The 72,089-nt window shown below is 35.9% G+C and overlaps 1 protein-coding gene across 1 annotated transcript; it reads left to right on the top strand.

Annotated features, from left to right (window-relative positions):
• The first annotated feature begins 34,835 nt into the window (after nucleotides 1-34,835).
• RORB (RAR related orphan receptor B) lies at nucleotides 34,836-71,814 on the top strand. The gene is made up of 10 exons (XM_032205647.1): nucleotides 34,836-34,863; nucleotides 35,829-35,914; nucleotides 40,304-40,445; nucleotides 43,591-43,992; nucleotides 61,120-61,241; nucleotides 62,592-62,724; nucleotides 64,220-64,327; nucleotides 65,482-65,592; nucleotides 70,855-70,967; nucleotides 71,485-71,814. Exons 1-10 carry the CDS (start codon nucleotides 34,836-34,838, stop codon nucleotides 71,638-71,640), a joined length of 1,401 nt encoding a protein of 466 aa, XP_032061538.1. The 3' UTR covers nucleotides 71,641-71,814.
• The last annotated feature ends 275 nt before the right edge of the window (nucleotides 71,815-72,089 follow it).

Below are 72,089 nucleotides of genomic sequence, written 5' to 3'. Positions count from 1 at the left end.
ATAAAAAGCAAAGGCACAAACTGAATAGTGTTGCATACATGGATGACAAAAGACAGTATAGCTGTGTTCATTTACTAATGGTCAGGTTCTCTTGTGATATCTTTACTCAAGCTGAGTGGCTCATTACTCCATACATATTCCCTTGCTTAATTTAAGTTTTAGCTTTAATCACTAACTCTTTGGGAAAATAATTTGTTTCTAAATGTTTTCTTTAAGGGCAGATATTTAAAACATCTTAATAAGCCAGGCAGGAACATGGTTTAATGGGTAATACTGATGGAGGGGGGTCGTTGGACCAGATGATCTTGGAGGTCATTTCCAGTCCTAATGATTCTATGATTCTATGTAAGCCAATGTTTTCATGAAATTGGTTAAATTGCATCAAACTGCAACCAGAATGGTTTTACGTCAGCTCTTTCATTGGTAGCTATATATATATAATTCTATATATACATACATATAAATATATACATAATTCTAAAACTCTCTCTTGCCAGGTTAGGGTAATATAAACGCCAGTTACACAATCCTGTCTTAGATAGATTCGTTCCCATAAGGTCCATTTTCCATACTTTTTGTGGATTTGTTCCCTAATGGTCTATTGGTCCAATGTTGGATAGCTACTTGTAAATATTAGGTATACGTTCCTTGTGGAAAAAAAAAAAATATATATATATGTATGTATATATATGTATATATATGTATGTATGTATATATATACACGTATATATTCATTTACACTTCATCTAAGCATTCTGGTACCAAGCAGACCACACCACCTCCATGTGACTTTTGTTTCCAGTTATCATTGGTATTTCTGTTTGCTCTTGTGTTCTGAATAAGAAAAACTCAAACGGATGAACATTTACAAAGTGCTGTTCCTTCTATTTTTTCATGGCCACTACTCACTGCAAATCTTATGCCAGGATGTAAGGTTTTAAAAATAGTGCATTTGTTGAAACAGATATTTCCTTGCATGTGATGCTTGTGTTTATCATCTAGTACCATGATAAGTGTTAAATCTGCTTCATCCTTTAGCAATACCAGTGGCAAGTGATTATCCAAACACACTAATTAAAAATTTCAAAATCATCATAAAGACCATACTTACTATTTTATTCTTGAAGATCGATATGTAAGAATACAGCAATGAACATTTGAACTTTTGTCAGTTCTTGGCTCAAACAAATAGTCCTTAAGTTGACAACATGTCATTTCAATTTGTTCCATCATACAGCACTGATAAATCTGCAGTCAACAAAGTGGATAGTTAAGTAGAAATACATTACATTCTGCTGGCTCCGCCTACGCCTCATCAGCTTCCCTCATGAGGGTTGCCAGGTCCTGACGGCTCCCTCGGCTGCTTCGAGTGGCCTCGATGCTGCAAAGAACTCAAAAAAAGAGGACTAAGGAGAATCTCCATCCTTTACTGGATGTGGGGGGAAACAGTGACAAGAGATGAGGAACAGGCTGAGGTGCTTAATGCCTTCTTTGCCTCAGTCTTTAGCGGCAAGACCAGTTGTTATCTGGATACCCAGTACCCTGAGCTGGTGGAAGGGAAAGAGGAGCAGGATGTGGCCCTCACAATCCACAAGGAAATGTTTGGCAACCTGCTACAGCACTTAGATGTACACAAGTCGATGAGGCCGGATGGGATCCACCCAAGGGTACCGAGAGAACTGGCAGAGGAGCTGGCCAAGCCACTATCCATCATTTATCAGCATTTCCATCATTTCCATCATTTATAGGTCACTAGCAAATGTGACGCCCATTTACAAGACGGGCTGGAAGGTTGACCCAGGAAGCTATAGGCCTGTTAGTTTGACTTCAGTGCCAGGTAAGCTCATGGAGCAGGTTACCTTGAATGTCATCACACAGCACTTGCAGGGCAGCCATGAGATCAGGCCCAGACAGCATGGGTTTCTGAAAGGCAAGTCCTGCTTGACGAACCTGATCTCCTTCTATGACAAAATGACATGCTTGGTGGATGAGGGAAAGGCTGTGGATGTGGTCTACCTTGACTTCAGTAAGGCTTTTGACACTGTTTCCCACAACATTCTCCTTGAGAGACTGGCTGCTCTTGGCTTGGACTGGCGCATGCTTCATTGGGTTAGAAACTGGCTGGGTAGACAGGCCAATGAGTCATGGTGAATAGAGTTAAATCCAGTTGGAGGCCAGTCACTAATGGAGTCCCCCAGGGCTCAGTACTGGGGCCAGTTCTCCTTAATATCTTTATCGATGATCTGGATGAGTGCACCCTCAGTAAGTTTGCAGATGACATCAAGTTAGGTGCATGTGGCAATCTGCTCAAGGGTAAGAAGGATTTGCAGGAGGATCTGGATAGGTTGGATGGATGGGCTGAGGCCAATTGTATGAAGTTCAACAAGGCGAAGTGCCGGGTCCTGCACCTGGGGCACAGCAACCTGAAGCAGCAGTACAGGCTGGGAGAGGAGTAGTTGGAAGGTTGCTTGGCAGAGAAGGACCTGCCAATAGTCAAGCGACTATTGGTTGATAGTCAGCTGAATATGAGCCAGCAGTGTGCTCAGGTGGCCAAGAAGGCCAACAGCATCTTGGCTTGCATAAGAAACAGTGTGGTCAGCAGGGCTAGGGAAGTGATTGTCCCCCTGTACTCGGCCCTGTTGAGACCGCATCTCAAGTACTGTGTTCAGTTTTGGGCCCCTCGCTGCAAGAAGGACATCAAGGTGCTTGAGAGAGTCAAGAGAAGGGCAACAAAGCTGGCGAGGGGTCTGGAGAACAAGGCTTACAAGGAGAGGCTGAGGGAGCTGGGATTGTTCAGCCTGGAAAAGAAAAGGCTCAGGGGCGACCTTATCACTCTATACAGGTACAGGTACCTTAAAGGAGGCTGCAGTGAGGTGGTGGATGGTCTGTTCTCCCACATGCCTGCAGACAGGACAGGGAGAAATAGGCTGAAGTTGTGCCAGGGGAGGTTTAAGTTGGATATTAGGAAGAACTTCTTTACCAAAAGAGTTGTTAGGCATTGGAATGGGCTGCCCAGGGAAGTAGTTGAGACATCCCTGGATGTCTTTAAAAGATGATTAGATGTAGAGCTTAGTGATATGGTTTAGTGGAGGACTTGTTAGTGTTAGGTCAGAGGTTGAACTTGGTGATCTTGGAGGTCTCTTCCAACCTAGATGATTCTGTGATTCTGTGATTTCACAGGCTTCAAATAATATAAACGTGTTCCCAAGTTACATGTGATATATGCTTCACCTCCAATTTTTGTGTTCCTTTCATGCATTCTGTAATCACAAATTACTGTGTATTAAGCTTGGTTTTTATTCAATTGAGAATTTTACACATAGGATTTTTGAAGCAACATGAGGTGTACTCCTTGATGCAGATTTAAGGTACATCAGAAAAAGAAATTTCTTGTGTGCCATCTTAGCAAGGCATAATGTGTACAATTTGCATAACTTTGCATTGCACGTTGGTTGAATTAGCTCTTAAATATTAGCTGTTCTATATCTTTCAGTGATGAAAATAGACATGAATGTAAGTCATTCATTCATTTACATGTCCAGAATACTTTGTCAGAAAGCAGCATTTTGACTTGGAGCACTATTTTTTTTTTGCATGTCCAGGTTGGCTGCAAAATATACACTGTCCTATGTAGACTGAGAGCTTCTTATTATAAATGCATTTGAAGAAGTAGCAAATGTTATATGTTTGAAGGACACAAGCACAGAAATGTGTTTGTGAGAAATTATTAGGTAGATAGAGGAGGTGTTGTAAATACTTTGAATTCCTATATATTAACGTATTAGCTGTATGCTAATAGGCAAAAATTTAAAATAGATCTGTTGTTACATCCCCACATATAAGGGCATACTAGGATAGCTTTAGGAACTGAAACACTAGAAACAGGAGAAGAAACAGTAGTGGAAATCTACCCTGCCATGAGGACTATCCAGCCTTGCAAATCATTTATACCTGATCAGCTAATATCAGCTTTCAGCTGTGTTGCCCAAAGTGATACTGTGTAAACTGTAACAGGGTTGTACTGCTCAAATGGAGCCTGGACCTGAAATCTGATGTGCAATTCTGGATCTTAAACAGATCTTAAATCCTCCTTAAAGGAAAGGGGCAACAACAAAGACGACAAAATACAAAATAAACAGTGAGTGACAGCCATTAGTCACTTGCAACCAAAATATTTGACCAATGTTTTATAGTACCAGTATTAAGGAGGCGTATAGTTTAAGGGAAAAAAAAAAAAAAAAAAAAAAAAAAAGTTGCTTTTTGTTACTTCAGAATGGTTTATATAGATCTGTGTGTAGCTTGGTTAAACATGTTAAAGAACTGAAAGATACATGTATTCTGAATTTTCATTTCTCAGTTTTTAATAAATTCTTCATTCTTTTCTTTGTTTGCATTACACTGGAATCTTTCTAATGAAACTTTCGGACTCTATTGTGCATTTGAATTTTATAGTCACTTTAGTCAAAAAGAAATACTTTACTTCATTGGATTTAATTCTTTATACTGTTGCTACACTTATAAGAGCCAAAACAGATGAGAAACAGTGAACTATGCTCTGTTTGGTTTTATGCATCATCAGGCTGATTGTTTAATCTCCAATAAATATAGCAACTCAGTCAGAATTTTCACTTTTTGTGTCAGTGAAGACAAACCTAGAGACAATGAAGAAATAAAGGTTATTTTTCCAGATAACACTTATTACCTTAGTTATAGAATAAGAAAGACTTTTCTGGATTTTAGGGTCACAGCCTAAATTCTCAGGACCTGTAATTAAGATAAATAAATAAATAAATAGTATTAAAATAAAATAATTTGCCAGATAAAACATTATGTAAAATAAATAAATAAATAAATAATTGGAAAAGTGAAAACAGAATTTTGGATGCAATTCATTCTGCATTTCTCCATATAGCCCCATCAATAGATACATAAAGTACCAGGGGTAAATATTCTCAGTACCCCAAGAACAAGCTATGTTACACTCAGCTAAGTGGGACATGGCTTTGAACCTTACACTATTTCTGATATTTTGCACTTCCTTTTATATTTCACACCTCTCTTGTTTTTCTGAAAGCATTGTCTGTGACAAAAATAAATAAATAAATAAATAAATAGAAATAGCAGCAAAAGACATGGAGTTAGCTTTCTGGTAGCACCTGTATAACTAAGCTGCCACAGATCTGCAGACACAAATAAGATTGTTCTGCACATCTCACAGAAGGATTTCTCAGGGTTGTTGCTACTAGCTGTGCTAAGCTTCCCAATTTAGCCATGGACACCTGGCCAAAGAGGGATACAGCTCACATACAGCTATAGCAGCTGATAAGCTTACCTGTAAACCAAGAAGCTCAACGACTCCTATGTTAATGGAGTGTATATTAAAGAAACAACTAAACTCAGGGCATCATCTGGAGATTAATGAAAAATTCAGAAGGATTAAGTGAAAGAAACATGCTTCAGTAAGACATTTTATTGGGAGACATCTGGGGTGAAATCTTCATGTGTCAACATTGTCCCTAAAATAAAAATTAGTCCTCCCTCTACCAATAGACATTTTTCTGATCTACAGGTATTATATCTGTCTTACCTTTTATAATATTTTTTTCTGAATTCTCATGTCAAGAAGAGCACAAAACCTCAGCTTCTTTGAACCCCTGCTTAATGACGACAGAGGCAATTTAGAAATTTATACTTATTTTCTCTGCATGAACAGGTTCACTATTAAATGGAAATGGCTAAGATTAACAATGTTTCAAAACAAACCAAAAAGTCTTTTTGCTAAACATTGAAAATTAAGAAGTGCAGTACAAGGAAATCTGAATTCAAATTAAAAATTTCTTAGCCAGGAGTGAAGATAAGAGTGACTCCAAAACTTGATTTCTGTTCTACCTTCACTGAAAGGCATATTAAACCTCTCTGTACATGGGACCAATATAATCCATGCTAGCAGAGTACTTTTGGGTGTCTTCTGAAGTGAATTCTCCTTATGTAAATTGTTGTTTGCTCCAACTAAATACTTATGCTCCTGTACTCAGTGGTTTTTACACATGGAACTCTTGACATACAGTAAAATTCCCATATCCTGGAACAGAATAAAACATCTTCATCTCCAGAATATTAGACAGTTAGACTCTGAGTAAGATGGGAATCTCATTTTAGACTTTGCTGGAGCATGTTAAGTAATTTACAAAAAAAGATGTGCATTCAAATACCAGTCCCTTAGGCAACAAGAAATACTTATCCTGAAAGTGTGCCACAATCTTGAACCCATCTCTTTGGTAAAATAGAGTGCCAGCATCTCCATTTTCTTGCTGATTCTATGTTCAGATCCATAAACACTTACTCTTTTTCCTAAAGAAAATTTATTGTTTCTGGCTCCAGAACAGGTTTCTTATAGCAAACAAACACCTAGAATCCCCTGGAGTATGGAAGAGAGTCAGAATTTGTTCATTTTCGTCTATTATTATTGTCATTGTTATTATTATTCTTATCTACCATGGAAGTCATCTTTCTGTCTGCAGACACTCTTTGTGTTGGATTAGACCTTTAGAACCAAGTTCAATTCTCTTCCAAACATAATATAAATATACAGTAGTAGTAGCAGAAATATATTCACATCTTTAAATCACGGTTTTCAAGGAGGTAGGTGTTGCAGGTCTTTAAGTTCTGGGTTCCATTTTCAAAAATAATTGAGGAAATTGAGGTTTTAAGTGCCACTGATTTCCAAAAGGAGTTAAGATTATCCACTCAGATTCTTTGAAACGATTTTGTAAATAAGTAATCATTTTTTGGTATCAGTTTTTTTTTACCACTAAACCAAAAAAGAGTTTGTGACTACTAATGTTGTAACTAGTGCCCACTGAAATGGCAAGTGGATCTCCAGTCATTCAAAAGCTCTGTGTCACTTTTAAAAGTGATGTCTTAAAACTATTAGGAGGTTTTAAACATTTTACCATCCGCAGCAAAACTGTAACTTAATCTACACTCCTAAGTAATGAAAAATTAGGCAGCCCCAGGAAAAAATTTAACTAAAAAAATAGTTAAAATATATTTTATTTAGATTGCTCTATAAAGTAAATTTGAAGGAGCCAAGAACTCTTTCAATGAAAGAGATTTAATTAATTCATTAATTAATAACAAATTATTATTATTATTATTATTATTATTATTATTATTATTATTATTATAAATAATTATTATCGATAATAATAATAATTAATCATAATGATCATAACTGTGTCAGTGTATGCTCCTTTGCCTATAGTCCAAATGCCTTTATGAAAAGAAACATATATGGATCTTATATTAAAACAATACACTTCTAGAGTGAAATGCCATCACTTGAAATAATCATTCTTAAAATGAGTGAGGAGACATAGGAAAATGTTTGCTTACAAGACTTAGGGTTTTGTAATAATTCACTGCTATTTTTTAAAACTTCTTCATGTCCCTTATCTAACTGTCCATTGTTTCTGATTCTGGAGCAGGCTACTCTATTGTAACATTATTTTTTTCAGCAGTGTCAGCTACAATTTGTATACCATATTTGGTGGTTAAATCAGTTATATATATTGCAGTTAACATGGATATTTAATGGTTGTAGGTAGTTAAGGTTAGTCAAAAATAAAGGCAAGTGAAAAAAAAATAATACTATACAATGAATTATTCTATATAATCTTATGTAAATTCAAAACAGTTATATAAAGTTACTTTTTAAAATTGTTTTTCTCAGATTCATCTGAGACATCCAGTGGCCCCTGATTATATTAAACTTTATGATTGTTGGTTTGTTTGTTTTGTTTTTTGTGTTTGAGTGGTTTCATTTGAGGAAAAGTATTTGCTACCAGAGACGATCTCCAGTAGCAAATATGCAACAAATTTGTTTATATTTCTCATTGTTTTTAACCTCTGGGGACCTACCCACTATTGAAATATTTTGAGTCATTGTATGACAGTTTTAGCTACTTATGAGTCAGGATATTCTTGAATAAGTAATTGCTATTTAAATACCACAGAAATGTAGTTCTGGTCTAGAAAATGGTTATTCTATTAATTCACGTTGTGTTGAAGTTTCAATGAAGAAAATAGATTAAATAATATATTAGCTTTGAAAAAAAATACCCTGTAATGTACTTAAGGTCAAAAAAAAAAATTATTATTAGCAATCACAACTTGATTGTTATCTCAAAATCCCTGGTTAACCTTTCATTTAAATCTATGCAACAGATGCTTCTTTCCAGGTGATTTGTTAAAATTGTCTTTCACAACATTTGACATTTACATCTTTATTGCTCAGTTTATATGTGATTGCTTAGTTTATATGTGACTTTCATCAAGAGTTTTTAATTCAAAGCAAATGATACTCAGAGACTAAGAGAACTCTGTTATGGTGGTTTATATCAAGAGCCTCTCCTGACTAGTAGTCACCTTGTATGCCAATAGTAATAATAATGATAATAATGATAATCATGATAATAATGATAATGATGATGATGATGATGATGATGATGATGATGATGATAATAATAATAATAATAATAATAATAATAATAATAATAATAATAATAATAATAATAATAATAACCTGAAAAAGTTTGCAGAGGACTTTTCTGAAATACTTCTCTATTGCAAGAGATTCACATTGCAGTCACTTGCTAAGAACAAAACAGTTGCCATTGTTGGGAATTTTTAAAGAGTCTATAAGTCTATAAGTCTATAGACTTAAGTCTATATATAATTTATTATAAAGCTTTGCAGGAAAAAATCCACATGTAAAGTAGCATACTTGCAGTGAGTGACCAGAGTGTAGGGCAGGTGAGCAAGTATGAGTCATCAGCATAGTGTTGAACAGGCAGTAGGAATAGTTGACACCTGCAGTCAACTTAAATCCACTTTCAAAATTACGCATGGTATATTTAGTCAGAGGAGGTCAGTGGTGAAACAGACTGAGAGGGTGCTGTGTTATTTTATTCTGGCTCCAGGAAAGAAAGATTTGAAAGAAAGAATTCTTGCATCCAGTTTCTGTTGGACAGAAAGCACAGGAAGTGTATTTTTATGTATGCCTGTCTTAAATTCATGAGAACTTTCAGGTAAGGAGGTGAAAAGTAGGATTTGAACATATGATAAGGAGTTAAAAGTGATGGGAGGCTAGCAGAAGGACATCGTAAGCTGGCTTTTGGGAAAGGAGACTGAGCAGCAAGCAACAGTGCTTAATTTATTTGTTCTGAAATCAGTAAGGAAGAGGAGAAAGAAAGGGAAAATGCAGTACTCTAACCCAAATGTTGTCCTCTAGCCACCTGTAGGTACCACCACAGAGGAAAAGATCAAATTCTCCATAGACCTACATTGCAAAAACAAGCATTCTATACCTTTTTGGAGGAAATCAAGCTGTTAAAGCTTGTCATCTTTTGAGATATCAGTGCCACATGGTTATTTAATTGCATGCACCCTGCTAGGAGTAACAGTGGAGGCCTACATAATAAAAGGAAATCATGATCGTAATAGCTGTTCTCAATTCCAAGCAAGTATTGCCTTCTTCATCAGCCCTTTGTCTGTGATACTATCAAAAGTATGTTTAGTGCGTCGCTTATGCAGAGGATCCTGAGATCTTGTCTTCACACATAATCAAAATTTGCTCAAGTGAATATACTGCTTGGACTAGGATTGTCTTCTCCTTCCTAAGTAGAATGCAGACAATGATTTTTACAGTGCAAAGAGAAAAAATTTTACCTGAGAAAATTTAAGGTAAATATTTGTAAAAGCAAAATACTAAAGGTTAAACTAATGGGTTTACTGGGAATCTTACAGTCTTACTTAGAAAAATTAGTCAATATCTAGCACTGAGTTCTGGCTTCCTGCCTGTCCTTTCCCCCTTTTCTATATGTTTTCTCTGATGAATCTGTTATTTCAAATCCTGCTGAAATGGTATGTGGGGTATATGAGCAAGTGGTGCTACAAGAACAAGAGAAGCAGGAAACAAGTTTAGAATCTGTGTAGAGCTGTGACATGAGCCATTTAAAATCCACTTTTTTTCTTTCATTTGTTATCAGTGATTTATTTTGTTATTTTATATTATTTTACTTTAGTAAATTATTGGTTGTTATCTTAGTGAGTGTACGTAATTGCTTGAGATTTCAATCCATCTTTTAACTTTAGGTCTACTTTTAATGCATTCTTTGTTTGTTTTTGTTTTGTTTTGTTTTACTAAGTTTATATTCTTTCTACAGAGAGGACCATTTTGGAAGTTGCCCAGTAAAGATTTGTCTCATAGCTAATGATTGACATTTGGATTTGCCAGGAGGGAAAGAAAATTTTAGAGTCACAAACTGGCAGTGTTAGCAGCGGCATTTGAGAAACCCTTAAGCAAAGAGCCTGCTGTTATACTTAATATCCCTAACTTTGTATTGGGAAAAGAGCACATGAGTCACTTGAAGTAAGATTCATATTTTCTACCAGACATGTCTTTTCTTTGCATGTTGTTTAAAGACTGAACTGTATAAAACAGGATTGACATTATGTAATTACTTGCCTCTTACACTGTGCTAACTTAATTTGCTTTTCATTCCCAGGTATTTAAAAGACCATTATTTTCCCATCAGACTTTACTGTCTGCCAATTAAAGCTTTAGATCGATGATGTGGAGAGGGAACTTTGTTATAAAAGGTTTCAGGTAGACATATTGAGAACATCTGGTTTGAATTGCTTTTCTTTTCTCTCTCTCTGAGACAGTTTTCCTGACATTATTAAAAATGTTTTTTTTTTTCCAGTATTGTTCTGCAAAGCAAAACATTTGTGTCTGAATGCCAGATTTTCTTAGTACTAATTTTGAAGAGCATAAGAGGAAAGGCTTCAAATGCTGCAGGACTTGTTTGTTTTGCCTTCTTGGATCTAAGAACTTAATATATGCTGATTAGAAATACGCTAATATGGGTTGCACTTACAACATATATTCCTAGCATATTGTTTTCCTCTTACCTAGCTAGGTAGTTCTTGGTGTGACCAGTATAACAGTTTTGCTCAGCTCTTCTGAGCCACATGATCAGAAGTCATTAGTGTCCAAGGGAACATGAGGTAGGGCTTGTTAATAATTGAGTGGATAACCACCTGAATTGAAAATACTGGTGCTATCTGTAGTTATTCACTGTCATCTTAAGTAATAAAAGCCATGTTAGTAAGGTCTCTCTCTTGTACAGTAATTTGAATTTGGGTCATTTTCTTTCTATCTGTGTAGTTATGGGAAATGGCTGCACTTTTGAATTGCAGAAAATCATAGTAATTGCATTATACATGAGAACTGTGCAAAGGGGCAGATAGTATAAAGACATACACTTTCCCCTTATGGAAAGAGCATTTCTAGAGAAAAGAAAAATGGATGAAAAGATCATTATTAGCAGACCTGAATATACCATACAATTAAAACATTTTTAATAGTAGTGCCATGGCTATAATATTACTGTCCTTCAGCATTTAAAAATACAACAGACAGTATCTTCATATTTAACTTTAATAAATAAGATTGTTCTGCTGTACCTTTCCTTTAACTTTTTCAAGCAAATTTTCTCAGTCACAGAAGCTAGAGTGGAAAATCTTTCACTCTCAGTTACAAAAGTAGACTTTGCTTGTCTAGACAATATCAGAATGAAGTATTGCAACACATTTTAGATTGTGATTTTGTAACTAGATTCTTAGATTTCATCAGCTGTCATACTTCATTAGGAGATACCAAATTTACACCTAATCATTATACTGTTTTCATGAAAGGTTATATCTTTTTATTTCTTAATTCAAGAACAGCATATCCAACTCAATGACACAGCACTATGATGATGACAAAAAAATAAAAAAAAAATTCCACCAATACTTCTTCTACTGGTAGCCTCTTCTCTCCTTAAAGCTTATTCATGTTTCTTTTGGAAGAGAAACCATATGAAAAGCTTCTGAGAAAGATTTACTATTTCACTGATATGTCAAAAACCATACCCATGATTCATTTGGTATTGCTCTTTCTTTTTTATCTCATAGATGGTGATAGGCTCTGTTAACTGCTCAAAGCGGGGAGGAGGTCTTACTGAGGGCTCTTACTGTGGCTTGAGAACATGCTCTGACAAATCAGTCCTATGCCAGGCACATTTCCCTAATTAAAAAATTGTCCCCCAAAGTTCTGCTTTGCTAGAAATTTCACATTTCTTCTATTGTTCACTGCTCTTCAAGGCTTAAAAGCCATTGTACTCTGCCTCAAATGTAACCATATTTCTGTGATGGTTGTCACTCCTCACAGGAACTGAGAAGTGTATATGAACAGGTATACAAGGTATAAAAACAGGTTCGTTTCCCCCCCCCCCCCTTTTTATTTTTAAGGAAGGATTTGTACAGTTATGGTGAAAAGGTTATATTGTATTTAGCCGTAATGAATTTTCAGCTATGTTCATTAAATTTTTGTTGGGAAAATAAAATAAATAAATAAAAATAAAAAATCAGAGGGACAGGGAGGCAAAAATGATATAAGAAAAATGTTTACATTTGTTATACCAAATGATTGTGCCAGAATAGCTCATTCACTGCTTTGCCTATATTCCAATGCCACTAATACAGTTTCATTGATTAGATTTAATTTGAAGTTGATTTGATTAGTTAGAAGGAAATTTGGTAAATTTTCAAAATTAAAACTTCCCTGAATAGGTTATCCAAGGCACCTAAGATGACTTACCTTGTCTACTATAAATTTTGTGTGTGACCAATCCACAAAAAGACTGGGCCAACAGCAAATTACTGGACGGCCTATATCCTTCAGAAGAGTTTAGTCACTCCACACAGGTTTACTAATTCTACTTTGAATCAAACAGCTCTCAAAATCAAGTGTCAAAGAAAAAACAAAAATTTATGAGTCTCTCTATTCCTTGTTTGTTTGGTTTGGTTTGGTTAGTTTTGTTTGTTTTTTTTTGTTTGTTATGTTTTGTTTGTTTTTTGTTTGTTTTTTGTTTGTTTTTTTGATGTGGCACATACAATACATTCCAGTGTAGAGGAATATGTTTTCATGTCACTGGTCAGAACAAAGCTGTCATACTGTCTGCAGTTTTTCTGCACTCTGCTCCATGCCGTCCAGGAGGTCTTTCAATGTGCTTGAAGGTTATATTGAATGTGATAATCAAAATAACAACACAGCACATGTTTACATGCTTACCTTGTTACTTCTTTTTCCTGCAATAGACATGACTCTTAGTTAATAATTCTTATTCTTATTATTATTTAAATTGTTGACCTTCACATCTATTATTCACATGCTGTACTTGGAAACAGAAGCCCATTGTAGTGTTTAGAAGAGTGACTTAAAAGCACTCATTCTTTCTGTCAAAAGCACAATCCACATCTTCAGGAGTGCAAAGGAGAATTGCTGACAGAGGTATTAAAGCAAAGTTCTGGGCTTGTTGTTTTAGAAACGTTTGATGTTGTATTGTGTATTATTAATGAGCACAAGAATCAAGATTAGAAACCCAGCAGCGAATCTTTCTTTGTGACTGACCTTATAACATGGCAGGCAATCTTCCCATTTGTGAAAGCTTATTTGAGTTTAACGTAAAGCACAAAATCCCCTTTCTCCCCCCAGCTGGATATAGCACAAATTCAAGAGAGGTTCAAGATCCCCACTGAAATAACTCTTCTGTGTTTGTCATCTCACTACACTGCTTCCAATATTTGGGCTTGACAGGTTGAAGGGGTGTGATATAAGCACACTTCAGAAGCAGCATTGCTGCCAGTCAAACACCATTTGCTGATAGATAAAAAGCAGTGATGTTTGAGACATTTTATTGTTTTCTTATATTAAAGAGGATATACAGAGGCCTCAAACTGAACTATGTGTGTTTGCCCTGGCTTCACTAACTTACTGAAGGTGATTGTGGTCACTGGTGGATAAATAGTCCTGTCTTATTAGGTTGACAACTAGACATTATAGAGTGTAATCCAGAAAGTTTAAAGTGTAGTAAGTTACAGGAGGCATAGAGTGGTCAGAGTGCTTTATAGGAATAAAATCAAGAAGTTTCAGTTCATACTTTGCTTAAAGTATTGAAGACTAAGACCTGTATTAGACATGAAAAACTTGAAAATATTTCTTCTTATAACTTACATAATTACAAAACTTACTGAAGTCATTATGTTTAGTTTTTTTATTTTAAAGATGTAAGGTCTGCTTTTGTAACAGACCAAGTCAGTAACTGTAGAAAAATGTTCGTGTTTCTGTTTCTGCTGAGTTAAACAGAACTGAAGAAAACAATTTTCTCATTCCTGAAGGTGAAAAACAAACACTTTATATGATTACTCTCTGCTTTTCTTGAAAGGCACAGGCTTGTGCAAACTGCAGTTTTAATTAACAAGTCAGACTACATCCCTTTATACAGTCTCTGAAGCTGGAGACGATGGTTCCATTTTTTCAGAAAGCTGTTTTGTTTTTTCATAGCAGCACAAAGACACATGTAAATAAATAAAGCTTAATGAATTTGTGACAGCAACGAGGAGACAAACTTTGGTTCTTTTCAAGTCTGTTGAACCTTAACAGCAAATACATGTGATATGGTAATATCTTATTTTCCCATGTTTGCACAGCAGTTCAACTGATATCTTCTCCGTGAAACTTTTGTGTTTTAACGAAGGTAAGGGTTTTTGTTTGTTTGTTTGTTTGTTTTTGGGGGGCGGTGTTTGTTTGTTTTTGTTTTGTTTTGTTTTAACTTTGTACAGCCTGGACTCCTTTTTTGATATCCATCAACCCCCAAGATCCTGAGAAAGGCTGAGAGCAGTCAGAAATATGTCACTGTAGGAGAAGAGGAGAGGAAAACAACAGACAGGATTTTTAGAGTCACAACAAATGCAAATCAGAGGCAATAACATATATCCTAAATACAAAATTATGCTTTGTTGTATGGGGAGAACTTCTTGTGCAACCATTGTAATAAAATCATTTCAGTACATGGCCAAAACCTGTGACAAGTACTGAATGCAGGCAAATACATCAATTTTTGTAGCCAGATTAAGTAATCCATGCTCAAGGAAAAAAACGAATAATATAGATTAATGGGCTCAACAATAGAGCAACCATCAAATATTCCTACTTTTCAGAAGGTGACTCAAAATTAAGAGGATATTTGTTGGCATTTCTAATCATGGGAAAAATTGGTAAATTGGATATCAGAGAAGAGTGGAGCTTAAACCATGGGCTGAATCTATTCAGTGCTTCAAATCCTCGAGAACAAAGAGTGCTAGCTCCTTGTCCAGAAGTGTTGCAATTCATTACATATTGGGTGTAGAATGGAAGAGGGTGCTCTGCTTGTAGTCAAACCCAAATGAACTCTGGTGCTTGTTCAGATGATCTCCAGCAATAATGTCTAATCACTCTACAGTTACAGAAGAAAACTGCATTTCTACATAAACTTAATGGGTGTATTGGATCAGAATGGTTTTCTTGACAGACAGTAAGCCTAGCCTTGCTGCAGACTTTGATTGAAGAAAACTTAAGTCACCCAGTAGTGAGCCACTGATACTAGATCGACAGTATTGTGGAGCCTGATTTGATTGCACAGGTCTGTATATAGCATTACAGTGGAGTGCTGATGGTACTTTGCTTCCAAAAGAGACATTTTAGGTACATTTTCATGGAATAGATACAGTCCCACTGGCAATAGTACCACTATAAATATGATCCTGTGGAAAATAAAATAATAAAATAAAATAAAATAAAATAAAATAAAATAAAATAAAATAAAATAAAATAAAATAAAATAAAATAAAATAAAATAAAATAAAATAAAATAAAATAAAATAAAATAAATCAGTAATTCCACAGGCATAAGAACAGACCCACATTTTCAGATCATAGCTGATGGCAAGCAATTCACTCCAACACTAAATCCAGTAGTGTGAGATTGACACATGAGATGTAGTGTGTGAGCTTTCCAATTCCAAAATATGTAGTTTCCAATAGTGATTTTTTGATAGTATGACTAGGTGGTTTGTGAACCATAAAGGCAGTTTGTGTTAAAGTCTAACATACCTGATTTGCTTCCTAATGGATTTAGCCTTAAATCCCTCTTTACGTGTTTCAAAGAGATGTTGCATAAATTTCCGGGAACAGAATTTTTGTCAAGATGAGCAGGTCACTCCCTGGAAGGTAAAATGAGAAGTGGTCAGACAAAAAAAAATCATAAATAAAATCATCATCATCATCATCATCATCATGCAGGACAAGTTACCTGGACACTGCAAGTTTTCACAGTGAAATTTAATAACAGACCAGCTAAAAATCTGAGGGCAGTATTTTCAGTTTGTCTTAGAGATGCTATTTCTTACATGTCTGTGATTTTCTTCAAATTTTCTATGGATAATCTTATACTTCTCAGTTCTTAAAACCCATTCAGTGTATTTCAAAGCCATTTCAGTTCAAATCAACAGAGGAAGTCTGTCACCCTAATGTTATAATGCTCTCCAAAGATCCTTTTCTTCTGCACGTAAAGGTATAGCCTCTGTTATCATTTCTGAAGTCCTGGAACTAAAATGCTCTGTACAGTGTACTAATATACCTTTTATGGCATGCTGTCTGTCATTTCCTTCTCTTCCCCTTCACCCAGTATGGTGGAGTTACTCTTCACCAGGTCTGGGAAAACAAAATAGAGAAGAAAAAAAAAAAAAAAAAAAAAAAGACCATTAAAAAGCCCTTCTACCTATTGCTTCTGCTAAGCCCTTTGCTGTGATTCCCCCATATATACCCTGATTAAAGGAACTGGATTCTCTATACAGTTGTATTGATTTTTCTTTAAACCAAGAGGTAGCATCACCATTTTTGTATCTTTAGCTTGCAAGTGGAACAGAACTTGATTCACATTGTTGAAATGTCCCCAGGGCTATGGAGACTTAGATTTACAGATCACAAGACTTCAGGATGCAGCAAGAATATTCTTTCTGTTCTGTATCCACAAGAGAGGAAGGCCAACATCCAAAAGGGCATTTGCAAGGTGGATTTGAACTTGCAAGGCTGAAGAATATACAAAGCAAAAGAGAGCAAGTGGCAGGCTCATCTGATCACATTCCCCAAGGACAATACCTACTTCCTACAATGAAAGAGCATACTCTCCTTCTTTGAAATTGTGCAGGGCCACAACCCAGAAGCATCTGTTCAATTTCCTCTGGCTCTGGAAGTTAAGACCAGGGGGCTGCAGCATTCAAGATGAGAGCATTACAGTCATTTATAGCTTCTTTAATAACACTGTCTTCCTTTATTTTTAAACTGCAGTGTAATGTAGGCATAAATGAGAAAGACCTGACCTGCAGTTAAGCTGGCACAGCTTCACTGACTTCAGCAGCCTTGAACCAGTTCACACCAAATAAGGTTCTGAAGAACCAATACAGTCTTGTACAGACACACACACATTCTTGTCATTTCCTTTGCTCCCCAGATAGCTGGATGCTTTTTGATTTATAAATAAATAAATAAATGGAGGAAAACAAACAAACAAACAAACAAAACAAACAAACAAACAAAAAAAAACAGAACAGATCTGGAGCAAGAGAAGAATGTTATTGTCTGCGGAAGCATCTAGTGCCTGTTCTTAGCAAGAGTAAAGTGGCTGGATGGAAGTGAATCCAACTGTGCCTCCTTGGTAATTTTCACATTTGTCCTGAAATGATGGCCAGACCATGCTTGGTCTAACCAAATAACTTTGACCAGGGCTGTCACTTAGAATAGATTTCATGTACAACAGCTGAAGGTCTCTCTCAGCTATCAATTTCCCTAGGATGTCTCCTGCAGATTGTGTCCATTGCAAATTGTGCAAATTGTGTATTTGTAGTCTTTAGAAAAAAAAAAAAAAAACAACAAAAAAAAAAACATCCAATTGATTGCCTATTTTCATTTGAATGCCTACATCTCTCAGGAGCAGATTGTTTGTTTGCTTGTTTGTTTTCTACTGTAGTACATTAGAGAGTGTCTTTGCACCAACTTTTATGGTTTATTATCTTTCTAGGTCGCCTTTATGTACCTAATCCTGTGATTGTTTTTGTTATAAGATGCTAGAAACTGCTCAGCAAATTAGATTGATGAGAGAATTAACTGTTAGGAAATTAAGGAATGAGGCTATATTTTATTACATCAATTGGTGTGAGATTCCTACCTTTCTTTATCTTAAAAATACATCACATGAAATTCACATGAGAAGATTCCTTTTCTGTTTAATGTCATCAGGAAGAAAAAAACAGAGGCAACATTTTTCATAAACATGTAAAGAAGGTCTTTTCATGATCTGTTTAGGTTGAAACAGTTAAAAAATAAATAATGAAAATGGAAATGAAAATAAATAAAAATAAAATAAATAGATAGATAAATAAATAAATAAAAAGCTAAGTACCTGAGAGCCCTTTTATCCCTTTTTTTCAGCTTGTTGATTGATTTACTCTGTTAAGCCATCATGTAAAAAAGCTTTCTGGTCAAAAGACAACTATCAATGCATGGATATCTGACTTCACAGTACTCTATGCTATAAATGAATAGTTTTTATTTCATATTTATTCAGCTTTTGTTCCTTGATATCATTTTTTTCAGCTGAGAGTCAGTGAGATACATCTTTAGATATGCAAACTTAGAATTAAAAACAATGTTGTATCATTATACTTTTTATAAGAGATTAAATATTACTATTTATACTTCTGGTAACTAGGACTTCTGAATCTAAATTCTGCATCATCCAATGTTGGTGTGGCAGAACACACCTAACAAGACATATAGAGTGATTTATTAGGCTGGTAGTCAAGTGATAATTCATAATTTTAAAACCATTGTGTCTGGAGTCGTTTCTCAGTACCAATTTGACGCTAATTCCTGCATCAGAAAGGTCTGTAATATTCAGCAACAATGTATTGGTTTCTTTCTGACTTAGGCAGAACCAATTTTCAGTTACATAAATTAAAGAGAGAATAAAAAAAAAATTAAAAAAAAAAAAAAACTTCAATGTTGTTCATTTCTTTTGGCCATTTCTTTGATCCATGTTTTTTATCTGAAAGTGGTGTGTCTAATAGGGAACGGTAATATATTATGAAATGTTAAGACTTAGAAATCTTGTTAGGCAATCACTACTTCAGCAGAATGAAATGCTGTTGCAACAGGAGGAAAATTATACACCAATTATTTATCCAGTCAAGAAAAATTATGCTCCGTAACATCAAAGGCTCCCATTTATGAAATAATAGAGAAAGGGCAATTCTTATTCTTTTAGCAAGCCAGGGAATTTTTATTCATCTAAAATGCAGCAGGCCAAAAGTTTGGGACCTTATTTAAAATTATAATCCGACAGCATCACGTGTAGCCTACGTGACTGGTTCTAGGAACAGTTATGAAAAAAATAGCTGTGTAATGTTTATGCAGATTTAAATGAGTTATTATAAGTAATTAACTCATCCTGTTTCTTATTACCCTTCAAAGAATTTTTTCCTCATTGTTGGAAAAATATTTTTTCAGGCTGCTTTTTCCCAGCTCATGTATATGTTTGTTTTCTGTACTTTACTTAATCTTCAATAATTATCCTTATTTTGATAAACTTTGGAACTCTCCCCTAGTATTTACCCATGCATCAGTTTCTTTTCTTGAACATTCCTCAAGTGTTGTATCTAATCAGAACGAGCATTCATAGCAAAGCATCTGAGATGGGAGCAATTTGAACAACTTTTTTCAATAGTAGGTAGGATTAACAATCTTCTGTATGTGTCAGCCTTATTGCAGCTTGAAAATGAAGTCCTGTGTGTTTTATCTTTGGCACAAATTCCAAAAGAATGAATATGCAGAGCTAGCAGAACAGAAATGTTAAAATCTGAATCATCTCTTATTCCAACAAGTACTTTATGCAAAAGGTTAAGACATGAGAAAACTATTAAGCAGGGAAAGCTTACCTTGAAATGAAGTTAACTGACAGAACCCTGCCAGCAAAAAAAAAGCCTGGGAATGTATAACGGGCAGGTGAGGAGAATTCTTTCTGAGCACAGAGAACCCACAAACACTCCCAAGGGAAAAAGTGAATTAGTAAGAGGTACTGTATTTAATGTATTAGCTGTCTTGTAAAAATACTCTCATTTTATGTCTTGTTTTTCTTTACTGTCTTTTTGACAGAAAACCTGTATAAAGTTTGCAGTGTTTTGCATTTGTCAACTTTGTGCTTGGTACATGACAGGCATTGCATGTCCTCACACATACAACCTGAGAACCAGGACAAGATCCCAGGCAAAGGACCATACGGTAGCCTAGAAAAAGAAAAGAGCTGTTCCAGGCTTAGTAACTTTATGAGTGGATTCATAATAAAAGCAGGAGTTTCAGACCCCTAGAACTCCTAGGGTAAGAAGAGGAGTCTTACCCCTAAATTTCCTCAGTACTTACTAACTGTACAAATCAAGATCAACTGGGATATTCAGTTGATATTGCTTCAATGTAAAGGGTGTCCAACAGGTGCAGTTCAGTCAGTCCATCACATGTAGTCTAAAAACACTGAGCAAATTAACTTTTTATCTCTGGATACTTGCAGGTATGATATAGGTATTATTTCACAAGACAGGCTTTTTATCTATTATAATTTGGCATTGTACACCTACTATTTTAATTCTTTATTTCTTATATACAGATGAAACAAAAACAACTGATCACAAAGGAAGGTTAAAATTTATTTTCAGAATTTCTAGAAAATAGATATTATTATTAAATGATTAGGCTGGAATAAAAAATGTATTTAATTTGCAGATAGCATCAGAAAAAAAAATAATATATCATTACATAGTTCCTCAAGCAGTCTTCCTCCCTTTCTTAATGAAATGGAACAGTCTATGCCTTTATCACTTCTTCCATTTAATCTTGTTAACACAGTCTGTTAAGACTCTGCTTTTGCAACAGCACAGGTGTAACTGTGAATAAGTAGAGAGAATACTGTTCTGCACCTAGTCGTCTTATTTATTTACAACAGAATGTGTGATATTCAACCCAGAATAAAAAACAATGCAACTGGTGAGTCCAATTTATTTTCTTCCCTTCCTTAACAATATGAGGTATTCCCATGAAGAATAAAAAGGGAAATGTTAATCATACTGTAGCAAATCTATCTTTGAAACAACTCCTCTTGGAATTTTACTAAAGATTAATTCTTCCCACTGTGTAAAAAAATGACAGATTAAATTAGGAAGTAGACAGTTGGGAAGTATAACATTTTTCAGACCGCAACAGATGCAAATCCAAGAATATCTCCAGCTGATTTGATTTCTTTTCAAAAGATAGGGCAAAGATTTTAAATAAAAATGTGTAAAAGTGAAAATCCATAGTGATGATCAAAAATATGATAAAATTCAGGAAACACCAAGAAGAGAACATAGAAAGGATTTCTGAGTTATTCCAGGCTGAAATCACTTTTATTGTTTGTTTGTTTTTGTCTATGTGTCTTGTCATTTTGCTCTGTAGGAGTTATATAGTGCCTAATATGTGGGGGAGAGTTGTATGGGGAAAGTGATTCAGGAAAGCAGGTGGGAAATTATTCCTTTGACTGTGATGACAGTTACATAAAGTCCCAGACGGTACAAGTTAGATCCCCTTTTTTTGCTGCACTGCTGTAATTCTACTTGAGTGTGTTGAATTACTTCAAATTTACTTAGTACTACTCAGAATCAAAATCTTTAACAACAGAATTATATTTCCCCATCCTTTGGGCCTGATGATTTTCTGTCTTAAAAGAGAGGAAGGAAAAAAAAAAAAGGGGGGGGGGGGGGGGGAAGGGGAGGAGAGAAAGAGGGAAATAAAAATAACAACCAACTCTTCCATTTTTAGGACAACTTTTGCTACTGAATCATGCTCATTAACACATATAAAGACATAAACTATGGTTATGTATTTTTCCTTCTCAACTTTTCATTGAGCTTTACAATTGCTATTTTGGCAAGATGTTTTAAGCTCTAAAACATTTAACATGAAAAGCTGCATTAATTTGTGGTTTATTGGGACTACAAATATACAATATATTTAGCTCACTAAAATGGTTTTGTTTCTTAAGTTACATCATACTCTGTGATTCACCACATTGTTAATCAAAGTATATGATTGTAATAGTGAAATCAGATAAAATTTTATTGAAGGCATCTTGCATAAGGCAGACAGAAAACGGTATAAATATTTTAAATTTTAATGGACAAATAGAATGAGAGAGATTCCAGGAACAAAAATCTTTTCAGGAAATAGGACTTCTGAAGAACAACAACAACAAAAAAAAAAATCAAGGTGCAAAATAACCATTTATGCTCCCTTTTATTCAGTTTTGCCATTCTCACACCTTGGTTTATGGTCCACACTCTGTTGTGATTGGTATTCTCTGTATAGGACTTCTTGAAGGTCCTTTCACTTTGCTGTAATGAAACGTACATGTTCAGGACTACCCAGTTTGTGTACTTCTTTACTGGTTCGTGCTGGGCTACCTTACATGCTTAATTTTCAATCTTTGATGAAAGAAAATGCTTAGAATTAAATATTCAGTAATGTAATCATGACATTTGTTTGCAACAATCAGTGATATGACTACAAAAATTCATATTGGAGAATATATTTGGGGAACATTGAGTAGATGATCACTGAACAAAGTTAAATATTTCAATAATTTTGCAGACATTAAGGCAGACTAATTAAAATTGCTCAAAGAAAGGGGTTTTTAGCTAGTTAAAGTGTTGCAGTATACATCACTAGTTATTCTAGTTTAAGATATAAGTTATTAGGCTAATTAATAAAGCAAAAGAAATATTTAGTGTGATTTCCACAGTAGAATATTTAGTGTATGTAATGTATCATTGTTAGATGTGAAAGTTTTTTTCTATATCTTCTCATATGTAGAAGAGAAAAAAAAAATGCTGAAAAGATTCTATGATTCTATGAAAGTAATGTTTTCCAGAGTTCGCAAAAGCCATTAGTAGCCACTGATTGTACTTTAAAAATGTGTTTAAATCGTTTTAAGTCACAGTTTCATAACTTGTTAAGTAAAATGTCATCTTTGGATACAGTGTCCTCAGAGATAATATTCAAGGTAACTGTAATAATGGTTAGGGAAACAAAAATAAAGTGCATACATGATACAAAATTATGGAACTTTCTATGTACATTACTTCATGTACTTTTCTTGACTTTGAAGTGTTTTTTTGTTCTTCTTAATGCTGACATCTTAACAACAATACACTTAACAATGACAGTAGTTATTTCTGTTGGATATGCATTAAGTTTGGAGATTTTTAAATCCAAAGTCACTTCCTACCTCTTCTAATATTTTGTTTGTAAAAATAGACCATACTTGAGACCTTAAAAAAAAGTCAGTATGTGTGAACGTTCAACATAATTTGAATATAATTGAATGTTCAAAAAATACAAAAATATAAAACATAAATACCCAGTTATCTGAATGGTGAGTTTGTGTACTTATATGAAGTTAAAGTTCTTTTCTATTATAAGTATCATGTAGAGATTTTTGTGTTTCTATTGTATTTTTAATTTTAGTTATTTCTCGATGTGTAGAAGTTACTAATTTCCAGAAGTAAAGATATGATGCTGTTTGATTCTATTCTGTTATCTTACATGCGTATTAAAAATAATAATAATAATAAATAAATAACTTTTTAATTTCCCTGAGTCTTCCATAGTTTTCAGACATTTTTTCCATGAAATAAAAATATCAAAAATATAATACTCAAGATGTGGGATGATAGACAACTGTTCTGACCCAGCTGGAAATTTCTCCAAACCTGAACTCTTTGTAGTTCCAGCAACTCTATTTTATGTTCATCTACAGACTGAAGAAACCTCCTTAATCCTTAATTATTTACACTACATTTTATTATTTCACTACTATCATCCATCCAAGATCTTTGTTATAGCTCTCCATCCGTGGTGCTGCTACAGTTTTTCCCTTACCGGTGCAAGTGTTTGGGAAGCTGTTCAGAAAATAAGCAGTCATAGAGGAGGAGTTCAATATGATTATATTTGAAACCTCCATTTATACAGAAGCTGGCTTCAGGCTCTGTTGAGTGGCACCTGAGTCATGAACACTGAAATTGCTGAGTGCCAGTTGCTTCTGTTGGACTGTACAGTGGTCCTCCTTTCTGCTGATGTTTTTTGATGTTTTCGTTCTTGGTTGTGATTTGATTGGGAGTGAAGGTAACTTTGTATGTTTGAACAAAATAACGGTGTAGAGAATAAACACTATGCCTTGCCTTCCACTGACAACTGAAATAAGATTTAAGTTAATTTATTTCCTACTCAAGCAAGCAGTAACACTAGCTGGGTGTAAAGTCACATGTGATCCCACATCCTTAACACAGAAGCCCTTCAGAGACTGTTCCTTACAACATTTCTGTGCTAAAAGGCTTTGTACCTGCACAGAGGTGATCTATTCGTATCTAGCGTATCTAACTGAGATATTGAGCACTACATGACAATTTCAGCTCACTAAAACATGAAACTGACCATAAATATTTACCACACCATCTGGGCTTGCAAAGTTCATTGAGCTACTTATTCAAGAGAAAAATAAATAAATAAATAAATAAATAAATAAATAAATAAAAATTATAATAATTAATAATAATAATAATAATAATAATAATAATAATAATAATAATAATAATAATAATAATAATAATAATAATGGATTGGTGTGTGTGAGAAAACAGTCATTCAGAAACACTGGGCACACTCAGTAGCTTTCTAAGACAAGTAGGAGGGAAAAGAATTGATCCTGTTAAATGGCTGTGCTTATATATGCTTATAAAGCATATAAGGCAAATATCTACCAATTATGACAAATAGGTGGCAGAGTAAAAGTGTGCTTCTCACAGGAAAGAACTTTTCATATGCAGTGTATTTTCTGTATAGGCTGCTAATTTTGAACAAGTGCACATTTTCTGTGTTGAGAATTACATAGAAAAACATCACTGCTCAAATAGCTATCCTCACCAGCTTATGTAAACACTGTCTAAAGCTGCTAGAGATTATTTGTAGAACATAGGATCTGATGAGCTCAAACGTAAGATAGGTTGGGTAGTATAATATTTGGGATTACCATAATAATCTCTTTAGGTAAAGTGTGCAGTATCAGCAGAACCATTGCTTGAGTCTTTGAGGGAAGTATAAACTGTACTTTAATAATTCTGCATTTATTATACACTTAAATCTTTTTTTGTGAATAAGACAAGTTTCTGAGCTCTTTACAGGGCCCAGGCTAAGGCTCTGAGAATTTAATTATCTCTGATTTGAACTCACCTAAGGAGTCCGAATTTTTTGCTGGCAACTTTTGTTTTGTTGTTGTGTGGTAACTTGTTTTACTGTAGCATCGTTCTTTGAAGTTACATGTATAATTTCCATGCATATGAGTTACTAGGGAAAAGAGTACATAGATTTATATAGAAATTCCCATGTTGAGAGGCTATGAACATGCTGCTCTGCACTAAGAGCACTAAGTGGTTTTCAAAGTTTACTGATCCTTTGACCCTTTGTGATCTCTTTGAGCATAGCCTTTTAGAGCTCAGGCTTTGAGCCATAGCCTACAGCAGAACCATAGCCTCTGATTTTCTTATTTTCACATCTGGATAATACAGTCGTATTTGGCTTGTGTTAGTCATCACTGCCCTGCAGAGGGTACAAGCAGGTCAGCTTCCCTTCTGCTGCCTCCCAGCTTGTGAACCATTCCACAAAAGGCCCAGACAGCCTCATGCTTCCCACTTGCTCTGACCACCTTGTCTTCCCCAAAATAAAGAAGCAAACAACCTGCTAGGTGAGAATTTCTGTGCCTTTGGCATCTTCCAAACTTTTGGCATTTCATTGCATGCCAGGCTGCCATTCTTGGGGAAAATAAATATATAAATATATGAAATAAATAATTAAAAAAAAAAAAGTTTTTATTTGAAATCCAGGAAATAGCATCTATGCCACTATCTTGTAAAAATACCAAGGAAGTCTAAAATTTTTTGTTAATTTACTGTATGCATTTAACTCATTAAAATAAGCAATTTTTCAGGAGAAAAAAAAAAAAAAAAAAAAAAAAAAAAAAAAAGATAATCCAAAATATCAATTGTATCATGACATATCAATTGTATCAGTGCTATTAAGACCCTTACGGTTCTCTTCATCACAGCCACCTTTGCTCCTCAGAGAATCATCCAATTTTGCAAATCTTGCAGCTTTTCCAATTGATTAGCATAATGGAATTCAGCTCTGAGCAATTATTCTTAACCTTTTTTAAACCTAAAGTCCTTTGCTCTTATTTCACATGAAATAAAAAATCATTTATTTTTTGTTTCACATGAAATAAAAAATCATTTATTTTTAAAAAGAATGCACCATTTAGTGTAATAAAAGGTAACACAGCTACCTGAAAATCTCATCTATTTACTTGAACAATCACAAACATGCAAATAATCACAAACATGCAAATAATCACTATTCATAAATTCTTAAATAACACTGCTAGATCTATTGTAGTCATACTCAATAAAGGAAATAAAGGATATTTTAACAAAAACTTTTTTTGTTAATTTCCTTTCTTAATGTGACGAGAAAATGTTGTCCTACTGTTCTCTCTCTCTTTTTTTTTTTTTTTTTGTTTTCTTTTTCTATAATTTCATCTTCTCTTCTGAATGTAAAGACAAATAATCAGTGGAGACCATTTTTTCCAGGTTTGTTCCAAAAGTTGTGTTTTCAAACAAACTAACAAAAAAAAAAAATACAAAAAGAGCAGATTATATAAGCAGTCTGGAGATTGCTTATATATTATGATTATGAGATTGCACTCATAATCATTTAAACTTATATTATTTTATCTGTCTATATTACAATGCTCTATAATCATTATTATGACTATGGGAGAAGCAGATACAAAAAGTCTCCCTACAGTGAAGATATAAACATATTTCTTTAATATATGAAACCTATAAAAAGGCTAATATATAGCATATTATTTTTAAACTTCGAAATAACAGTCTACAGATATTGTAATACCTAAGTCTAAGGTTTCATACTGATCTTTTCTACACAATAAAATAAAACAAAACAAAACAAAACAAAACAAAATAAAATAAAATAAAATAAAATAAAATAAAATAAAATAAAAATAAATGCATTCAATTCTAACTATTCTAAATCTAATTCTGAACATTCTAACTTCCTGTTGTTTTTCACTGGAAAAAAAAGAAAAATTAAAGTCTTTGTTTTCCAGTAGTCTTTGGAATAGTCATGTGATAAAGAGCAGAACTGATCTGTTAAAGGAGCTGACACAATTCAGTGCTTTCTTTTTTTTTTTTTTTTTTTTTTTTTTCTCCCTGGGAAATCATTAAAGAAAACGTATCACCAAAAAACCTTCCAAGGGACATTGATTATAAGCTAAAAAAACTTCAACTGAGAGTGCAAGATCACGAAATAATTCAGTCATGACAACTGTGTGGATTTATGGGAAAAACAATCTTTTTAACTGTAATCTATCACTCTGCTATTTCAAGTGATGATCTATCAGTTTTCTCAATATCTAACAGCCAGGACTACCACTTTCTCTGAAATTCATGACAAGTTGTTACAAACCATGTGCAGATCAAATCTACTGTGTGTGCCCAGTGATTCATACAGATAAAGAATTACTGCTTCTGGGGAATTTGCATGTCTCTGCACATGAGCAGTAGGAGAGAGGGGCAGAGTCTCCTGTAGATGTGATTAGGGTTAATGTTGGCCCCTGTGTGTGCCCTATGGGGAGATGACACCCCTCAGCTCTGTGTGAGGACCACTTTTTGAAATAAATAACTTCTCTTACAGCAGTTTTAAGCCTATGGTTTTTGTTCCAGAATCAGATCAATTAGTCTAATCTTGTTTTGTGAGTCTGTTGTGAAAAAAGATGTCAGTTTCCACATCCGGTTCAACAAGAAGCCTCTCCCTCTGCAAGACCACTCTCTTAAGGTAAGCACTGTCTCAAGCAGTGCAACTCTACTCTTCATCACCCAGCTGTTATATAACTATTTGCTCAGCACACAGACTATTAACTGGCATATTTGGTAATGGACTGGGCAGAGTCCATTACTTTGCCATAATGGACTGGGCAGAGTGGACCTGACAGCCTTTGCAGATCTAAGTCCAGGAATAGGGTCCAGACCTGTAACCAGAGTTGTGCGTACTACTGTGTAAAACTTCTACGATTTTATAAAGCAGGTATTTTCCTGGGTCAATTCCACCGTGTCTCCTTACTTTAATGGATCATTTTGGGAAGGACTGACAGTATATATGTAACTTCAGACACCTTAATTAACATTAGCTAGCATTCACTAGCTTGCTTAGATATTGCTAACGGTGTAGCTCTCACTCTATGAGGTATGGCAGAGAAAAATGTAGCCAGTATCTTCAACTGCATGTTTTCAGATTATTAAAAACAAATGCAAAGCACCTGAAGTCTTGCTGTCACCACAGAATATCTAAATCAATAGCAAAGAAGATACCAAGTACTACTTGGCAGCATAGTCTGTAGTGGAAATTTTTATTGATGGTGACACTGAAGGAAAAAACCTGTCTTACTCACAGAGGCCAGGATGAAAGAAAGCAGAGTTGGCACTAGATGAAAATGATTTAATATATTCAATTTGAAATCACTTAGGGATACAAATATGAAAGTGATCTGGGCCAATTTAAGAGTATTTTTCAAAGAACTCCAGTTCAAGGATGTTATGAATTCTTGGAAGGTGAAGGAGCTGGGTTTTTTGCTACTGGTTCTCTGATTAGCCTTGATGTTTCCACGTGTGATCCCTCCTAGATCAACAAATAACAGAGGACTTCCTCTTCAAAGTTCATGCCCAGCATATGTTAATATACTCTTTTGATCAAGAACTAAATATTGAAAGCTTGAGTCTTTTTTCCCCTTGGAACCAAAGCTACAGGTCTGGGAGATTACAGTCCTGTCTCTCCTAAGTGAAGTTTCTCAGATGTTAAATTGAGATTACATAAAATGTAAGTTTTACTTTTTTCTTGTTAGATAACATATACATGTGAGTGCTAGTGCTCAGAAATATACAGTGGACACATTGACTGTCATCGACTGTCTTGTTGACTCTTATCTTTGTTTCAAGAGGAATTCAGCAGATAACCATGCAGCTCCTGGATTTTTTCCTAATTCCACCAATATAACTATTCTTGAAACCTGATAATTGCCCTATTTTTACAATAATTAATTTAGTGCCAGTAAATACTTTGCCAACAAAGAAAAATCTATGCATCTTTCTAACTCGGGCCATCATAGGAGAAAATGACTAGTGAAGATATTTGTAAGTATATATATGTATATGTATATACATATATATATATGTATGTATGTACGTATGTATGTATTTTCCCCAAGGGTTCACTTCAAATGTCTGAGAAGATTTAGTATTTGCTTCCTTAATCATATTCTACCTTTCTTCCCATTGTCCTGAGAGAATAAAATAGGTTCCAGATGGTAAACCCGGCATCTTGTAGGCTATTGTTACTAGTCATGTGGATTTAATTAACTCCATTGTGGCATTTGAATTTGTAGGATGCCATATAAACCTAAAAGTAGTTCCTAAGCTGATGTATAAAGTAAGAGATGAATACTGAAGAGAGGCAGGATGACCCTGTGATAATGATGAGAGAAGTTACTATTAGTGATAAGTGATTAGTGATCCACAATGCAGCATATATCCAAACATTATTAATGATTTTGGGTGATGGTTGTTTGCAGAATTTTATTGAGTGATACATCTCAAGACAGGATGAAAACTGAATGTGCTTGTTGAAAAATTGAACAAATGGGCAGTTGAGACCTATGTTGTAGCTTGAAAAAAAGGCAGGAGCCATTACTCTTACACACATTATTAAAGTTGATGTGTAAGAAGGCAAGTGGAAGGACTCTAAAATTGGAGATAAGTAGTTTTGTTGTTATGTTTTCTCATTTTTAGTATATTGGTAGAAAATAAATTCCTTTCCTGTACTGCTGAAAGTTATCATTACGGCAACTCCACTATTAGTTCCTTCCATTTTTACTTCAGTATTCAGGAATCAGTACCGAATCAATGTATTTTATACTTGCAAGGAATTCATAAGTGAGCTGTTTAGTTTATAGCAGCTATGGGTAGCAGTAGGATATACAGTTCCCTAAAATGTTTCTTGGCCTAAGAGGAGAAAGGAGGAAGAGAAACAACATAAAATTATAGGTGTCTGAACAAATACAAGATGTGAAAAAGGTGTAGTAGTCCCTGGCAATCATTAAATCTGCAAAAGAAACCTGGTACATTGGGTGTTAATTACGGTAATTCAAGATGTTTCAGGGAATACAGTGGTTTCTTTTTCATCTGTCCTGTACAATTAATGACTCAAGGTTTCTCTTACAAATATTGTTCTGCTGTCCTATGAACAAAAAGAAATGCCTAGGAGACCATAGCAGAGTGTATTTTTCCAAACTTCTTCAAATGCTTTCTGTGTCCTAAAGATGTTACCTTCTCTGTGAACTATTTGAGGAGCCATAGTAGCAATTTCTTAGAGATCCTGTATTTACTATTTTATAGAATGGTTAGTTTTGAACAAAGGTTTGAATTAATTGATAAGTTGCATGCCTGTAATATTTATTTCATATTAATTGAAACCCAGAGCCTTAGCATTTAGTGACCTGATCCAGAAATATTTATCATGAGCATAGTGCTTATAATTGTAAGTCACACATGGAATTATTGATTGCTCATGGTAACGAGTACTGTGCTTAATGCAATGATTGTCACAGGATCAATACTTCTATCTCTGTTCGTACAGCATTTACAATCTGTATACGCAAGTCACATTAAAAGTATCTTTGAACTGTTTTTATTTTTTTCTTCCCTTGTCATTACTTTTCCTGGAGATCTCCTCATATTGTCACAGTAGTCCCTGCTTCTGACATTGATATATGTCTTTGATGCTTATCAGCATAAAACAGCACATGGTCCTAGGGCCTACCTTTGCTCCCTCCACATGACTTTCAAGCAGAAACCTGTGAGCAATTGTTTCAGCTAGCCTTTCAAAGAGCACTACCTTGATGTGCATGTTTAAATATTTTAATTACCTCAGTGGGGATAAGGCATGAGCATTTTTAAACAGTATCAACCTGGAAGAATTACCAAGAAACTGCATCTACATTTCTATAAGGAATTTCCATTTATTTTTTATTTATTTATTTTTTTAATGTGGTTATTAAGCTAGAAGGATAGCCAATGTATACAAGTTTCTTAAGAAGGTAGAAAATCTACATCACGTGTTTTGTGAAAGCAAAACAAGATACAGAAACTAATCACAAAAATGTGGATGACATAGCAAATTGTGTTTCAAGACATGAACTTTCTTGAATAGAAGGACCCAAAACATATTAACAATAAATAATATTTTTCTACAGCAAAATTCATCCTATCCATCTTAGCTTATAAACAATTTAAAAATCTCTATTGCTTGCTTAAGCCAGTGTTCACCTCACCTAGAAATATGATTGATCAGAGACAGCATCTTAGAAAAGTGAGATTACAATGGGAAACAAAAGTTTCTCTAACCATCCATAAATGTTCTTTTTTCCTGGTTCATTTTGTATATGGTGTCCCAGGGAAATAGTTACTAACTTTACAGAGAAGAGGCACACTAATATTCACCTTGTGGTTTTTACTTTAGTAAGTCCCTACCATGTAATACAAAGGAGTAGGGGTTGCAATTTTCCTTTCAGTGGGAAGTATGGTGGCTCTGCAAGACACTGCCTTGAGCTTTGCTTGCTTAACTTGATGGTGGCAGAAAGATAACTCTTAGGAAACTCTTGTTTCCTGGAAGTAGTGATAAATGATAACTATAGATTGGAAATGGTCAAAATCCAGACTATGCTATTACATTACCCCAACATTCAACATACGAATGTGCTTAGTGCTTGTCTTAAAATATGCAATCATTTTTAAATACATTTTCTCCAGTATTTATAGCCTTTTTGTGTGACAACAGGTTTGAAATGTCCTGAATTATAAACTTGTTTTCCTGACTTCCAATCCATTTTGGAGTTGAATTTATCCATACAAAGTACTAAGGGCTAGCAACTTTTGTGCTCAGGGTAGCCTCACCATGCAGGCTCTCAGTTTTGCTGCCCAAGTATTTGATGAGTGACTTGTGTTACAGAGAACTGTTACTATTTTTGCCCCAAATATGGAAGATATTGTCTTGGTTTTGGGTAGGATAGAGTTAATTTTCTTCATACTAGAATCTTCTGATCATAGGATCATAGAATGGTTTGGATTGGAAGGGAAGTTGAAGACCATCTAGTTCCAACCCCCCTGCCAGGAGCAGGGACACCTTCCACTAGACCAGGTTGCTCTAAGCTCTATTCAACCTGACCCTGAACACTTCCAGGGATGAGGCATCCACAGCTTCTCTGGGAGACCCGTTCCAGTGCCTCACTACCTTTATGGTGAAGAATTTCTTCCTACTAAAGTTACCCCTTTTTAGTTTAAAACAATTATTTTGTATCCTATCAGTACACTTCCTGGCAAAAAGTCCTTCTCTTGCTTTCCCTTAGCCCCCCCTTTAGATACTGTCTCCTAGAGTCTTCTCTTCTCCAGGCTGAACAACCCCAGCTACCTCAGCCTATCTTGGTAGGAGAGGCACTCCAGCCCCTTGATCACCTTCATGGCCCTCCTCTGGATTCATTCTAATAGATCCATGTCATTCTTAGAATAGGGGCCCCAGAGCTGAACACAGTGCTCCAGATTGGGTCTCATGAGAGCTGAGTAGAGGGAGAGAATCACCTCCCTCAACATGGTGGCCACACTGCTTTTCAGGAAGCCAGGAAACTGTTGGCTTTCTGGGCTGCAACTGCACATTGCTGGTTCACATGCTTAGCTTCTCTTTGACTAACATCCTCAGATCCTTCTCAGGGCTGCTTTCAATCCATTCTCTACCCAGGCTTACTTGTGCTTGGGATTGCCCTGGCCTAGGTGCAGGAACTTGCAATTGGCCTTGTTGGACTTCATGAGGTTCTCATAGGCCCACATCTTAAGCCTGTACAGGTCCCTCTGTATAGCAACCCTTCTCTCCAGTTTGTCAACCACACCACACATCTTGGTGTCTTCAGCAAGCTTGCTGAGACTCTTGTGTACTCAAGTGCACTCTTGTGCATTCAAACCCATTTTCCGTGTCACTGACAAAGAGGTTATATAACAGTGATCCCCATACTGACCCCTGAGAAACACCACTCATTACTGATCTTCACCTGGAGACTGAGCCATTGACCACAACTCTTAGAGTGCAGCCATCCAGTCAATTCCTTACCTACTGAGTGGTTCATCCATCAAACCATGTCTCTCCAATTTAGAGACATGGATATTATGGGGGTCAGTGTCAAACACTTTGCACAATTCAAGGTATTTGATGTCAGTTACTCTTCCCCTATCCACCAATACTGTAATCCTGTTTTAGAAGGCCACCAGATTTATCAGGCACAATCTGTCCCTAGTGAAGCCATGTTGGCTGCCACAAATCACTTATTTTCCATGTGCTTTAACATAGCTTCCAGATGGATCTGCTCCCTGATCTTGCCAGGCACAGAGGTGAGACTGACTAGTTTGTAGTTCCCTGGGTCTTCCTTTTTTCTTTTTTAAAAATCTAGTTTATGTTTCTCCTCTTCCATTTAATGGGAACTTCACCAGACTGCTGCAGTTTCTCAAATGATGGACAATGGCTTAGCAGCTATATTTGCTGTTTTCTTCAGGACCTGTGGATGTATCTCATCAGGCCCCCTTGTGCACCTTCAGATTCCCTCACTGGTCTTGAACCTGATTTTCTCCTACAGTAGGCAGTTCATCATTTTCCCAGTCCCTGATTTTGCCTTACGGAGCTTGGGCTATGTAGCTAGAGCTCTTGCCAGTGAAGACTGAGGAAAAAAAGCCATTGAGTACCTCAGCCTTTCCAGGTAAACAGGTCTCCTGTTTCCTTCCAGAGAGGTCCTGCAATTTCTGTGGTCTTCTATCACTGATGTGCTTATAGAAGCCAATAGATGGTATTGTGCTGTTTTGGAATTGTGATGAAAATAGTGTTGAAAACACACTGCTATTTTAGGTGTTGCTGAGCAGTATTTACACTGAGCCAAGGATCTCTCTGCTTCTCATGCTACCTCACTAGCTGTGCAAGAAACTGGGAGGGGTCACAGTGAGGGCAGCTGACACCAGCTGACTAGTGGATCCATCCCATATCATATGATCAGAAATAAAAGGTGAGGGGAAAGAAGTAGGAGATGAGGATGTTCAGAGTTATGACATTTGTCTTGCCAAATAACTGTTACATGTGGTGAATAAACTATGCTTCCTGGAAAGGGTTGAATGATGCCATGCAGCCCAAAATGGCTGAATGTCTGTGGATGTGAAGTACTGAAAGAACTATTTTGCTTTGCTTGCACATACAGATTTTGTTTTACCTAATAAACTGTCTTTACCACAAGCCATGAGTTTTCTCACTTTCACCCTTCTAATTCTCTCCCTCATCCCACTGGTGGGGAGTGAGCTAGAAGTTGTGTGGGGTGTGACTCTTTACCGGGGTTAAACCACAACCAATATCTGCCAGGAGTACTGGTCTTTACCAAGTATGATACTAGTTCCAGGTTGCAGGAGAAATCCAGAGAAAACATACTTCCACAGTGGAAAAGAAATGAATAGGAAAGAAAAAAAAAAAAAAAAAAAGGGTTTCATTTCAACTCGATGCTTCTTACTAGAATAAGTACAATCCTTCCCTAAATTTCAGAGCATGTCTTCTTACAATGTAGAAAATGGAAACATACGCAGAATTCAAAGTAGGTAAGGGAAATTAATGGCTACATTACCAAAAGAAAAGTATATACACATAGAAGACAGTAATTTTCTAATCATTTGGTTTATAAAGGGATATGAAAGATAGACATATTCAAACACTTTCAGGTAGTGCCTGACTCTCCCATCACACAGTTATTGGATATTTAACCTCGGTCTGGATATTGCCTATTTTTGAGTAGGGGCTAGTAGTACTATTAATACTAATTATCAATAGCTATCCATATTATTTATTAATTACTTGTTTTTAAAATTCTTATTAATTAATATTAATTATAATCTATAATTAATAATTATTAATCAATTGTTTGTTGATTTAATTTTAAATTAATTATTGATATTGATGTTAAGTACTAGTAATAGTAGTACTATTGAGCTGGGGCTCAAACAAACCGCTTGAAGAGAAAGAGAGGTTAAGTAATCGTTGGCAAACTTATCTCTCCTACTGGGAGATCTTTGTGTGTCTTGAAGCCATAATCTGAAGGATATGAAAACTTCATCACCTCTACTGTTCTGCAAAATGCACCAAAACATACCATGTAAACCTACCTCTGCAAAATGAAGTCATGAATATTTGAAAACTGTAAGCAAGAACAATCTAGACAATTATTTAGGATCCTTAATGACTGTCATTAGTAATAATTAAGATGAAATTAACAAGTAAAAACAAAAGAGAAGAATATGAGGAAAAACTTGTTAATCATGAGATAACTTAAACTGTTTAAGAGTTTTGTGGGGTATGGCAGAAATTACATAATATGAAGAAATTAAATTCTGCCAAATCAAAGCATTCAGAAACATACAGTACAATAAGAAGCAGTTTTATGTTATCAGGGGAGGAAACAGGGGGACACAGCCTGTCTGTTGTCTACCTCTATCTTTTAAAACCTTCCTTTCAGGAAGAAAGAAATGAAATAGAATTACATACTCAAAATATTTGTCTTATTTTTCAGCGCAAATTGAAGTGATACCATGCAAAATTTGTGGTGATAAATCCTCTGGAATACACTATGGAGTCATCACATGTGAAGGCTGCAAGGTATGAGATTTGAGTACAGAATAGTCATCATCATCTGCATTAGCCTCAGGCATTAGTGTATGCAATAATACACTTCTACACTCTTTCAAGCAAGAGAAACCGAAGACCATAAAGCCTGCTGATCATATACATGTGTTCTGTGTCTGATTTTACAAGTTACTTTTCTTTTCATTAAATAGTCTTTAGAGTTACATCCTCTTTTGAAACATGAATTAATCACATCTGATAAAAGTATTTTATACTTATTATATATTTATATTTATATTATGTATTATTTTTATTATATTTATATTATTATATTATACTATTATATCATTGTATTATTTTTATATTTATTATTTATATTATTTTATAATATAAAATAAACTTGCAACTTAAAGTCACACAAGTTCTACTTTAAATCAGCTTGAGAACTGGATTGTTTCTTACATATTCTTTGTAGCATTAGAAGTTGATACGGTATCTCAGTTCAACATCTTAAAAGCTTACTGGTGTCAGTTTAGTCATATTTTATACGCTTTGCATTCTCTGCAAGCCAAATTGTAGTCTCTAAAAGAAAAAGATGCCTTATGTTATGTGTAGTGTAAAAGGATCCTTTTCCTTCTTCTCTATAAGCTCCAGCATAGTGGAATTGCTAGGAACTGGCAGTGAGACAAAAATAAATAAATAAATAAATAAAAATTTAGAATATTATCCCAGACATTGGCTCAAATAACTGTAATCAGACCCCAAGCAAATACAACAAAAAGGCTTAAGTTTTCAACTTTAAAAAGACTCTGTACTTTTTATTATATAAGGAAATAGATTATTACCTATGGGAAAACAGAATTTTATATTATACGCACTGTTATTTTAGCTCTAAATGTAAAAGAGAAGTTGCAAAGATGACGACTATATCTCTGGTTTATTCTGTATGGAAACAGTGAGTTCTGTATGGAAAGAGTGAGAATTCTGTAGAGTGAAATTCTGTATTTGTAAAATCTGAAAATTTGTGTACACCTATTCAGAAATGAAAATATTTAATGCCAACATGTTAAGAAACAATATATTGTCAAAGATCAGATTTCTTTCAGAAATATTAACAATTTTAAACAAAGACTCCACAATGTGACACTGTCTTATTGTGAGACTGGACCGGGGATAAGCATATTTTTCCAACAGTGACATGTGTTAAGATTTGTGTTTAAGATTAACACGTTTTAAGACATGTGTTGATCTGATACCTCAACATTGGCACAAAAATGACTGGAGAGAAATTCTTTAAGCAGAAAATGAGAGTATTAACTCAATACCCAGCCTCCACAGAAGAGTAGAATGAAGGGTGGAGTCTCCTGTAGATGTGATTAGGGTTAATGCTGGCCTTTTGTGTACCCTATGGGGAGATGACACCCCTCAGCTCTGTGTGAGGACCACTTTTTGGAATAAATAACTTCTCTTGCACTCACAGCAGTTTTAAGCCTATGGTTTTTGTTCCAGTATCAGATCAATTAGTCTAATCTTGTTTTGTGAGTCTGCTGTGAAAAAAAAAAAAAAAGAAAAAAAAAAAAAAGAAAGATGTCAGTTTTCACATCAGGTTCAAGAGGAAGCCTCTCCCTCTGCAAGACCTCTCTCTTAAGGTAAGCACTGTCTCAAGCAGTGCAACTCTACTCTTCATCACCCAGCTGCTATATAACTATTTGCTCAACACACACACTAATGTCCAACACTGGTCATGTCCAGCTCCTTTTGTCTGAATGCATTAGAAATGTGAACCAATTAAAAGGGAGAGGATGTGCAGAAGAAAGAGACCAGAAGTGTATCCACCAGCATGTGTGGATTTGAGCCAGACACCAGAGGGCCACAGCATTTCAGGATGTTGTGTTGGAGGATTACACTGCTGCTGTCATTGCTACAGACTCCAGGGGACACAAAATCCTTTCACTGCATGTCTGCATTAGTTCTGCCACTGCAAATGCATATCCTAAGTGCTTAAGGGGTGTCATAAACTTTGTGGCAGTTCCATGATACACACCTGCATAGACTGAGTAGCGTACTGGAGCCAGTGAAAAAATGGTGTCTGCTGCCATTGTTTCCACTGTCAGTGTGAAACCTGAAGACAGGTTTCTTCTGAGAAACAAAAAGCTTGAAGACAAACAAACAAAAAAAAAAAAACTTTCCTTTTTTTGATGAGAGGTCTCTTCTCATCTCCTCTGCTGGCCCCGGCACAAAGTGTTTGCTACTTCTGACCTGTCTTGAAGTTTTTGTGGCCTCAGTAATGATTCATTCCCTGCTTTCCCTAACTGTCATTATTCTCAGCAAATATAGCCAATATTGTATAAAGATCCCCTAAACATGAAATAACTTCTCTCTACTTTGAAGAAAACACTGAGATATTTTGCATGAAGAACAAATTACAAAAGTCTCCTTGGAGAAATAAATTACCTGCTGTAGATTAACTTCATTATGTAACCCTTGATTTTTTCCTAAGAGGGGCAGAAAAGGAACAAACAAGTTTTTGTAAGAGGAGATCAACCTTAATGGGAGGGAAAAAAAATAGTCTTGTGAGAGGAGATCAGACAATGGATAGAAACAGCACTGCAGGTTAAGACATGTTGGTGCTAGATGGTTGTGTGTGTGTGTTTTTAACATCTTTTAATTCATTTGTTCTCTCAAATCCATATCCACATAAGAGGCACTAAAATCTAAACCAGAAAATGTTCCTCATGTCACAAACAAATTGGCTGTAAAGTTCAAAAAGTGGGTAAGAATTATCTGCAATTATCATCCATCTAGTGTTAAATTAAGCTCACCTCCACAGCAAGAAGAAAGTTTTGGTCAGCCAGGATGAGGCAAGTCCCTACCAGATTTTTTCTGAAAGCCACCCTATGTTCATGCATGGACGTTCATTCTCTTAGCAGTACAAATCATAAAACTTAATTTAATTTTTAGATATAATCACTGATAAAACCAGCACAGGCCAAATAGTCTCCTTATGCTCAACATTAGGAACTACCACTTCTGTCTCCTTAGCGGGATATCATGCCTATAGCCCATTGTTACTGACACCTTGTGACACCCTGATTTGGTTTGCAAGGACTTGAGTGAAAGTTTGTTTGCTACCCCTGGCAAGCAAATTGAGCCATTCACAGAAACCACAGCAGTTACAGATTCCATATTTTATCATTATCAGTCTGCATGGAGATAACACTGGTTTTGCTTAATGAGTGCAGTAAGCTCTTGCTTTCTGACTCCACTGAGAGCTGTTTACAAACCAACCCAGAAAAGCACAACCACTTTTGTGTCACTTCTGATAACTAGTGTAACTGCAATAATGATGCATTCTCTTTGTGGTTTCCTGCAGTTGTTAGACTAGCCTTCACCTTTCCCAACACAAAGCCATGCAGTTACCTGTTTCCACAGCTGTTAAGTTTGCCAATGAACTTCTTTTCTTTCTGTCTTTTGTTTCTCTTTCTGTCTCTAGATTCAATGTTCCTCCTGTTCTTTATTTTACAGGAAAAAAAAAAAAAAAAAAGAATATTATAAAATGTTTTCTCCCTCTCTCTTTTTCATCTCCTGATTTCATTTCTCTAGTCAACTCTTTCATTTCAAGTCACTTTTACAGTAATAGTACCTCTTGGTGATGATTGTAGCACTTCAGAGCTCATAAGGCTTTAAGTATTAGTTCTAGTTCTTTGATAAAGAACTGCCAAATAGTCCAGCCAAAGCTTCTAGAAGATAGAATAACTACAAAAATTTTAATAGATAAAATGGATATTTATATTGCATTGATATGGGAAATGTCTATATTTTCTCATGGTAGTCTCTAACGGTGTTGCTTTCTCCTTTGTGTGTCAGGTTTACTTGATACAGTCATTAAATCCTAGTGCTTTTGTTATGCTTGAATTTGAATTACTTTTCACTCCTGAAGTGTATGGTCTCTCCAGATCAGATCAACATTTGCCAGGTTAAATTAAACAGCAGACATTTTAGCTTCTAATGCTACGCATAACCAGTGCTGGATATTACCAGTATCTTTCACTAAAGAAAGAAAATAGTCAGAATATGTATTTTAAGTTGTCTGTTTACAAATTCTGACAGTCTTTTCCTCTGTAAGGAACAAGCACTAGATGATACTTTGTAGTTATTACACAGTAGGAGTGTATTCTGTAACTCTCCACTTTTTGTCTCTTAACAAAGTGGAATTATTTAATATTCTTCTACAAAGAAAAATTCTCCTTATTGGGAGTGCATGTTCTTTAATTCCACTATACATGTTTAGTTCATCAGCAAAGCCACAGCATAAATAACATTGTGCTAAATAAGAAATAAGCATGGCTGTGAGTGTGTGTGTGAGCGTGCGCACATATACGCACATGGTAATACTCTGTTTCTCTTCTTCATTGCCCCTAGGGATTCTTTCGGAGGAGTCAGCAGAACAATGCCTCCTACTCCTGCCCAAGGCAGAGAAACTGTTTAATTGACAGAACCAACAGAAATCGTTGCCAACACTGCCGACTGCAGAAATGTCTTGCCCTGGGAATGTCTAGAGATGGTAAGGAGTCAGATTCCTGCTTCATGCCTAATCCCTTTGAAACCCTTCTTCACTACTGACTTGCTTAAACTCCCTGTAGATTTCTAGAAAAAGAGAGAGGAGAAGCTCCTTGCTTTGTAATGCATGCACTGTGAGACACAGATCTTTGCCAGTTAACAAAGGAGGTTATTTTTCGGGGGGGGGGGGAGTGGAAGGGGGGAGTGGAGTGGGTGTGTGTATTGGAATCACAAAATGGAGAGCAGTGTTGGTTTGGAAGCATCAAGAGTTAGGAGGAAAATGTGCTGTTCTGATAAAATGTGCTGTTCTGATTAAAAGCACAAAATGGTCCGTCCTCTCTTCAGAGGTGGATTTATATTCTAGTTTATATAATTTCTTATATTAATAACGCTAAATATTGAGGTAAGAAAGCATCCCTTTCCTTGAGATCTCTAAAGACAGTAAATAGGCAATTATTAAAAAAAAAAAAAAAAAAAAAAAAAAAAAAAAAAAAATAATATTAAGGTTTCAAACTCATTTATTTTATTCAGAGCACTTGACCTGGCATTTTTTAATGAAAAAAGAAAAAAAAAAAAAAGCATTTATTTCACTTGTGTATTGCCTCCTGTCCTCCTGTCTGGGTCTGGGTCTATATAAGAAATGTTGATTTAGCATTGAAAATGGAAATCAAACCAGGGGGAGGCTTCACAGTTTATCCACAGGTAGGATCTTTTGTAGAGCTCTGATCCACCTTCCAAGATGTGGGCAAGTCATGCTGAAGGTCTGGTGGGAGGCTTGAGCAAAGCTGCCCACAGCAGACCTGCCCCAGCCACCACTGCTAATACAAAGGCTGTGCAGCTCACAAACACATTTGAGATGGTCAGGAAGTATGATAAGAAAACATTGTTTTTGAAGAAAGGTTATATTAATTAGGTTTCCTGCCAGCAGTTTTCAGTCTTAAGCAATTTACATAAAATCTGTCATTTGAAATTAAGTCATTGATGAAGAAGTTACATAAAGAGCTATTTCTTTATATGGCCTGGTTTATAAACTTGTTTAAAAATTTAAATTTGTTTAAAAACGTCTTTTCCCGCCTCAGTATATTTTATGTCTCACTGAAACAACTTGCTTACCTGTTCCACCAGTCTGGGAGATACATTGCTATCTCATGGAGTTCTTTTGGTCCTAGCATACCATATACTCTGACAATTCAGCTCCCACTTCCTCCTGGAGGAAATTAAAGTAGCAAAATTTCAGTAATTTAACAGCACGTACTTTCCCATAAAAAGTACTATTTCCCAAGTATGGGATCACAAAAGTATTTTAGCATGACTGACAATCCTGTCTTCCCAACCTATAATTCAGGGAACACTGCACACAGGTAAAGAAAGGGATTCTTTTGACAGCATCACTTTCTTCTCCCATTGTTGCTGTGAGGGTGTTTATACTTAATAATATTGAGAGCTCTTGCAAGTTTAAGATAGCCTGTATGGATTTTTTTAGCAGAGAAAATGAATGTGAATTTTACCTCTCAGCCATGTAACAGATTCGTTTTTATCGTGCGGAGGCAGGATACTAATTGACAGCAGCTGGAGAATCCAATTAATGAATATATAATGAGAATAAACAGTGGGTGTTTGTTTTTATTACTGAGGCTCTAAATTTGAAGAAAATACGGAGTTGCATTTTTCAAAATCCAGTCATCTGTAAGAAAGTGCAATGCGCTATGGGCCAGTTGCAGGGACAGCCTTTGTGTGTCCATGTGAAGTGGCTTGTAGACTTTATGGAGGGCTTCAAGTAAGCTGGGGGTCATGACAAGAAAAACAAACTCTCAAAGTAAAGTTCAAATAAATTGAACAGGCTAACACCCCCTCAATTTTCTGGCACATCCTTCTCATATTGTTTCCTTCTTTTTCTGTTGTTCTTCCTATTAGAAGATTTTCACTCTCACCTACATGTGTAGGCTCAGAATCTTCTTGAGGTCTATAACTGAACTGTGAGATAGCAAAAATGGGAGACAAGCCCATCCTCTCCTACTAAGTGTGATGATTCTGAACTGATCTCCATTACAAATGGACTGGAAATACTCAGCATTGGAAAATACTCTTCATAATGTGTAAAAACAAGTATTTCCAGAGGAATGTCCTCCTGTCTGTTCTCTGATAAATTCTGCTAGATGTATCATAATGGAAAGATCTTATTTGTCTTACAGCACAGCTACCTCTGCTCTGAGAATCCTAGGTCCAGGCTAGTAGAAAGCCAGAATTTAAAGAGAGATGGAAAAATAAAAGATAACTCTGTATATACATGTGGATATATGTGGATATACCTGTATGTGGATATACTTCTCATAGTTCCCCTGCAATCAGCTTCTTATTTTTTGAAAATTTTAATCTCAGTGTGTCCTATTCCTGGGAAGGTTGTTTTTCACTCTGATGTTTTTCTGCCTTTCTCATTAGAAGGAATTCATGGATCTTAAACATGGAGATTATGTAAACTGATTGTGTAAATCCCTGAGACTTTCCTCTGTGGAAAAAATTATATTCATTTATGCTGCTTACCTTCAAATCTGTTATTGTCTTCTAGGTTATAACTCTAACCTCCAAGATTTTTCTAAATGTGTGAAGATAACACCCCATTGAAAGGATGTGATAATAGGGCTTTAGGGCTTGTTTTCATCCATAGCGCTAATCCTGTTAATGCACAGTTTAAACTGTTGTGGAAAGTTGGTAAATCATATGGGATATGAATCCAGAGATTGTGCATTTCATACAGCTCTACAGCTCTGGGTTGATGTTCAGTGGACACAGAGATATATTAAAAAAAAAAAAAAAAAAAAAGTTACATGATCTTTTTAACTTTCACAGTAGAAAGTGAGTTTCTTGACATAGGCCCTCCTGTCAAATAGAATTTAACAGTTGTCACCTTGTAAATCCAGGCACGTGATAGTTTTCCTTTGTGAGATACATCTTTGTGAGATGCAGTGTAATACTTTGCATTCTCTCTCATTTCTAATAATAATAATTTTCCACAGCAAAAAATGATATTAAAATTAAATATCAGAGAAGTGGTTTTGTTGAAAAGAATCAAGGAAAAAAAAAAAAAAAAAAAAAGGAAGAAGAAGAAGAAAGAAAGATGACAATGATTTACATTATGCTTTATTTTTCAGCTGTGAAATTTGGAAGAATGTCCAAGAAGCAGAGGGATAGTTTATATGCTGAAGTGCAGAAGCACCAGCAGCGACTGCAGGAACAGCGGCAGCAGCAGAGTGGCGAGGCAGAAGCCCTTGCCAGGGTTTACAGCAACAGCATCAGCAATGGCTTGAGCAACCTGAATAATGAAACGGGCAGCACCTACTCAAATGGGCACGTCATCGACCTGCCAAAGTCTGAGGGTTATTACAATGTGGATTCTGCCCAGCCTTCTCCAGATCAGTCTGGGTTAGACATGACTGGAATCAAACAGATAAAACAGGAACCTATCTATGACCTCACCTCTGTACCAAACTTGTTTACCTACAGCTCATTCAACAATGGGCAGTTAGCTCCGGGGATATCCATGACTGAAATAGGTAAGGAAAATTATTATTTCTCTTGTGTAATGGATAAATATAAACCAGATTACAATATTGTCTTTATTAAAATATTTTATAGGCATTCCATACATGGTTCTACAGTAATTACATGTTCATATGCACATATATTTGCACACATATACAAGAACTAAATGAAAGAAATGGAAGTAGTTGAAATGATTCTGTTTTAAATAAACTCTGTGAATTATTCAGTCTCTTAAACCAAGCAGTTTACCTTCTGTGTGTGAAATACGAGCACCAAAGCAGGTGATGAATCAATCAGAACCAAGTGATAATTAGTAGTGTGGCATTTGCTTCAAATGAGCTCATTACTAGGAGGCTTAAATGATCTCTTCAGCTAGCCAGCTGTATTCTTGTCAACACCCAGAATCCCCACAGCAGCTAAATCTAGGGTATTCATAGTTAAAAACACCAGCTCCTGGTGTGTGGATGTACATGCAGAACAAGTTCACTTACCTCATGAGCTCAGCAGAGATGAAGGTAGTTTTGTGAACACCCCTGCCTGAATTCCTTGGAGCACCCTTCATTTCTTATTTGAAAAGTAGCATAGAGCCCTCAGTGTCAGATGAGACAGTTTAAATGGCAACAGGTGATTCTTCTGTAAGGGATTTCTGTTCATCTAACACTTCTAGTCCTATCTCTCCAATTCAACTGATGGTACTGCCTCTGATATAAATGCATATAATGGAAGGAGATCGGCATCCTAATACCTAAAGGTACTTCCCACCTGAACAAGTGAAGTATGATGACTCAGTTGTGGCTGAGGATATAATCAAGGGATAAGATTTCTCTAATGGGAATCAAAAATAAAATAAAGTTATAAATAAAATAAACCAAAATATGCTCAAAAACACTTATAACGAATTATTTAATGTCACACCATAAACACCAACTAGGCCTGGCCTTCCTCCTCGTGGGTGTATGTATGCTAAGATGTATAAGTATATGCATGTACTCAGACCTACAGATTGCCCTGGAGTTGTGGTTTGCCTGTGCCATTTCCCTGTGTCATGTTTGGTCTAGGCTGTCCAGTGAAGACCTACACCTACAGTGTAGCAGTGTGGATTACTGAAGATTACTGATGAACTTTTTTTCCACTCTCCTGCTTGGTTTTGGGGACTTGTGAATATTACTTAAGAATGATTTCTTCAAAGCTCAGTACTAGAACGGTGGTTAGTATTACAAGGAACCATCTGAGAGACAATTTAAACAATCCTGAGATCTGTTTCTCTGCAGCACCCTGTACCAAAGGGAAATGTTCCCAGAGATGTTCAGAGGAGGTACAAGAAGTATCGCAGTTCTGATAGTACATTAATTGAATTAGTGCTCAGTTACAGAACTGAGCCCAACATAGAGGCCATGAGATTATATCCGTAACAGCTAAAGGATTCCACCAAAATCAATGGGATCTTTTGACTTACAGAGCTTTAGAAAAGTGTTTAACTTCTATCTCTTGCAGGATCACTAAGAAATAATGCATTACTCTTGAATTCTCACCCAGCTTTTTGTTCTCTTCCAGCTTTTTGTTCCATCCCTGTACTTGACTGCCCTGTTTCCCATTCTTTCATCCTCCATACCATCAGACTGGTATTCCTTTTCCTGAGCAGAGAAAGGGGGGAAACCCACAACTGCAGAGAGAAAGACACAGCTAAGGGCCTGTCTCTGAGCTGACAACAGATGATAGGTGTTGGAATTGCCTCTTCTATTTGAAATTGGAACTGAGGCTCCTAAATTACTAGAATTTTACCCCAGTTCTGCTTTTATGTCATTTGTGGCACCTGCAGAAGAGTAGTAACATTTTTACTGAGAGATAATGCAGTATAACAGGTAACTGATGCAACTGAAGAAAAAAAAAATGGAAGAGAGGTACCATAAAGTATCGGAATTTGCGCACAGATGAAAGACATTTTCAAGGTTTAAAAACAATCAGAAAACATCTCTTAATGCTGCAGCAGATTGTGAGTATCTATATAGCCACAGTCTAGCAATGAAAGCAAGAAAACTCTAAGCAGTGGGATGCATTGATTTCATATTAAAATATGATTAAATTTCACTCTCTCTTACTTAGTCTGGTGAAACTTAGAAATAAATTCAAGTCATGTTAAGTAGAAGTTATAACCTTAACTGGTAGGTGAATAGAGAATATAAGAGATAGAAAAACAATACTGCATTGATTTTTGTGCTTGATAGGACTTTATGCTATCCTGCCTATTGATACTCCAAACTGCTGTTTTAAGTATCCAGGTCATTTTAGTTCTTATCCTCACTGAAGACTTTATACCAGATTCAGACTTCCATTCTTTATGTTGTTCTGGTGTTCATAATTCTTCAAAAGTGTATTTGTTTAAGCACCAGCACACTTGTCTTGTCATATCTTGACAAGATTCAGACAAGGCACTTGATCTTGTCTGAATGCAATCCTCCTCATAAACAAATGTGTGAGAATCCTTCCATCCCTGAGTTCCTTAAAGTTGGAGTAAGCTTTTCACAAGTCTTATTTGCAGGCAGCCCAGAATCATAGCTCTACATATTATAATCATAGCATCATATTTTAACCAATATCCATTTCACCGCTTACTACTTCAGTGCTATTGCTTTGGTTGTTTCTCATTTACCTTTTTACTGTATAGGACATTTCTTATTAAGAGACCTCTGAGTGCACATTTCTAAGCTTAAATCTTGTTTTCTCTTTTCTGTTTTTCTGTGCTTTTCAATCCTGCTACATTAGGTCTCAGTCGTCATTGATGATTTGTGACTTCTCTTGGTTTGGAGTTATCTACTCATTTAATTAACATGCTGTGAACCCTCTCTTCCAGATTATTAATGAAAATGTTAAAAGCTTGTTAAACAAGTTCTAACAATGGCCCCTGCTGCACCTGACTAAACAATTTGCTGCAACTGCATAAAGTACTTTAGTATTTACTTTTTGTCCACTAGCAAACAGTAAAATTCTCTCAAAAATTAAACAAGTATTCTTCATTTCCTTATCATTTTGACTCAGATATAGAAATAATGTTTTCAATGGTATTCTACCAAATAATTTATGTAACATTTACTTTATTTTCTTTCAAATCTTATTTTTTATCCACAAGTCAAAATTATCAGGCATGCTTTGATCTTAACTCTTATATGTTTTAATTTAAATGTAAAAGTTCTATTTTTTTCTGAACATACCTTGATCTGTTGTAGACTTAATAGTGGAAGTGGAAATTGTTCATTTTAACAGTTTTGAGAAACAAAAGTTTTATACAGCAGATACTTTAAATATATATATGTATTAGAATGCCATGGTAAGCAAAATTTAGCTCATCCTGCATTACATGCTTACCAGTATCTCTAAATACTGTACCAGGAAATAAGTGTAGGCAAAAGACATGCTGACAAATTGAAGTTATATAGGGCTCCTTCAGAGGTATTTAGAACTATTATATTCCTCCAAATAGGCCGAATATTCCAGGGTACAACTGCACCTTATCTGATCATGATGAGAATGTTGAGTATAAGAAAGAGCAGTCTTTCAAATACAGAAACAAATTTCTCATGTAACTGCCAGAGCCTATGATGAAGAATAGCTTGATTAAAACAGGTAGTTCCCCATTAGGCAGAAGAGTGCCTTAGGCTCTGCCCCGGTCAGTATTCCAGTTCCCGATTCAAAAAGAAATTCAAAACCCCAGGAAATAAAAAGCTGGTAAATAATCTGAAGCTGGTAAATAATCAGAAAGGAGCAGAGCTTCATCTTGACATCACTTGAATTTCTAGGTTATTTCCTTTTACTTTTAAGACAGGTATTTTCATCTGTGACTCAAGGCATCTTGTTTGGAGCCATGAGCTGGATTTGTAGCCAAGGTGGGCAGAGGACAGAGGAATTATTCAGCTTGATGAATTCAGGATAAATTGAGCATGCTTTTTCTCTACTTGTCCTGCTGACCATTGGCAGCACAAGCCAGGTGTGTCCCACCAGCCAGGCAAAGCTGGCAGTATGAGGGGCACCCATGTCCCAGGGCTTCATGGTACTGTGTGTCCCTTATATCTGTAGGTCTGGGAAGGCAGAATTTTCTTCTGCTGTGGTAGAAGCTCAAACTCAGGTCCAATCTGCCTCTGTGTTGAAACCAAGTATTTCGTTGTACATAGAATGTCCTTCTCCTCACAGAGAGAGAGAGACAAAGATCAGCCTGTGCATGGGAACTCTTTAAGGGAAAAAGCAGCTCTGTTTCCTGACCATTGCAGCTCCAGAGAAAATATAGTAATGCTTGTGCCCAAGTGTGATATTAAAGGCTTATTTTTAAACTTGGTCAAATTAAAGACCATCTTGTTTCAATGTATGTGCATAACGTTATCTGTTACAAAACAGCACTGCATTTTCCTCACAAAATGTGTCCTTAAGGCCTTGGTGTGTAGAAGTTAATGGAAAAGTTTCCTTGCCTTGATGACAGATGAGACTACCAGGCTTTACTTTCTTAAAGCCTTGTTTGGTCTTCCTTCCTCCCTCCCTTCCTTCCTTCCTTCCTTCCTTCCTTCCTTCCTTCCTTCCTTCCTTCCTTCCTTCCTCCCTCCCTCCCTCCCTCCCTCCCTCCCTCCCTCCCTCGCTCCCTCCCTCCCTCGCTCCCTTGCTTCCTTGTTGCTGTTGTTGTTAATTCTTTAACTCCCTTAACTGTACCTCCAAGCCTTGCTCTCTGTGCCAAATCAAAAATTAATGGACTGTCTACAGAATGTATACTTATCACTTAGATGTTATTTCAAAGGTTATTGTATAGATCAGATGATTCAAAATGCAATGAACTCTCTAAATTAAAGCCCATACCTAAGGCGACATTAACAACAGCTGTGTTGATGTTCTCTTTTGTCTGTAGCTTCGTTTCAAGCCCACGGACCACTACATAGTAAAACAAAAAGGCTGTGTAAATGTAGTCCTGCATAATATTTCTTCACCTCTTTTTCTAAGCCATGTTTTAATATCTCTTCTACCAAGGTGGTAGTCAAATTTTGCAGGGCAGATGTGTGCAGATGTGTACAGCCTTACAGCTGTATTTCAGCAGAGCGATGTTGCCATCTAGTGAGCAGTTAAAAATGTGCAGCATGAGCATTTCCATGCAGATACCCTTAGGGCACTATTTCTAATCATCATTACCTATTTAAAGGTAACAATCAGAATAAATTAATATTTCAGTGTTGTGCTCATTTCAGTTAATGTAATAAAGCTTAGAACCCCCTCTTCTGTTAATTTTTTAAGGTAATTAAGTAATCTTTTCCACTTCTAGTACATTAAAGAAGAAAATGGGGAATGGCAAGATTCAAAACTAATTTGACAGCTTAGCTCAGCTAGGAAACATTTCCACTTCATCTGAAATGGACAGAAGGGTGGAGGAATAAATTAAAATATTATGATGCAGAAAAATTCTAGCTGAGCTGATGTTAAAATGAAAATAGCTATATATATATATATAATTGCAGGTTCTGAATTTTAAATATTTAGAAATAAATTTGGCCAACAAAAATGCCATAAAATTATCAGAATTTTTGAAATATTTTTGAAAGTTTGTAGTTTTCTCTAGTTTTATCTTTTCCAGATTAGTAATCTTTATTTGTAAATTTACATATTTACAAATGACAATTTACAGATCAAAACCAGACTAATTATAGATCTATATAAAGGCTGTATTGAATATGTATTTCTCACACTGATAGTTTAAATGATCCAAATGTTAGCAAATAAATGATCATGTTCTTATACTTTACTAAATGCATATTTTAGCTCTTACTGACTTAAGAAGACAGAGAGAGCAGAGTTTGTGTTATAACTCTTGATGTAGATTTAGAAAACAAAAATTCACCCCGTGGCTTTCAAGTCACTGAACATCCACTTTGCCTCACTGTATCTGCAGTGGACTTCAGATCTGTCTCATATCAGTTATAGAAGTCATTTTCAGCCGCATTTAATGCAAATTACAGCAGTTTAATAAGCAGAATGCAATGTGCTTTTTTAACTATACTAAGTTCAAATTTATACAATTAAGCAATTAACCTAAAACTATTTAAAAATGCAATAGATAGACTAAAATTGTATGCTAGAGACAATTTTCCTGTAAATTATAAAGGGTTTGGGTGTTTTGTTTGTTATTTTTGGATTGTGCTTTTTTGTTTGTTTGTTCGTTTGTTTGTTTGTTTTGATATTTCTGAAAGTGAAATCCTTTTTCTCTTTCAGAGAAGGAAAAAATTCTCTTCCAATTAGTTCAATTTATATGTCAAATGCTAGCCAACTAAAAGAGCCACATTAATTTTACCAATAATGTCCATTGACATTGTTTCTAAATGGAGTCTGATTACATTACAGATCATGCACTATAGAGGTTGCAGAAAATGCCACTTTAAATATTGCCCTTTATGAGGATAATTGTTGCTGGTAGGAATACTCAAGATTTCTGGTTACATATAGTTAAATAATTTCTGGAAAATGATACATATTTTCAAGAAATGAAAAATGTCTACTGACTGTGCAGCACCAAAGAGAACGAGGTCCATCTTAATTGCAGCTATGACTATTTGAAAAACATAAACCACTGCTTCAAGTATTTAAATTCCTAAAATCAATTATATCTTTAGCTGAGATTGAGAATAGGGAATATTTTGTGTTGTTTGGTTCTGTTTGACCTGCTTTTCAGACCATTGTACAAATGAATTAAAAATATATTAAACATTATTTAAAACAAATTAATCTATAGCTTACATTCCAAAGCATGATAATATATATCTTTAAAGTGGGAATATTTCTAATCCATTAAAACAAGTACATAAAATTCCTCTTTTTCTCAAAAGATATATTTTCTTATATAAGCAAACTTGACAGAATGTGTTCATTCTATTGAGAATCCAAAAAGCAGTTAGAAAGCAACCATTTGTAGCAGTCAAAATATGTAAAATAACATATCATGCATCCCATATATTACCATATATCATGATAATCTTTTCAGAAATAGCACTGTACGGTGAATATTATCATATTATAAATCACACAAAAAGATCAACCTAAAGCTAGCGGTATAATAAGTACTGAGGTGTGCTATAGCTGTCAGTCATAGGAATATCTGTTCAGCTGATTCCCTGCTGAACTGTATTATATTGTATTGTGTCGCAGTGTCAGCAGAAGAAATGGTAACTGGCTTTCTCTAAGAAACCCTCAGAAGAAGAAGGCTGGAACAGAGCATGGAGGGTATGTGGCATGTGATGTATGGTGCCGTATGGTGCCTTGCAAAGTTGTGTCTTACACACAACCTCTGAGGCAGCAAAGACAGCACTGCAGATGAGAATCAATGGGGCAAAACAGTGAAGAGTTAGGAATCACTGTAGTATATAGAAGTATCATATTATCTCCAAAAGTCACGTGTGTTGAATTAGTAGTGAAAAATTGCTTACCTCCTCATCCGGACAACCCCTTTACCTCAGTGTCAATGCTGATATTCGTGCATGATTTTTCTGGACAGTTCAGTACTGACAATATGCATATGTACCCTGTGCTTTTCAAAGAGCTAAATGTGGGGGCTGTAATGTATTTCTTTTTCATCGCATACAGCATTGTTTGATTCTTCTCTAACCTCCAGCCACAAGAAAAACACAGAAAGCTTTGTTTTATTTTGTTGTTGTTGTTTTGTTTTGTTTCCCAGTACACATGCAACATCTAAAGTGTTATTTTCCATTGCCATAGTTGACTTTTGTACACCACATGCATTCTGTGTGGTAGATTTCATTCATCATATCATGCATTTCACTACTATCCCTTTTATATTTATGAATAATGTGCATTATGTAGTTTATGATGTTTTTCCCAGCTCGATTGAGACCTATACCTTTCATTAGTCCATTCATTTTTGATAGTTCGTTTCAAAGAGCAGCACCACTATTTTTGTACAGGAGTGGAAACATATGAGGAAAATGTTGGATTGAAACACAGTGAGGAACAAGCATGTGTTTATTGCAAAGTTGCAGTGCAATGAGACTAAAATTCAGACAAATGAGCATCAGAATAGGTGAAATCACTGGGATTGTTTATGACGATCAAATTGTTTCAATTTCTGACTCTATACAGTGACACTACAATGCAGGTGTCATACTATGGGAAAATAGAACTACTGTAGAATGCTTTGTTATTGCTTTTTAAAGCAGTTCTACACCTAAATAGTATAAAATCTTTAAAAAAAAAAAAAAAATGAATAGAAACCTGTGTCAGAGAAAAAAATGCTCAAATGTATTCCTAAACTCTCCCAATCTTTTGAAGACTTACAGGTCAAAGCCTTACAACTGTAGTTTAAGAGTTTTAATATTCCAAGTGTTCCATGCATATTTCTAGGTTTCATAGTGAACAATGTCCATTCTAACAATGTTTGCTTAATTGTAATAAATGAAACCACATTCTTGCTTTGGAACAGTCTCAATTGTAATACAATTGTGTAATCTGTGTTTGAAGAAGTTAGGAAACAGTTCATCTCAATGAATTTGTGATAATTATATGGTGCCTGTAGAGCCCATGTCCCGTAATCTCTAGCCATTGCCTTGGTTTGTGCTTTTGCTGCCAGCAAAATGATTTCTAATTAGTATAAAATATACGTTTTTGACTAAATTGGCAGAGATCCAGGGAAAGAATTATTAAGTGGAGACCTTTAAGCATTTATAAATCCTCTAGGTTTTAACTGAATTCTGGGTCCATCCTCTAAGTTTCTTTGAATTAGGACTTTATTCAACTGTATTGTCATTTCTTGTAATTGATTAGCTTTTTATTATTATTTATTTATTTTCCCTTTATGCATTATGCTATTGATAAAACCAGGGACAGATAAAAACATTAATTTGTTTTTTGGAACCACATTTCGGAAAAATTGTTTCTATTTTTCTATTAAAAATATATTAAAAATATAAAATAAAATAAAATAAAATAAAATAAAATAAAATAAAATAAAATAAAATAAAATAAAATAAAATAAAATAAAATAAAATAAAATAAAAAATAAAATAAAATAAAATAAAATAAAATAAAAAAGAATTTTCAGCCAGCCCATTTGTAAAAACAGATGGAAGGATGCAATATTCATGTTGGACAGCCACTACAGGACACATCTTTTCTTTATTGCCTGAATCACTGCCTCTACTGCCATAGAATTTCTTCAGAATTTCTTGAGGTAATCTATGTAATGAAACCTGTTCACAAATTTTTACATTTACGGTCATAGTTCCCTTGAATTAGAACACAGAAAAATGTTAATTTGGTATTACCCTGCCATTATTTTGAGTATTATAATGGAGATTTTATTTAGAATGTATAGCAGGAGTTTTGATAGTTTTAAGAACTGATATGCATGCTTATAGCAGCCAGCCAAAGCTGTGGTGTTATTGCAGCATTAATTCAAAGTGGATCCCTGTGAGAGCTCAACTTAGGATATAAGCTGAGATGAGCTCTTAGCTATTCAACTGGATCCTAAGGGTAAGTGGCAAATTAAAAATTCATTATTCATTTTAATTGAGGATGATTATCAGTGTTTTAGGAGGCACACTTCAAAGTTCTTCAGTTCCCAGTGCAAAAGAAGGGAATGCTGAGAAAACCTAGGATTTCTCATGAGAAAAGACAGACAAATGAAAGAACTAAAGAGCCTGTAGAAAACAGACACTGCTGAATCCTGTGGATAATTTCCACTTAGCAGGCCAAATTCACAGCTGGTGAATATTGCGTGCAATGTTTGGAGTTACTAGACCTATAACCACCAGCACTGAACTTGACTCCAAGCTGGAGTTTTTCCTAGGCATTGCAGTTGAATATCTCCAGATATTACAAGGAAATGTCTGAAAAAGACAGGACTGACTCATCAGCTGATGAAAGACCACTGCAGGTCTGCACTAGGCTGATTTATATTATCTAGGTTGAGATGTTCAGTTTTCTGTATGTAGTTCAGATTTAAACAGCTCCTAACCCGTTGGTGCAATTCATGCTTGAGCTGTCACAACCTTTGGAGAGTACCTATTGTGAGGTGTCTACTGAAACCTAAAACAAGAAATGTAGGAAGAAAGGAAGAAAAGGAACGAAGATATCCTGGTTTCAGTTAGAACAGAGTTAATTTTCTTCCTAGTAGCTGGTAGAATGCTATGTTTAGGCTTAGGATGAGAAGAGTGCTGATAACACCCCGATGTTTTAATTGTTGCAGAGCAGTGCTTATACTAAGCCAAGGACATCTCAGCTTCTTGCTCTGTCCTGCCAACGGGCAGGCTGGGGATGCAGTAAGAGCTGGGAGAGGACAGACCAGGACAGCTGACCCAAACTAGCCAAAGGGGTATTCCATACCATCTGAAGTCATGCTAAACAATATATAGGGGTGGCTAGCAGGGGGAGGGGGCCGGACTGCTCGGGATTAGGCTGGGCATCGGTCAGTGGGTGGTGAGCAATTGCATTGTGCATCACTTGTTTGTACACATTAGTACTAGTAGTACTATTATCATCATTGTATTATTATTATTATTATTTTCCTGTCTTATTAAACTGTCTTTATCTCAACTCACGGGCTTCACTTTCCATTTCTCTCCCCCATCCCAGAGAGGAAGGGGGGAGGGTGAGCGAACGGCTTTGTGGTGTTTAGCTGCCGGCCGGGTTAAACCACGACAGAAGAAAAAGAAAGGAGGGAGGTAGGGAAAAGGAAGGAAGGAAGGAAGGAAGGAAGGAAGGAAGGAAGGAAGGAAGGAAGGAAGGAAGGAAGGAAGGAAGGAAGGAAGGAAGGAAGGAAGGAAGGAAGGAAGGAAGGAAGGAAGGAAGGAAGGAAGGAAGGAAGGAAGGAAGGAAGGAACTGTCAAGTATTTGTATCACCCAATACTTCTTTAACTTTCTCACACCCAGTACTTCTTTAACTCCTGTTCATCCTCAGCAAAGGCAGTCAGTGGTCTCAGAAATTTACATTCCCACAAACTTTTGCAAAAGAGATTACTCAGCTGTTGACAAAGACAGACCTTCTCAGGGAAGGAGAAAAGCCATGGTCAGGCCTGTGTCCACCCCAGAAGGTGTTGGCCTGCTGGCCAGTCAGCCTGTGTAGACAGGCACCATGTACACACTTGAGGCCTCTTACCCAGCTGAACACAGGAGGAAGGGCAAGTGATGCGTCCATAAGAAACCAGGATGGATTTACTGCACTAATGATGCTGCAGCTTATTGCACTAGGCCAGTCTTCCAGAATCAAACATTTTTCTTGTCCCTGTAGTTTTAGGTAGACCAGACCAAATTTAAAAGCTGTTTCTTTTGCTAGAGCAACATTGATCTCTCATGATCTTCTTCCTCCATATCTTGGCTATGTGCTATATTCCACATTTCACTGTTGAGATGCTGCTTTTCCCTAATAGCTTAATATAATTCTTTTAGTGTCAGTTAGATCCATCATTATGCTCTGGGACTGTTCCCATCAATATTTGCACATGACCTCTTTCAGGTATTGGCTTTAATAGGCTAATTTGCTTCCATCAAGCTGCCAACCCAGGAGCATGTTCTCTAGATTTTTATTCTGTCACCAGTCTCCTCTGCATATTGTACAGCCTTTGTTTTACTCACAGTACATGTATACATCTTTCTTTCATGTTTTTGTTGCTTCATCAGGTCACAAGCTTTGAGGCAATCTTGTCTGATCAGTCACATTTCACAGACCATAGAATTACATGCATATACAAAGTATTTCTTTCAAGAAATCCACAACTGTTTTTCTGAATTAGAACAAATCTTTTTTGACAGATAATCTTTCAGCTTCCTGATGTATGATTTTCATCTTCTTTTGAGCATCTTCTTCTGCATATTTTACTTTATTTTACAGTGCTGTATTGCAAAGTCCCAATTAATTCATTGTCCACCATCCTTTCTGTGTCTCACTGAGTGCTGCTGATTTCTCCTACACACTGGATTACAGCATTGTTCAAGTTATTTCTTCCTTGTCTTTCTTTCTTAAATTGATTCTTCTGATTTAAGTTTCATTTTCTGTTACTTTTTCCCCCATCTATCTTACCATAATCTTTGGCAAGGCTTTCAGGAACTAGCTTTGGCATCGGAGGCATGTAATAGAGGTATGACTTGCAGTAGGGCTGTTAAAAAGCACAGGCTGCTGTTGTCAAGATCTTGTCACATGAGGAGAATCTAAACAAAAGTTTTGATGTCTTCTCCATGGTGTGGGCCTGTCTCTCAGTAAATGCCTGTATCTACACATCCACCCACCCTCCTGCCTGCCCAGCACCTTTCAGTGCCCCATCAGCATTGCCGTAGGGGAACACCTCCACAGCTTACTCAGCCCTGCAGCTCACCCTGTCCTGGCCTCTTCCACAATTCTTCTGGAGCTGTCCCAAATTATTGCCTGCCCACTTGACTGTTTGGGGAAGAATACAGTTTTCCTATTTTTCTCATTAATCAACAGGTTTTAGAGAATGTTTGAAACATCTCAAGCATGTTTTCCCTCTTCTGCAGTGTTTTTATCAGGGCAGGGTTGGGATCTGGTGGACACATCTCTCTGGAGGTTTGAGCTGTATGCTAAAACTAAATTCTTGTCTCTCCAGTTATTTTGGAGAATTCTGTGAAAGCTGGACATGTTAATTCTCCTGTTCTGAGAAACCAGTCCTGCTGGCAGGCATTTCTATAATCCAGATGATGAATCTATAAAATCAGCTTTCTTTAAAGATCTTGTTAAGACACCACTTGTAATTTTATTATTATTATTATTATTATTTAATTTAGTTTAATATAGATGTTTACCACACAGACTGCTCTGGTGTGATTTGATATTAAATCTTTTGAAATTCAGAGTCATGATGAACCAAAAATGTCTATTTTTTTTTCAGAATGAAAAAGAATGAATGAGACTTAATGGCTAATATAGTGGGTATTTACAGAAAACTAGGCAGGCATATATGGGACAGAAATGAGATATAACTGATCATTCCAAGATATAGCTTGCCTGAATATTTCTGATTTTTCAAGACCTCATATTGGTTACAACTAATAACTATTTACTTGATAGACTATGTTGTTTCTAGCTTACAAGTCTGGAAGCAAATACTTCTTACTGGAGACTTTTTGTAATGAAACAGTATTTGCACAAAAATAGACAGTTTTCTATGAAAAAAAAAAAAAAGTCAGAATAACAATACTAAAAATTCTTCAAATTTATAACTAAAATAAATGGAAAATAAAATGGAAATGCTTCCAATATATGCTGGGAAATACATTTTCTGTGGTCCATGTTTCCCAGCCAGAGTCAGTCTGCCAGGATATGCTGTGGCTCTCAGATCCCTAAAGGGTGTCATTCAGTATCAAGTGATCATGTTGCATGAGAGGAGATAGAACCCTAATATAATAAACCCAGTATGCATACAAAAGGGGAATAATAAAACACCTAGTGTACATCTGTGTTTACATATTATGGCAATAAGCTTCAATAATCATGCAGTTTACAACTGTAGTTATTGTTAATGTTGATGGTATACTGTCATGCAGGCTTAGTGATTGCTTTTGGCTGAAGTTATTAATTTTCACTCAACACTTGCAGGTTTTCCTTGCAAAAGAAAATGCTTCAAACTTTGATTCTCAAATATAAAGAATCAACATCATCTCTTTCGCTTGTCTTGTCATAAAGCAAATGTTGCAAACCTGATGTAATCTATGTAAAACGGAGACTGAGAACATTTTAAAGGGGAATATAGTTCATATTGAGGTCACAAGAATTGTGCTGTCTTTCATAGTCCTTGCAACCCAACCAAAAAGGATTCTTAGTTATAGTTGTGTCTGTGCAGCTTCCTGGTGTGAGGGAACCCTTGGAAACTCTGCCTTAAGATGGCAGACAACAAAATGAAGTGAAAATGAAAATAATAAAATTGACTTAAGTCAAGACCTGTTGTGTGGAGAAACTGTGGTAGAAGCTTCTAGTCTGGAGAACAGGAGGGACATATCTGTTGACTATTCCCCCAGAAGGGTACCTCCAGGGGGCTGAGGCCATGGCCTCTGCATTAAGGCAACAGCTCTCTGTAGAAAGCTGCTTTCCTTCCTCACTGTTCCATTCTTTGAATGAACTCAGTTGCCAACAATACTCAAGAGCTGCTAGGTCTCCTCCCAGTAATGTGTCATGTTTTGGATTTCGCACAATACCCATGCCATATATCAGGACAGGTTTACATTAGATGTCATTACATTATTCCCAAGGATTTAAGGTCTTCTTTCTGCATGGGATTTGCAGAGATATGTGCTGATTTACATAAGTGAAAAGAACTCAGATCTGAAAATGGCATAGGGAAAAAAAAATAGGGGGGGGGGGGGGAAGGCTATGCTCTTTGAAATCCCTTTGAGAGTAATATTCTTTGCTCTGCCTGCATTGCATCTTCTGTTGCTGAACCCTCTGAGAAGCCAAGATAAGCTTATAATTCTTTTGTTTTTTTGAACCATGTCAGCAATGCACACCCCATGTATCTGCTATATCTGCATAAAGCACCTCCCAGAGACTCCAGCACTGAGTGTAAGCAAGCAGCCTCCTCTGCTGCTTACACAAAATACGCAGTCCCATCTTCCCCTGAGACCCAGCATACCCTTTCCTTCATGCACTCAGCCTTGCCTAGCCTGCAGCCCAAGAGTTTCAAATCTTTCTTGCACCTGGTTCCTCTTTGGATGTCAGGATTTGGAACTGCTGCTTGCTGCAATTGCCCTAGGCCTTCATACATCTAAATGTTTTTTTATTGTCAGCTCAACGTAAGTACATAAGGAAAAAATGTATAGAACTAAAACACAGGATGCCATCCCTACAAAACCTTGAAGGTTCATGAATTGCTACTCAGATCTTTGATCCTAAGTTAAATATGTAAATGGTAGGAAAAAGACTGGGGCTGGGAGTCTTTGCAGTGATATAGAACTGATGATTAAATACATTTCCAGGTCAGTGAAATGAAAGGATCTTATCTTCAGATTCACATCGGGCCAACAATCAGACCAGACTTATCTGATTCAAAATCTGGCTATGCAGTATTTATACTGCATATAAAGTATTTGATATTGCAAGTATTTTCTTTTGTCAAGAACATGAATAGTTCCAGCCTAGTGTAACAAATGCTGAGGCTAGGGGAGATGAGCTAGAAAGCACAAGAAACAGAAAGACCACTCAGTAGTTATAGAGAGCAAAATTCTTCACTTTTCAGATTGGGAATGTGTAATACAAGTTTAAACTATATTTATTTAATTGGTGTTTTAGATACAAGGTTTAAATGTTCTAACCATACTTCAGTTCCTTCTGGTTAAATACTTTCTGGAACATAAGATACAAAATTTATACCTTGAGCTAAACTGCTACAGTCATACTTACTGTAGTTTATGATTTTTCCAGAAAGCTGATTTTTTTTTTTAAACATACATTAAATTGAACAGTATGAGGAGTAAAAATCTGAAATATAGTGTTTATACAACATTTTTTTTTAATTATTGTTCAATTTATTCTGACATGTCCATTTATCTGTAAGGTTTTTACTACAAAATACAACATTGACTTACTACCATGGGGTAAGACTTGTATGCTTCCATGGAAGAATGATAGATTCCTGTACTTACTAATATACACTTTTAGTTATCTTTACACTAGTCAGTTCTTCCACCAGGAAACCTAGAGGCAGCATTATCTGTTAAATTATTATCTAAAGATTCAATAGAGAAAATACTCTCTTTTTGTACAAAAACTTGTAACTCTTTTGTGTTTTCTTCAGCACCCTTCCATTAACTCTCAGCTTATCAACTGTGACAGTAATATAGAAAAATCTCCTTTAATTCATACTCCTATAGTAGTGATTGCAGACAGCATATATATGTTTACAACCATTTTTCAGCTTTCCTTATTACTGGTGTTTTTAAATTCAGATAACATTTGTCCAAAGCAACAGTCTTATTTTGGGACTCCAAAACAACAGATCCACCCACTCTAAGAAAGTGTTGAGGATGTGGATGAGTAAATGATGACATTCCGAGTTCTTTTTATTTCCCATGTTTTCTGATAAGTGCAGGCTTTGAAATGACTATTTCAGATCAGGGTTGTTCTTTTTCTCCCACCTTTTACTTTGCTTAAATGGCATTTAGCTTAAACAATGTCTTCAGGATAAGGCACTGAGCTACATTAGCTATATAGGTCTCAAAGCTGCAAGATAAGAAATGATCGCGTTTCTAGAGCATGCTTTATCAAGACATTTCAACTTCCAGTGCTAATGAATTCATGTTGGATTTTATTTTTTTTGGGGGGTGGGAATATTTTTAATCCATTCAAGTGGCTTTCAAATGCTTCCTTGAGAAGTTTACTGTTAATTTTATGGGTTTCTCAGGTCAGCAATGAATGCTTCCCCCTCGCATCCTGCACTCCATGCTATGCAGTAATGTCTAAAGCTGTGATTTCAGAATAACTTTAATGTAACTTAATCATGTGCTGTTACAGTGTGAGAGCTATTCCCCAGCCTCTCTCCTCCTAAAACTCAGGCTGCTCATTGCAGCTTTCACACCTTGCTAGCAACAGTCTCCATGTTCATGTCCATTCTGCTAATTCACAAATCAATTCAGCTAAAACCTAACTGGAGAAAAATGAGACAATTTTCCTGTTTCTCTGATGTAAGTAATCCCCAAGTAATGCAAATGCCTATGTCAGGACTGAGTAGCCAGGTGTGGGCAGCTGTGCAGGCTTTGGGTAAACAGAAATGATCAGCAAACCAGAGTCTCCAAACATTTATTTGAACACATTAATAATAATAATAGTAATTGTCATCATTGTCATCATCATCATAACTTACAGAATGAAAGAATTAAAATAATTTCATAAGATCCATTGTTATTTCCATATATACATCCAAAAGCATTCTTAATTTATGAAGCATCCTTTGGTTTTGGATTGAATACTGAAATATTTCACAGAAGACGTCTTCAGAAATATTTTAAAAGAGAGTGAGATAAAAGTATCACTGGAAAGAAAAGACTTTTATTTTTATTTTTTGAAAATCTGCATTTTCCAAAAACCTTAATATTTTCAACATTTTGTTATTGCAATTCACTGTTCACCAGAGTGTTTCATATGAGCTACTTTTTATTCCCCTCAGATCGAATTGCACAGAATATCATTAAATCTCATTTGGAGACATGCCAATACACAATGGAGGAACTACACCAGCTAGCATGGCAGACCCACACATATGAAGAAATTAAAGTTTATCAGAGCAAGGTACAACCCTGTAATATGCTTTTTCTTCTGTTCCCTGTGAACTGAAATTGTTAATATAACAATGTTAATATAATTGTTATTGTAACATATTTGGCAAGGAAAGCTGATGAGTTTCATACAGGTGAAAATAGGCTTTTAAATATCTTTCAGGAGCCTGGTCACTAAAAGTAGAGTGACATTTCATAAATAGAAGGAGTAGCTTACTAGCAGGTTGGGATAATTTTTAAGTTAAAGCTCAGACATGGTCACAGAATCCAGATTTCTATCCAGTGTTTGTTACAACGTATTTAATCATTATGCAGAAATTCAGTTGATCATCATGTGATCAGGATTGGACCCTCTCTATTTTAAGAGTTTTCAGAAAATAAGACAACCTAACTTGTTTCCTTATCATTTTGATAGTTGTTAGAAGCACAGCCCTTTTTTATCTGAATAATAAATATTTTCACTGTGAGTAAAGTAAATATCTGTCACTTATAGATAACAAACAGTGATGAATTGAAAACACTCTTTAAAGTGAAGTTGTTCAAAAGTGGCTGGAAAAATGGTCTCATTACATGTTTGTTGGGATTTTTTTTCTGCCTTTGTGATTCTCAGATCATGTTCAGAATATTTCTTACTGGTACCTCTTCAGATATAGTCCAGTTAACAGGTCAAGCCATGCTCCTTGTGCCTCTTGTGCCTGTATCACTAAGAATGTTTCTGCAATGAGATATCAATTGGCAGATTAACTGATCATGCAAGAATCCAAAGAGACTCCTTCTTGTTCTAGGAAAGCCATGGGGCTAAGAAGAAGTAACAGGAATAAAAACACACTAACTTGCACAGTTATTGTATGCAACCCAAGAACATTGGTTTGCATTTGCACAACTTGCATGCACAAGGAAAGTAGTTTTCAAGGAGACAAAAATCTCAGGTAGTCAGTATTCAGATTGCAATGATACTATAATGATTTATTTTTTTAAGTTTCAAACTAGTAAAAATATTCTGTCAGATGACTGAATAGCACTGCACCACTTCCTCCCTTGGAATATCCTGGGTTATTTACATTGTTGGTGCCACTGACTGTCTCTCCTGCACAAAATTCAACACTAAAATCATTTTTTAATATTGGCCAATGCATTATCCCCCTCTGAAGAAGCAAAGAGAGATTTCAGACTACTTGGGCAACCAACTTGTGAAAACAACATTCTAATAAAAAGTGTTAGGCACCTTGAAAGGCAGAGATGCCACTAGCTCTGACTGGGGAGGCAGTCCTACGACTTTCTTGCAAGGCCACTTGAAGTCCTCTATGCACTGACGAAGCCCATTACTTATTGGTTTGCTTTTCCATGTGTGTTTTCCTGGAAGACCAGAGAAGCTCTGTGGCAACAGTGTGCCATTCAGATCACACATGCTATCCAGTACGTTGTGGAGTTTGCAAAGCGGATAACAGGCTTCATGGAGCTCTGTCAGAATGACCAAATTCTTCTCCTTAAGTCAGGTGGGTAAATACCAAAGGCTTGAGACTGGTTTTACTCCCAGTACGTTAGAAATGTACTCTGCTGTCTTGTTCTGTAGGTCATTTTAATTTTGATGGAACCTTACTTTTCAGTCTATTTCATTAGCTGCATTAACCCTTCTGTAGTTTTCCCCACTGATCATGTTACTGTCTTCTGATCCCCTTCCCTCTACAGTCAGTTGTGGTTATTAAATACACACACACACATTGTCATTGCAACAACTGCAGTCTCCAACCTGACATATAGTGGAAGGACCCTGTGAATTGAGCTGGTCGAGTCAGTCATCTGCCACCCCATAAAATCTCCACTTGTCATTAGTGAATGCCTCTGTGGTCATTTCTAATCTTTTTAATGAGACTACAGAGATACCCTCCAGCCAGTGCGCAGGAGAGTAAATCCCTGCTGGCGCCAGTTGGTTTGGAACTAAATGAGAGCGGATTATGGTGGCATGCTCTGGCCATGCTCTCTGTGCATGTCTGGGTGTGCATATGTGTACATAAGGGCAAGGTGGAAGGAAAGGGACAGGTCCCTTCCCTGAGATGGGACGTGGTAATTTCTGTTCTCCTTAAGAATCATGACAAGTTTTGTTCTGACTATACAACAACAGCGCTAAACTCAGAAGGACAAAATGGTGTGACAAAGTGAGGTGTGAGACAGCTTGTTAAAGCATAAGAAGTGCTTCCTTTTTCAACAGAAAGCTGTTCACTTCATCTGAAAGTCAATGTGGTTAGTGCTGTCTGTGGCCAGTGTGGGACTTGGCCAAGGTGGTGGGCAGAAGTGCAAAAGGGAAGGGAAGCAGAGCAGGTCCCTGGAAAAAGAGAGACATATAACAACATTTTTATTTTATTTTTTTAAGTTCACACTAACTTTGAAACGTTTCCAAATGACAGTGCGTCCCATGTCATTTCTTTCATTTGATGGACAAAACTAGCAACGCAATTGTACCTTAAGCAAAAGATATAGTTGCGCTTGACTATACAGTTAGACAACTCTGTTTAGCTTCAGCATGTATAAACACATCAGGTTTTATTTTCTGTTTTGCTGTTAATGCCAAGCAGAAGTTAGAAAATCTGGACCTTTTAATCTAAAACATGTTTGTAAAAGAATCCTCAAATTCAGAGTTTCTCTTACAGGAAACTTGGATTTAGTTAGAGGGTGCTTAAAATTATTATTCCATTCATTTTTCCAGGTCTAAATTCAGATTAAGCCTATGTTACCAATTTGCTGCAAGAAGAAAATAAGCCTAAAGAAAATATGGTGAGGCTGGCCCAAAAATTACTCATCTTCTATAATCAAATCAGACAGAACTATTGTTTCCCATATTCAGAGAGAGATCATCTAGGTGGCTCCAAAGATTTTCTGTGCCTGTTGATGTTTCTAATGATTGATATCTTCCTAAATATTTTCTTGAAATTTCCTGTATTCTGATGTTTTACAGTAATGTGTGGTACTTTTCTTCCTTCTTGTGTCCTATAGGCTGCTTGGAAGTTGTTTTGGTGAGAATGTGCCGTGCCTTCAACCCACTCAACAATACTGTTTTGTTTGAAGGAAAGTATGGAGGGATGCAAATGTTTAAAGCCTTGGGTATGTTGATCTTCTTTTCAACCAATTACATAGAGCTAAATAACAGCAGATTTTATCTTTCTGAAAATACTGACACACATTGAAAACCTTAGTAACGTTGAACCTCAAATATCCAAATCTCTACAGTCGAACTGAAAATGTTGCCAGCGGTAGTGGGTGTTTTTCTCTAAAGGAAAGGAGCACTATGAGGGTTTTATCAGACAGAGACATCAGACATACTCTTCCATCTAAAGCTTTGATAAAGCATGAGTTCATGGTGAAAGCTGCATGGTTTAACATCACAGGTCAGTTATGCTTGACATATCAAATCCCTCCCACTAATTGTGTCCTGCAGAAGGCCACTTTATTACACCAAGGAGGGGACTAAAATGATGAACCACAATAAAATATACAAAGGGACTTGTCTAAAATACTGTATTGCTGAAAACATTTAAGCTTACTTAGATTCATATGTGAAAGCAATTGCTTCATTTCTTGACATAATATTAAAGGCTACCTAAAACATTAATAGCTAAATGTGTGTCCTTTGTCAGTCAATGAGAGTGATACATTATTAGCAAATTTAAAATGACACAAACAGAATCACATTCAAGGAGAGTAATTTATATCAAAAATTTATATAAAAAAATTACTGTATAGGTATAATTTTTTCTTGCATATGAATAAATATAACACTTTCTTGCATGAATAAACATTTATGTGTGTGTTAATTGTACTGTTTTAAGTATTTTAGTCCTTATGATATTTTCACAAATTTTCAAAAATTTTTGTACTGTTAATTAATAAACAATATGAGTGAAAGTTATTTAGGACTGGTCATTCACCCCCATTAGTTTTTATGTCTGATTAGAAATAAAAATTCTTTCCATGCTGGGAATAGAAAACACCTTTTTAAAATCTCTGTAAGTTGTTCATTTAAGTCATACCCCTAATTCTTGATAATTTTTTGTGCTTCTTTGGGTGATTAAGTGATACCTGAAGTAGCTGATTTTCAGAGCAAGTAGAATTTTAATAGCTGATGAAAGGTAGTTGTTTTAGAAGTAGGGATATTTGTGCTTTTTTTTTAAAAAAAAAAAAAAAAAAAAAAAAAACATGAAAAGGAAAAATATAAGCTAATACATTTCTAACTTGATGTTGTCCTTTGTGGTCTGTAGGTTCTGATGATCTGGTGAATGAAGCATTTGACTTTGCAAAGAATTTATGTTCCTTACAGCTCACTGAGGAGGAGATTGCCTTGTTTTCATCTGCAGTTCTGATATCACCAGGTATTTATTTAATCCAAACACCAGAATGAATCTTCTTTTTTTGTTGTTGTTTAGTTTATTTGTTTGTTTGTTCATTCTGTATTTAACATCCTTGTCCACCTTTATTTCTACTTTTTTGAACAACCGTTTAAGGTGTATTAAATGTATCAAGTTGTGTATTACTCAATGGAAGAATACCTATATTAGTCAAATACAACTCCCAGTATTTTGGTTAGACTGCCAACAATTACACGTGTTGGAAATAGATCAAAAATGTGGTGGCCCTATCACAGAAATCCAGATAAGCAGACTATGTAACATACCATTTATATATATAATTTAGGAAGAAAGGAGGAAAGGAAGGGAGGAAGGGAGGAAGGGAGGAAGGGAGGAAGGGAGGAAGGAAGGAAGGAAGGAAGGAAGGAAGGAAGGAAGGAAGGAAGGAAGGAAGGAAGGAAGGAAGGAAGGAAGGAAGGAAGGAAGGAAGGAAGGAAGGAAGAGAAAGAAAGAAAGAAAGAAAGAAAGAAAGAAAGAAAGAAAGAAAGAAAGAAAGAAGGAAAGAAGGAAAGAAGGAAAGAAGGAAAGAAGGAAAGAAGGAAAGAAGGAAAGAAGGAAAGAAGGAAAGAAGGAAAGAAGGAAAGAAAGAAAGAAAGAAAGAAAGAAAGAAAGAAAGAAAGAAAGAAAGAAAGAAAGAAAGAAAGAAAGAAAGAAAGAAAGAAAGAAAGAAAGAAAAAGATAGAAAGGAAGAAAGGAAGAAAAGAAGAAAGGAAGAAAGGAAGAAAGAAAGAAAATGGGGGAGGGGGGAATCAATTGTTCTCTACCTGAACTTAATCCATAGGCAAAGATTTGCTATTTGAGTCAAAGACCATCTCATTAGACTGGAACTTGAGGGAGACATAGTTGCTGAGAATAATGGTAATAGACAAGGAGCAAGATTGTGCAGACAAGAAGTGCCAGCTGGCATTTCTCCAGCATACATACAGAGAAATATGGTACCCAAGATAAGGCATGGTCCTCTTAGGATTTTCAGTGAACTCAGATCTCACGACCCTGAGCAGGTCCCTAGTTATGACTGGGTTTTTCTATGGGGATAAGAACATGAGTAGTAAAAATCTGCATGAGTTCCTGTCTGAATTTATGTCCATGTGAGAAGTGATAATTCCAGGGGCAAAATATTTCTTTTCATATATTCACGTAACTCCACAAAGACAAACTCAGTTTAGTGTGGTATTTTAAACATTCCTCAGGTGTGGCAGACCTCCAGTTCCCACTAAGAGTAACCCCTTGAAAGGCCTTTTCAAAAAATTCCACCATTAATCATTTTTCCAGCCTGTTCCCTAAGGACTTCTTCTAGGTCACTTTGCCGTCTTGCACATCTGTGGTGGAAATCACATTAGGCAGAATTAGACTAGCACAGATGGTATCAACATGTTTGTTCTCATTAATGACACCTCCTGAAAGCACTCTACTCCTATTTTTCCTTTGAGCACTTCTTGCAGTCATCTGCTCGGAGGTGAAAGGTTTGAACTAGTGCCTGCTAGATGTGAGATCAGGATGTTTCAAAGATGACCCTCCAGAGAGCCCCCATTACCATGTGTTCCTCAGCCATGTCCTAGTTGTACATGGGTGTGAAAGCTGCCTGTGTGACACCTCCCAGATGTCCTGGCTTCCTCTGGGACAGGGGACACAGTGCCTTATTGGGTCCCTCTCCACCAGCCCTTTTCTCCCCAAAAAAGACCCAACCTATGAGAATAACAGAGATGTGCAACATTTGTTCCTGTTTAACATTAGTGACCTGTCAACTGACTGACTCAATTCAAAGCTGAAGACAACCTGGAAATTCTGTGGCAGTCTAGGCTGTACAGTTCCTCAGTAATATACTAACAGAGACAGCAGAAGATGATTTCAGGCTGACTTCATATTATAAAGCTAGGAAAAGTAGGATGGGGATGGCTGAATATTTGACCTTTTTAATATTTAGGGTGTTTCCTGAACAGACAGAAGCAATAAGATTATTTGGAAGCTGACTTCAAAGCACTTTGGATCAGATTGGGGTATCTCACATGGAGAAAGAAATTCAGTTACATAATTTCTAGATAAATTGAAAAGAAGTTATATTACTGTCTCCCAGGTAATCCTGGAAATGAGAACAATTTATAGCCTTATTTAACAAAATCTGGTCACAGAAATCTTCCAGCATCTTTGAGTATTGTACACCTTAGGTCTGGGAAAAAAAAAAAAAAAAAAAAAAAAAAAAAAAAAAACCACTATTTAAGCAATTAAAAGTTTCCTGTTGACTTTAATGGACTTTTGATCAAGTAATTTATGAAGCTATAGATAAGAATTCAATGGAAATCGAAATTCTGATAAAGGTTTGCAGATCTTCATACATCCCTTTACTTTGGAAAGCAACAAAATCTCATGCATTCTGTCAGCAGATCACTGACACTCATTTCTACTTCTAAAACATCTGCAGCTGTACTAAGTGTTTGAAAAAGCCAGCAACTCAGCACTGGCTTTGAGCCAGCGGTATTGCAGGCATGTGTTGTAAAATTTCTCCATTAATTCTAGTAAAGCATTTTAGTCAAAGTTGGGTGTCTTTTGAATAGCAGCTTCTGCTAAGTAACACAAATAAGTGGAGGTAATTCAAAGTTTTTTTCACCATAATCAAGTTTGAGGTTTGAAACTGGTTGTACTTGATGAAATACCTCAATAATCTGCAGTTTCTCATTTCATGTCCAAGTTGACATGCAATGTCTCCTATTCTTTTAACCAGAAAAAAAAAAAAAAAAAAAAAAGTAAAAGTGATGCTTGTTAAATATTTCTTGCTGTAGTCTGCAAGCATCTGTATCTTTAGTCACTGAACAAGAAATGACACAATGGGCTGAAGCATCATGTGCAAGTGTGAAGGCAATCTCTCTTCGTTAGAATGACTGCAAGTTTGAGCTGTGTAAATAATTCTCCTTTCAGCTGGGCTGCTAAGTTTGTGAATGGGGAGGCAAGAAAAATCAGTACACATTGAATTGACATTGAAAATTGCCATTTATTTTCTTTCAAATATAATAAGCAACAGAGAATGAATGAAGAGTGAAATAATCCATGTGTTCCACTTTCTTCACCATAAAGTGTTTTATCTTGCAAACATAAGTAAACAAATAAAGCACTGGTTCACCAGTAATTCAACCCACTAATTTATTGACACATCCACTTCCTTTGACAAGTGTTCATCTTCAAGTTTTTCTTATACAGATGCTGCCAAAACCCACAAGGAAAAGCCCTGAAAGAGTTGAAAAAGTGCTTCTCATATTCTGTATGGGTAGCCACTTATCTGTTGACTTTTTCCCACACTTTAAGAATATAATTAGAGGTATCTGGGGAACTTGCAAAAATTTGCACGTTTTTCAGTTGGTAGAAACTACATTTTGGGAGACAAACTTAATATCCATTGTAAAATTTTCACTTAGCTCTTGTCATTATTTTAAGAACTGTATTATATACAACATGCTCTGTGACAGATAAATGATGAAGCTTGTGGTCCAACAGTCTGTCTATTTTTAAGCTCATTCTTTTGGCAGAAAGATACATCTTCAAGGATTGCTCTCATAATTCTTTCTACTTCCAGTCTGCCACAATAGGCATTGATTTAACACTATTGAAAGGTATGTTTTTGCAACAGCATAAATTTTGGAGCTAAACTGTAAAGTCCAAATATTCCTATGTGTTTATTTGTGTAGATACTGTGTGTTCCCTTGGCCAATTCTGTTTCTATGGCCACTGGTGGTACAGAATCCATTGGCTTATCTCCCAGGATCATGATCCCTAACCTTTTCATTTTTTTTTTCTTTTTCTGATTATCTGCTAAGTATTTAGAGGCTTAGTTTTGTCTCTTTTCAGAACATTTGGTGAAGGTCACTTTTCATAGAGTATTCTCCACAGACAGTCAGACAAATGACAGAATCCTGCTTCTTCTGTGCTGAAATACTCTTCAGCTCCAGTCTCTTGATTTACATTCTTTCTGTGGATTATTTTAGTGACTGGGGGAGGTATGGAGAAGAGCTCTGAAAAGGAGAAGGATTTTCCTGCACCTGTACATTAAGATTCGTGCCTGTGACAAAACTTAATTTCTTATTTCCTCCTGGAAAGCTAAAATCTATAGATCCAAGAATCAGTCTGGATTGTGAAAGAGGGAGAAAAAAATTTGCAGCGTGGGAACTCAGAAGGTGCTGTAAATGGGTATCAGGAAGAGCTTCTTCACTGAAAGAGTTGTCACGCACTGCAACAGGCTCCCCAGAGACACAGTCATGGTACCAAGCCTGCCAGAGTTTAAGAAGTGTTTGGACTGTGCTCTTAGTCATGTGGTCTGAATTTTTGGGTAGACCTATGTGGTGCCAGGAGTTGGACTCAATGATCCTAGTGGGTCCCTTCTAACTCGGGTTATTCTATGATTCTATGATTCTATGAACACAGAGTATTAGTCATTTGGAGATTGTCTTGGGGTCTGCTACTTCACTTTGTGTATGGTTGTTTCCAGAAGCTATGACTTGACAGAATATAGATTTTCTTTTTAATCTCCTACACTTGGGATTTGAGATCAGTACAAGTCCAAATAACTGTAATTGTTATTCTGCCATATAATCTTTATTTTGTGTTGTTTAAAAAGAGAATATTTTTAAATAATGAGAAATTTGCACTTCAAGATTTTGCAAGAGCTCATAATTCTTTGCATTATTAAATAAATTCTTTTGAAGGAAGATTTTTTTATACAGAATATAATATTTGGTCTCATAAAGTTAGCCTAATAAATAACGAGATACATTTTGTTTTGTTTTTTTTTTTTGATAATTATATTATTTTCAAATATGTGACTGTTTTGATTAATATGCTTATTCTTTATGTACTAAGACACTAAGATGACATGACATCTTTTTTACCTAATCAATACGAAGTTAGAGCAGTGACTACCAGCAAAGTATAATAAAATGCTTGGATCTTATTTCATTTCTACTCCCATTTTTCCCTCTAACATGCTGGTTCACACAAACAAATGCAGAGCCAATATTGTGTTGCTGTATACTCAGAATGTGTTAATTAATCTCTCCAGTGATCCTTTAATGGATTAAGATACTTTGCTTCTGAAACCATGTTTTAATTATCATGCAGTCCTTCCTCATGAGAATTATGATTGCTGTGAATGCTTGCCAGCATGGGACACTGAGTTCATCCATGAGCATGTACCACATCTGTGCTTTTCTTGGCCTTATCTCTTCCCTTCCTTTTTCTTAGACAGAGCCTGGTTAATAGAGCCAAGGAAGGTCCAGAAGCTTCAGGAAAAAATATACTTTGCACTTCAGCATGTGATCCAGAAGAACCATCTTGATGATGAGACTTTGACAAAGGTAAATTGTTAAAACAAGGAGCCAAGCACTCCTCAGTCATGTGTCTCTTTTTGTAGCCACTTCTCCATTACTGCATTAATATACATTAAAATCATCACACTAAATGCTTTCATTGCTGTAATTCAACAGTAAGCATTGCTGTTGCACTCTTCTTCTTGGTGTTGTCTTTCCTCTTAGTTCATATTTTGTTCTATCCATTAATTACTTTATTTGGTATCCTAGAAAGAGTGGGACCACTTTAACAAAAATACCCCTAGAGAAGGTTCCTTGTTAAAGGAACTTTAACAAAACTTTTTGTTTTGGCACTTCTCTCAAGTTTCCAGGACAATTGCTTTTAGCCTTTAACGGTACTTGAACAGTGGTCTTATACAAGGTCTGGGTAGGTAGTTTTGATAGAGTTCAGGATATTGCATCCAGTTAACCAAAAAGATACTATATTAGTTCACTCTGGAAACTGTAATTTATACTAAATTTATTTCCTCCCTGTTCCTTTTCTTCTTATTTTAATGTCTCACAGTTAATAGCCAAGATACCAACCATTACTGCACTTTGCAACTTGCACGGAGAGAAACTACAGGTATTTAAACAGTCTCATCCAGATATAGTGAACACACTGTTTCCTCCCTTATATAAGGAGCTTTTCAATCCAGACTCAACCACTGGCTGCAAGTGAAGGGGATAATAAAATTTTCACGTAGTCATGGAATGCATCACTGTTAAGACAAAAAGAAATGTTTTCATAATGAACTTATTAAAAATGTCACTACTGCAACACTAGGAATGTTCTGCACTTAATAGAATTATTTTTCACCGCTACAGTTTGAAGAATGTAAATATGCAACTCTGAGTGGGGATGTCCTTTTTCTCTTTTCTTTGTTTACTTTTTTTTTCCTTTTTTTTTTTTTTTTTTTTTTTTTAACTGACTATGAGTATAAAATATAGTACACTGGGTGTTACCTTTTTTAAATTTTATTTTATTGGGATATGTTTTGGGAGACAACTGTTCATAGAATTTTATTGTAGATATAAATGAGAATAGAGCAGTACTTTGCAGTATTACTCTTGCTGTTTATTGTTCAAATATAATTTAAGAAAATTCCACTTATTAGACTTGCCTATTTC

This window comes from Aythya fuligula, chromosome Z (genome assembly GCF_009819795.1).
Source record: "Aythya fuligula isolate bAytFul2 chromosome Z, bAytFul2.pri, whole genome shotgun sequence".
Taxonomy (NCBI): domain Eukaryota; kingdom Metazoa; phylum Chordata; class Aves; order Anseriformes; family Anatidae; genus Aythya; species Aythya fuligula.
Note: the sequence above shows the minus strand (reverse complement) of the source record. Positions and strands in the feature narration are given on the sequence as shown.

Bases quoted from the DNA above. Each gene is read 5' to 3' on its own strand.
- RORB (XM_032205647.1), top strand. From the start codon at position 34,836: ATGGAAACATACGCAGAATTCAAAGTAG. The intron at 61,242-62,591 runs GTACAACCCTGT...TTTTCCTGGAAG, and splicing joins TTAAAGTTTATCAGAGCAAG to ACCAGAGAAGCTCTGTGGCA. The intron at 62,725-64,219 runs GTGGGTAAATAC...TGTGTCCTATAG, and splicing joins AATTCTTCTCCTTAAGTCAG to GCTGCTTGGAAGTTGTTTTG.